General features: G+C 35.9%; 5 protein-coding genes and 1 long non-coding RNA gene across 10 annotated transcripts in view; 3 read left to right on the top strand and 3 right to left on the bottom strand.

Annotated features, from left to right (window-relative positions):
- LOC120775861 overlaps window positions 1-1,985 on the bottom strand; it is a 12,080-nt gene extending 10,095 nt beyond the window's left edge. The window contains exon 1 of the mRNA XM_040106231.1: window positions 1,605-1,985. Within this exon, the coding sequence (XP_039962165.1) occupies window positions 1,605-1,757 (153 nt within the window). The 5' untranslated portion in view covers window positions 1,758-1,985. The remainder of the gene's footprint in view (window positions 1-1,604) is intronic.
- The window catches only part of LOC120775862, an 8,230-nt gene extending 5,792 nt beyond the window's left edge, over window positions 1-2,438 (top strand). For both annotated transcript variants that reach the window (XR_005705359.1, XR_005705360.1), the window contains exon 3: window positions 2,381-2,438. This is a non-coding gene — a long non-coding RNA (uncharacterized LOC120775862). The remainder of the gene's footprint in view (window positions 1-2,380) is intronic.
- A 31,822-nt stretch (window positions 2,439-34,260) lies between these two features.
- LOC120773418 (centrosomal protein of 164 kDa) lies at window positions 34,261-58,405 on the bottom strand. 4 transcript variants are annotated; one of them, XM_040102290.1, is made up of 6 exons: window positions 58,282-58,405; window positions 57,896-57,969; window positions 57,369-57,816; window positions 41,208-41,319; window positions 35,929-39,401; window positions 34,261-35,864 (listed from the first exon to the last, which is right to left on the bottom strand). In XM_040102290.1, the coding sequence occupies exons 3-6, from the start codon at window positions 57,511-57,513 to the stop codon at window positions 35,335-35,337; spliced, it is 4,260 nt and encodes a 1,419-aa protein (XP_039958224.1). In that variant the 5' UTR covers window positions 57,514-57,816; window positions 57,896-57,969; window positions 58,282-58,405; the 3' UTR covers window positions 34,261-35,334. The 4 variants fall into 4 exon arrangements, with proteins under 4 accessions (XP_039958224.1, XP_039958225.1, XP_039958223.1 ...); XM_040102291.1 differs by lacking the exon at window positions 57,896-57,969; XM_040102289.1 differs by lacking the exon at window positions 58,282-58,405 and having other exon boundaries at window positions 57,896-58,041.
- A 6,576-nt stretch (window positions 58,406-64,981) lies between these two features.
- LOC120773420 (DNA replication complex GINS protein PSF3) lies at window positions 64,982-66,033 on the top strand. Its single transcript, XM_040102295.1, has 3 exons — window positions 64,982-65,247; window positions 65,308-65,702; window positions 65,762-66,033. Exons 1-3 carry the CDS (start codon window positions 65,145-65,147, stop codon window positions 65,906-65,908), a joined length of 645 nt encoding a protein of 214 aa, XP_039958229.1. The 5' UTR covers window positions 64,982-65,144; the 3' UTR covers window positions 65,909-66,033.
- Window positions 66,034-66,048: 15 nt separating this feature from the next.
- On the bottom strand, window positions 66,049-66,701 carry LOC120773423 (39S ribosomal protein L14, mitochondrial). Its single transcript, XM_040102296.1, has one exon. It carries the CDS (start codon window positions 66,605-66,607, stop codon window positions 66,089-66,091), a length of 519 nt encoding a protein of 172 aa, XP_039958230.1. The 5' UTR covers window positions 66,608-66,701; the 3' UTR covers window positions 66,049-66,088.
- A 210-nt stretch (window positions 66,702-66,911) lies between these two features.
- On the top strand, window positions 66,912-69,918 carry LOC120773419 (zinc finger protein 239-like). Its single transcript, XM_040102293.1, has 5 exons — window positions 66,912-67,756; window positions 67,814-67,909; window positions 67,970-68,220; window positions 68,275-69,121; window positions 69,199-69,918. The coding sequence occupies exons 1-5, from the start codon at window positions 67,107-67,109 to the stop codon at window positions 69,665-69,667; spliced, it is 2,313 nt and encodes a 770-aa protein (XP_039958227.1). The 5' UTR covers window positions 66,912-67,106; the 3' UTR covers window positions 69,668-69,918.
- The last annotated feature ends 2,171 nt before the right edge of the window (window positions 69,919-72,089 follow it).

The raw sequence follows: 72,089 nt of genomic DNA, 5'->3' as shown, positions 1-72,089 counted from the left end.
TATCGGTCTCTTTTTATCAAAGCCGTATTGGGAGGTGAAATCAACTAGGCACTTTCTAGGTTTCGATTTCGGCGAACTCTAGGTTTGGATTAAGTTTAACCACCTCAATCAAATTATTATTGTAATCCGCTTCTTCCCAGATTACGTTGTCTTGTTCTTTTGCTATCATTCTTTAAGTTATGCACAAATTATACAAATATATTTGAGTTAATATTACCGATAGCTATGATATTGAAAGAACGTTACCATACTAAGTAATTAAAAAATCCTGAGTATTTTTACTAGAATAGTAAAAATTCATTTACGCTTTAGATATCTACATTGGTGCCACCATTTCTCATTCTTTTGTTATAAAACCGCTCATAAACTGAACACAGTTAACAGTTCACTTCTCTAAGTCGAATATAAACCGCTTAACGCATTTTTGTTTGAGTGTTCTTGCATTCTTTATTTTAATAAATTTTAGGTAAGGAGCAGTTTAAATTGAGTGATATACGAAAATCTTCTCATCATAAGTAAATTGTCTTAAATATACATCTTAAAGGTCTGTCGTAAAAGAAACAGAACTTTTTAAATATAACTGTTTCTGGTGGCGCCACCTATTGGTGTGTATATGAAATAAAATGTTTGATCTCTTGTTGACATTTCGTAAAAATTTTAAGACAATTGGATAACTACAATCGTTTTATCGATCAAAAAGTGACAGCAGCTTTTGGTCATCGGTCGTAAAATGCAAAGAGCAAATATTAAATTTTGTTTTAAACTTGGGAAAACGTTTACTGAAACATTTCAAATGATGAAAAAAGTTTATGGTGCTCAGTGCCTATCCCGCAGTAATGTGCATGAGTGGTTTAAGCGATTCCAAGAAGGTCGTGAGGATCTCTGTGACGATCAGAAGTCGGTCGTCTTCAGAAGTCAAAAATAAAGACAATGCTGATTTGTTTTTACGATTCCGAGGGTATTGTACACCAAGAGTTGGTCCCACCTGGCCAAACGATTAATGCTGTGTTTTACCTTGGTGTTATGAAGCGTCTTTTGTCACGCATTCGTCGTGCTCGACCACAATACCGTGAGGCAGGGTCTTGGTGCCTGTGACACGATAATGCGCCGTGTCATCGGTTGACGCTTGTCACTAATTTTTTGACAAAAAACTCCATATTAACCATTAATCACTCATCCCTACTCACATGATCTGGCACCCTGTGAGTTTTACCTATTTGGAAAACTTCATTTTCCCATGAAAGGACACTGGTTTCAGGACATTTCAGCTATCCAAAAGGCGACGACCGATATTCTCAAGAGCATTCCGAAAAATAACCTTAAACACTCATTTAAAATGCTAATTGATCGGGCTAAACGCTGTATCGGAGCACAAGGAAACGACTTTGAATAAAAAAATATATCTTTTGAAAAATATAAATTTTTCGTTGTTTTTTTTAACAGTCCTGTTTCTTTTGCGACAGACCTTGTAAATATGTTTCAGCTTGGCGTTTAACGAATATTCAATAATATTCTGGTTATCTGGTTATGGAATGTTATGAAACAAATGATTTGTTTACAATTTATTTCTATAAAAAAGAGTAAACTCTGTGTATCTCACTTACCTTGCGCTGTGCAAATAACGCCATTCGCTCACGCTCACGACTTGAATCACGTGCTCGTTGCTCTCGCAATTGCTCACGTTGCTCACGTTCACGGCGTTTTTCACGTCGGCGCTCTATTTCCTCCAACTCGTGCAAATTCGGTAAGCTACCCATGTTGGCAGGCGTTCAAAAATTAAGACCAAGGATGCTTAATATACCGTTATTGCTAAGCTGTGGGAAGCGTAGTGTCAAATACGGCCCCAAACGCACGCTAACCAATACAACTAAGCATGTGTGTGTCTCGGTATATACGCGACTTTATGTAAATATTGGTATTGTACACTTACGTTCAGAAAACTCGCAGATTTTTTTTTATTGTAGATAAAAGCGTTTTGCTCTTTGTATTTGTTTATTTACTGCTACATGAATCCAGTATACGTATTTTCAATATTTTGCATTTATGCTACTGTTAGGTAAAAAAATTAATTAAATGTTTCTAACTTGTTTTGGTTGCCTAGAGCAGCCGATGGTGGCTACGGCAGGCTACGGTATGTTCAGTTATTCCAGCTGGCTTCAGCTTCGCGACGCTAATGGGCTATTTGGCATAATAACTTTGTTTTTACTTTACACACTTCGAGTGCGTCATTTAAAAATTTGTTTGTAACCTTACTCAATATTTTTATATGTTAAACTTTGTAAATATGTATTATTGTTATTTTTCCGCACTTAAAGTATTATATGAATGTCACAAATGTATGTACTTATATCATTATTAAATATTATATTATTGTTATTAGTTCTCAATAGCTTTTGCCAACAATCTGCTTTGCATCGGACACTCTGCACACTCTTGGCGCGTGTGGTTGCGCTTGACTGGGTGCCGTTGATGCGGTTAGTTGGGTCTAAATTAATGTGAACTCAAAATACATACATACATACATATGTTCTCAGTAAAAGTTATATTCATTAATTGGTAATCTTGTCGTTTTATCGGTTGGTATTGTCATTAGAACATTCGTGGATGGTACACATAATGATATCAGGATTGCCGCAAGGCGTCGCCTTATTTATACGCGTTATGAATTCTTTAAATTTACGCGATATTACTGTTTTGTCTTTTGTTGAGCTTCTGAAATACAAAAAAGAACATTATCACGATTGTGATATGCTTTAGTAATCGTTATGTGGCATAGTACTAAATAATTAAAATATTAATGCAATAATTTAGGGGAAATAATTATTTTTTTGTTTAAAAAATAAGAGTTTATTGAAATTTCAATGTTTTTAATAATATGCTTTTTGCAAAAAAAATCGACTAGACGGGCCCCTGGAATATAAATTCATAACATTATTATAAAACAAGAAAAGTGCCGAAGCATTAATATCTCTCAGAAGTGCATTTGTATAATATAGTATATCTAAATTTATGTACAGCTGTTCATGGAAATAGCACTACTATTCCTTCGGAGGGTTCTAACTATAAAACACAAAATTTAAATTAAAAATGCAAACTATGAATGTAACATCTCTAACAAGTAATATCTGTCTATTTCTATGCATATAACACGTGGATCAATAAGTCCCGGGACCGATGCATAGATGGCGTTGCCAACAAAAGTTCCGTATGATTTTTCATAAGTACCAACCTTCAAAAGATACCTGTCAAAATGTCATGTCATTCTGATGTTTGGTTCACGAGTTACAGTGATTTAAGTGACGCTTGTTTTGAAGTACGAAATCGCTGAGAAATAAAAAAGAAGAAAGTGCTCTTTCACCAAGAAAATGCGCCGTGTCACAAGTCGCTCGCTACAATGGCGAAATTGCTTCGAATTGCTTCCGCACCCACCATATTCACCGGATCTGGCCCTCAGCGACTACTACCTGTTTGCAGACCTCAAAAAAATTATCCAAGGAAGGATGTCATCGCCGAAACGAACGCTTATTTCGAGGCCAAAGATAAATCGTTCTATAAGAAAGGTATTGAAATGTTAGAGAAGCGCTGGACTGATTGTGTTTTTCTTGAAGGAGACTATGTTGATGAATAAAGTCGAGTTTTGCCAAAAAAATGTATTTTTCTTATTTAGTCCCGGGACTTATTGATCCACGTGTTACACAGTTTTATTTTTTTAATATATTTGTATATTTTACTAACAAGAATTATTCAAAAAAAAAAATTAAGAAATGTTCCTGTCCATGAAAATAGTATTGCCATTTTGTTAAAGGAAAAATAGAAAAGAAACTATATAAAAATTTTAATTTTATATAGAAAATATTTTCGTTTGATTCTTAACCCTTTTTTTATTACATCCATACACCGACGTTGTATACGGAATATTAGATTCTGACCACGTCTCATTAGGATTTGTCCATAAGCCTCCTTGACGTTGGCCAAAGTTGTGTTCAACTTGATGGATTTGCTGTTGCTACAACTCGTTTAAGATTTCCCTAAAATATGGCGGTTTGCAGGTCTGGAAGTGGTCTGATTACTCACATCTGCGAACTCGTCCTCCCAATTTGACCAGAGAACATGTGTACCAAGTTTCATCTAGATATCTAAACTTTTACTCACGTTATCGTTTGCACAGATGGACGGGCGGACAGACAGTCACTCGCAATTCAACTCGTCTCGTCACCTTGTTCATTTATATATATACATATATGTATGTCAACCAATATCTATCGCGATTAGTTTTAGGTGATACAAATAACTATTATGTGACATGTTGCAAGTGAAGCAGAATTCCGGGTCGTCAATCCTGGCTTCGCAATAGTTGCGCCGGCTTACCACAACCGTTTTCGTAAGTGGCCACTTTTTGTTATCAGTAACCATCCGCTCCAGAAATGGATCGATTTGGTTGCGATTCAGCAAGGATTCACAGATGAAAATCGCTCCACGATTTTTTGTTTGTGTTCAAATTTTGTAGTGAGTGGTTTCTGATTTCCATTATTATGTCGATGTTTTCTGACATTGACCTCCCAAAGCATGTTGCATGCTTGACATCAAAATTAGAGGAACGGAATCAACGAAACCGATATTACAATATAAGGAATTTTCAGCCATCTGGCTTGCGTTTTCACTTCTATCGAAGAAAAACTAGAAAATCTGGCGTATTTACCCTTTGCAAGTATCCCTCTTTGACCCCAAACTTTTTTCTTAGTACGAAATCTCATTTTTCTAGTATCATATAGCGTAACCCAAACACATTTATATAACGCAATATAGAATCTATCGCATACAATGCCGATCAACTGAATAGGTTCACAGAAATTCGCTTGCATTTTCATGAATTTTTCATCACATATTGATCGTACGCATGTTTTTTTAAAAACGTTTTAACTTTATATTTGTGTCAATCAGTGTGCGCTAGTAAAGAACCGCTTGCTAAGTACCGTTGCTTTGCATATTCTGTTTTGCTATTTATTTCGCTAATTTTTTGGTTCAACTGAAAGATTTTTAGTTTGCGATTAAACTTGGCGGTGTGGCGACACATTTTTTTTATTTCATATATTTTCTTTAAATTAAATGAAAAATGGGACGCGGAGAACAATTATCCGAGTTGAAATCCTGAAATCCGAGAGAAATTGGACGAAGCCAAAATGTTGTGAGTAACTTTTTGAGAAACAAAGCAGAATATGGCAAAAACATGAAAGGCGGAGTCAAACACGCCATCTCTGCGGCAGTCAGGAGGCATATTGTGCGAGATGCGTCCAATTCACATCTCTCAGCACCCAAAATTAAAGAAATTTGCAGTGTTACAGCCAGTGTGTCTGCAGTTAAACGTGTGATTTCGTCGGCTGATTATCTAAAATGAATGAAACTTAAAAAAAACCACCGTTAAATGATGCACGTAAAGCTTTACGACTGCTCTTTGCGCGCAAGCACATGAGCTGAACGAGCGAATAGCAGAAGGTGTTTTTTTCCGACGAAAAAAAATTAATTTAGACGGCCCTGATAGATACAACTATTATTATCACGATCTTCGAAAGGAAGAGCATTTCCTGAGCCGTCGCCATAGCTGTGAGGGAGGCATAATGGTGTGCGGGTCGGTATCAGACTTTGGCACTTACGACCTTCAATTTGTCATTCCAAAATGAACGCGGAAACATACAAATCCATAATACAGAGTGCGTTTCCTCATTATTCCAATATTTTTCATATTATCAAATGGACTTACCAGCACGATAACGCTTCTATTCATACAGCTAGGGTGGTAAAAGAGTGGATTAAGGCTCAAAATGTGGACTTGCTCGAATGGCTCCCATATTCACCTGACCTTAATATAATGGAAAACGTATGGGGGTTGCTATCGCGCAAGGTATATGAAGGAGGCAGGCAGTTTGATTGCAAAACAACTTTAGTTGCGGCAATTAAAACGGCCTGGACAACAATTTCGCTGCAAATACTGCAAAATTTGTATAGCTCGCTTCCCGATCGTTTATATGAAGTTAAGTATATCGAAAAACGGCGGATTCACTCATTATTAAACTTATTAAAAATTACTTTAGAAATGTACTTAAGTATAACCTAGGTGCCAAAAATATGAAAATTATCTTAAGTTACTTATATAGTTTTAATTTTTTTATGTTGAGCCTATTCAGATGAACGAAAAAAAATCGTTGATTTTGTTAACCTTTCAGTAGAAAAAATAAATAAGAAATAAATAATATGTTTCTGAAAAACCTTCTTCATCATTTTATTTCAATATGATTTAAGAATTAAAGAAAAAAAATGTAAATCGGAAAACTGGTTTAGGAATTATAGATCAATTCCTACCTCTGAGATCATGAACCTATTCAGTTGAGGGGCAATGTAAGTATATGGTCTAATAACAGAAAAATAAGTTTTTTGCCATATAAATACAGTTGCTAATAAAAATGAAGTATTGCCAAACCATAAACAATATAGATCTATGTATGTACAGATTTGCAGCGAATAAGAGTAACTTTCTAATTCCGCTCAACCATTTCTGAAGTGGTCCTAAATTTAAAACAAAAGAGGGCAGAAAAAATGTGAATAGTAATACCAGTATGTGTTCTAAAACCAATTAAACCTTCTTAAGAAAACACATAAAAACTTGATGTCGAAATGCCTAAAAGTATATTTAGCAACATGTTCTGGTTGGCAGCTTTTGATGAAATCACAAATTTTTTGGCAATAACAGTGAGGAATGTTAAAATGTTAGAGTTTTTGTGTGTACATACATATGTATGTATTGATGCATACGCATATTGAAGTTCAGCATATGGCGACAATCTAATAACAAAAGCTCAAGTCGAAGCGTATATAACACAAGAGACATTGCATCAAGAGGCAATAAAATTTTAAAATCTTTCATCAATGTTGTTATTAGAAATTTTGTTGTTTTCCCTGTCGTATTATTAAAATGTTGTTGTTTTCCGTACATTTGAGGTCGTATTGAATATGAAAGTTTTTGTCAGATACCCAAAGGTTGGAGAAAATACATTTTTACTATTCTTTTAACATAAAGCCCTATTTAAAGTCTTCTATATGCTATATACCATCAGGTCAATAGCTTTAATTCAAAATTTCAATTAAAGAAATGTAAAGCTTTGATGATATGTTAATGCCATTTTGCTAATATTCAGTTATTACTTTAATATTACCTCAAGGCATTCTTAAACAGTGTCAGTAGTTTCTGAAATACGCCTACTACTGCCTACGCTTATGCGCATTTACATTTCAATACAAACATACTTGTACTTGTAGTTCGCAGTAGCAAGGAGCACTTGTTGGTAAACTTTTTTGAAAAAGTGCGCGTAGCCACGCTCTCTAACAAGTTTAATCTGTTTAGCTACAACAACAAAAATTGCTAAGTACAAATCTTATAAGAACTACCAACAGTGTGAAAATGGAAGAAATCGGAGGATAACCTCACTCACTCCCCACATAACGGTACTGTTAAAAACTACTAAAAGCGCGATAAATCAATAACTAAATACATATGCCAGACACATTAAATTTTACCATCGAGATGGTATGAGAGAGCTTTATGGGAGCTGGTATCAAAATTGTACTTTGGAAATCCCATATCTCAAGACCCGTCCAACCGATTTCGACAAAACTTACTACGGCATTCTTATTACATTTTTATATCACGTTGTGTAAATAAACGAAATAGAACAACAACGCCTACTTCCAATATAGCTACATTTTTTTCTACTTGATTCATTCAGTTTCCAGTACAGAAATCAAGAAGCAATTATTGTAACGGGATGCTCGAATAATGTCTTTAGTATGTGCCAACTCATGACTAAAACTTGTTCAAATCCAATAAAAACTGTTTAAGCCCCTAGACTTTTGATCGAAAATGTCAGTCAATGTGAGATATATATAACTGAAATTAATTCTTCTCTTACAATAGTATGTCTGTTTATCAAAAACGGGTTGAATCGGACCAATAATTCCTTTAGCCCCCATATACCTAATATAAAAATTTTTGAACTACCGGGTGACTTTGTACCGCATATATCGGTCAATATGTGAGTTAATCCCATGAAAATAAGAGAGAGTGTTTTACTCATAACAGTATATCGTTGTGCCTAAAATAGATACTATCAGCGGAAACTTTGCCCAGCCCCTATATAACAAATATCAGGTTATTCGAACATCCGGCTAACTTTACTCTATATGGTAAGAATGGTTTTACACTGAAATTCGAATACCAACTTAAATCAGCTTAGACATTCTGTCAAGTTCCTATAAAAAGATATTGGCTTAAGGAACGAAAGACCCTGACAGTTTCAAAAAGTTCTTTACATAACCCAGCATTCTTATCATATAACCTATGCTCAAGTATTGATTTTCATATATTTCTTATTGTAATCTCCACGGACAAAACATTTGCGTATGGTTCTCATATTATTTTTAGAAATCATTATGATTTTTTGATATACATGCATACATACATACATACATACATACACAACAAAGAAATGAAATATTATTAGAGAATGGAAAAATTTTAACCCGCAATTATTGCAACCAACTTGACTTGTCTTAGCTTATACTTTGACTCATAATATGCGCCTCACCAGTCATCAAAATTGCAAAACCAAAGTATGGTACTCTCTCCACTTTAACTCCATTGAAAGCAGAAACAACTTTTAGCCAGATAATGATGCTGAGTAGTAAATAGCTGGCATGCAAAATACTCCCACTTGCAGTGGGACAACCATTATTAAAAATTATTTAATTTCAAAGGCTTAAATCTGTATTTTACTAAATATAATTAAAACTTACGGGCTTTGAAGGTAGAAGTACTCTCGATTAGTTTTCGGTGTAAAAAAAGGTTGAAATTGAAAGTAAATCATATTTATTCGTATCGATTCGCCATTTCTCTCTGCTCGATTCTGCTCTTTTGCAAAAAAATTACTTTTAAAAGCAACAACAGAGCTAACAAGTTGAATTAGTGCAAGAGAGTATACGGATATTCTATTAAAGTGGTATAGCCGCTATTTCAATACCGAGTATTGTTTTTCATATTCTAGATCAGTTTTACTATTATAAATAGTTCAGCATATGAATGAAAAGATAAACTTCTTTTTTAATTCGTATTTTTTTGAATTGAAGTCTTAAAATTAATTATAGTAATATATAAAAAAGTAAAGTAAACTAAAACACTTTTTAAAAATCATAACACTATTGCATATACGTACATACATACATATGTACATATGTCACTATAGTTGTAGGATGGCAGGATTGCTGCCTGTTTGTTTGATCATTTAGTTTGTTCGGTTCGCTAGAGAGAATAGCGAAACAGCCTAAAACGTAGACCCGTGGCCCGTGTCAGCTGATACGCGACCTATCTTATGGGCGCGCAATGTAAGTGAACAGCGAAAAACGCTACTCCCTTCTCTCTTTCCCGTAGGATGTCGTAGGAATCCACGGCATTTGGATTTTTGCCGTAGAAACGTGTCAGCTGATTGCTCTCTCACAACGCAGGGTTGCCAATCTCGATTTACTGTAGTAATTATAAAAGTTGTCTTCAATATGTTTGAAGTTTTCTTAAACTAACTCAAAATCAGAGTCGAATGCTATTACTTATAAATACATATATAAACTTTTTTTTAATAGTTTACTTTCAGTTTTGATATTTTATATTATAAAAAATTGTAATTGTTTATTTATAGTTGTGTACAACACTATATACATATGTATGCGTATTGAGCAATGGCAACATTGTTTAAACGAAAACAAACAAAGATGGCTGATTTCTGCGTTTTTACCAGGGGCTCAGCTTTTAACACATTTTGCTCGCTAAGGATGGCGAAGGAAGTAAGGGAGTAGCGTTTTTGTTGTTTCTGCTATAACGCCCTCTATCGCGTATCGAAGACAGCAAATATTAAACTTCAATATCCATATGCATGTAATATTTGTTTACATATTTGATATTATGTCTGAGATTTGTATGTGTATTTCGATCTTTCAGCAAATGAAAGACCCTCAAGTGCTGAACACATTGAGCGCGACAGCCCGCAAACGACATCTGTCAAATATTAAAATACACAGTCTAATGGACACAGTTATTTTGACAGCTGCACGACAACACGACTGCAGGCCGACAGTTGTCGCTCTCGCTAACTTCGATATATTTTTATATTTGCAAACGACAGTAGGACGACAGTAGAGTTGAAAGTAAAGGGATGAGGTAGAGTGGTGATGCCACTAAGTAAAATTATTCAAAGCTCTAACAAACCTGACGTTATTTTACTAATAAAAGCATAAAATAGCTCTATTATATCATTTGTAATAACAATTGATAATTTAAAACAAATTAATTTATCTAATTACTTATTTTATATTTTAAAAAATTTCACTTTGAACAAAATACTAAAATTTCATTGAAAAGAAAGGTATTAGCAGGGATAATGGGATGCCCAACTTATTCCAGTGTGAGAGCGCCTCAAAATAAGCGTTTTTTATAACATTTTCCATAATGGCCAGATCGAACAAAATAAGAATTTTTGGGCATTTTAAATTAAAACACCCAACATTTATTACGATTGCAAATTATTATATATTGGACTTTTAATATATGACGAAACTACTTAAATCGTTTTTTATGATTTTATTGTATATTAAAATAACTGAGTTTTGATCTTTCAATACTTAATAAAATGAAATAAGCCTGTTAGTTCTCAATTAATAAATGTTTTTAATCATTTGTAATTGAAAATTAATTCTATTATGCATCAAATTACAAAACGTTTCATGAAATATATTTAAGTTTCGCATTTTCTTTGATTTTCATTGTTTTAAATTTGTATTAGCGATCTTGAACGGGGGCAACAAATTCCTCCGTTCACATATATTTTTGGTATAATTTCGCTCTGGCCGTTCCAGTCCTTCCAATTGCAAAACGTCAAAACCTAGCCAATCCAGTCAACTGTCAAAGTTCGGTAGGTGAGCGGTTCTCACATTTCCAGTGACAGGAGAGTTGGGGATCTCTTTATCTCTGGGTATTAGTATGGCCACAACGAAATTGTGTATATGTATAATGGACAGCTGTGTTGTCTTGTGTACATGCCGGCCATTGTTATGTCGCTGCCTTCTTACAAATGTTCATGTAGAAAGATTCACGACGCCATTTACAGTTCACTGTCGTGCTGCCATGTCGTGTCGGGCTCAATGTGTTTAGCACTTAAGTCGTATAGTTTTTATCCGAAGCTTTGCTATTTCCGAAATACTCTTTTAGAATTGACGTTCACTTTAATAACGTTAAAAAAAGGGAGTTTTAGACATATCATAAACTCTACTCAAATTTATTGTGTAGCAACCACGAAAGTTAGTAATGTACTATTTTCTATTTTTCTATAAAAACCAATGAAGAATCGTGTGTCGTCTCCCACACAAAAGTTGTTTAATAGCAAGTATTTTTTTTTTACGAATATTAAGTTTGTGTTGGATATGTTATTTCTTAACCAAGAATAATAGAGGCAGGATTGTGATAGTCAAGTCAAATTTAAATAGGAATTGCAAAAAAAGTTTTCTCCTCATTTTGTTTCTGACGTCTAAAACATTAGTAAGAAACAATGCATTTAATCTTACTTAAATATAACAAATCTCTCAGCAACCTCTACCATCAATATAATACTGAGGCATAGAACGTGATCCGATAAACAGTGTTCATCATTCTATGATAAATCTGAAATTGCGGACTGCATATTTTTCCCAATTGAACATGGTAAGTTTAATTTTGATGAATAGAGATTTATGATCTAAGGAACTGCTTAATGGTTTACGAGTGTAAGGAAAACTGTATTTAAAAATTATTTTTAATGAAAAGCTTAGCTAAAGTTCATTATGAATGGAAAATATAAAATATTCCACAGTTTAAGAAGTTTCGTGTAACAAAAACTTAGTGTTGTAAATACCATTGCCGACTTCAAAAACTGTGATTAATATTTATTCACTTTTTGATGCACAATTATTTCGTTATTTAAAAATTTTTGTAAACCGTTTTGTAACATAATTATATCACTGTAGGAGTTGTATTGCGGCGTAAGTGAAAATAAATTACAGTACGCCAACTGTTAACGAGTTTTATTTCATATACAAAGCACGCAATATACATATCTTCATGTATTCAAATGAAGCAAAACAGCTAAAGAGACCAGAAGAACTGTTATAATACTAGAATGCCATGGTAACCGCGCAACCCTCTGAGTAAATCTTATACAGATTGTGAAAATATGAGTTATATATTGACATATTTATAAGTAAGTATCTATTAGTTTGTTCGTATAAACCATTTCTTATATTTACATACGTCGTTATTCATGTTTAGCACACATTGGTCCCTCAAACTGCGCTTAATGCCTCATATTTTCATTTGTAGATTATCTCGTGAGTTTTTCGTTTGACTTAAACGTTCTGTGGCAGCAGCATCAGTAAGGTATAATTTATGTACATACATACATACATACATACTTACATATGTGTTTTACGAAATAGCGGCAACGATGGCGAACCGATGGGCGTTGCTGTGCATACGTTAAACTTACTATTTATACCAGAAGTAGTTCTTATATTGTATTTACATATGTATGTACATATGTATGTATATACATGAATGACATTACACAATATTATATTTGTATATACATATGTATGTTTATATATAAGTCACAGCATAGTATAGCATGATTAGTGTAATTTTCAGCATCGCGGTTTGCCACTCATTCCACCCTCGGGTTATTTTCATTCTTTCAATTCATGCATAAATAAAGGAAGTTCTTTTTAGAGGCATTAAGTTAAAAAAAATATTGTTTTTGTCATAATCACCAATATTTGAAATTTTTTAGTACGCGATTTCTGGCACAATGCCATCAATATTTATTAAAAAGTCTTATGGAAATCATTAATCTCGACCAATTCTGCATGAGGTTTCTCCCTATCGCCGAATTTATCAATGTACCACAAACTTCATATCTATAACGTAGCCTATTTTTAATATGCTTTGGTGCCTAAAAGTTCAACCCATTAAAAATATGTTCGCTCCTTGTACCATTTGTTGCACTTTCCTACGGAATTAATTAGTGTTTAGGCGATTGCTATTGACATGGAGAAAAAAAGGTCGCGACCCATTTTCTAATGCACCTCACCATTGGCGGCAGCGTTGAATTTCGATTTCATGTTTATAAAAGTATTGATACAATACAATATAGCGGTGGACGGAAGCATAAATGAAAAATTTCTACGGGATTTCATATACTCTATGATATTATTTGACTTGTCGTTAACGTATCACAGTGCTGTAACGCGAAATTTTATTATTTGGTTTTGAAGGACTACAAATTACACGTCACTACAGGAGTAAATACATATGTAGTATACAAATATGGCACTCATACACACTTAGTTTAACAATTTGTATTTATTGTGTATATGCATACACCAATTTAGATATGGTACACGAATATAGTATGTTATATGTATGTATATTGCCTATGTTACTATACTTTGCTATAAAAGGTTATACAAGGTCTGTCGCAAAGGAAACAGTACTGTTAAAAAAACAACAAAAAATTAATATTTTTCAAAAGTTATATTTTTTTTATTCAAAGTAGTTTCCTTGTGATTCGATACAGCGTTTAGCCCGGTCAATTCGCATTTCAAATGAGTGTTTAAGGTAATTTTGCGGAATGCTCTTGAGAATATCGGTCGTTGCCTTTTGGATAGCTGAAATGTCCTGAAACCAGTGTCCTTTCATGGGCAAATGAAGTTTTCCAAATAGGTAAAAATCACAGGGTGCCAGATCAGGTGAGTAGGGTGAGTGATTAATGGTTAATATGGAGTTTTTTGTCAAAAAATCAGTGACAAGCGTCGACCGATGACGGCGCATTATCGTGCAACAGGCGCCAGGACCCTGCCTCACGGTATTGTGGTCGAGCACGACGAATGCGTGACAAAAGACGCTTCATAACACCAAGGTAAAACACAGCATTAATCGTTTGGCCAGGTGGGATGAACTCTCGGTGTACAATACCCTCGGGATCGTAAAAACAAATCAGCATTGTCTTTATTTTTGACTTCTGAAGACGACCAACTTCTGATCGTCACATAGGTCCTCACGACCGTATTGGAATCGCTTAAACCACTCATGCACATTACTACGGAATAGGCACTGATCACCATAAACCATAAAGTTTAAAACAAAATTTAATATTTGCTCTTTGCATTTTACGACCGATGACCAAAAGCTGCTGTCACTTTTTGATCGATAAAACGATTGTAGTTATCCAATTGTCTTAAAATTTTTACGAAATGTCAACAAGAGATCAAACTTTTTATTTCATATACCCACCAATAGGTGGCGCCACCAGAAACAGTTATATTTAAAAAGTTCTGTTTCTTTTGCGACAGACAGAATAAAGTAAAATGATTCCCTTCGGTGCCAAGTCAGGACTGTACGGTGTATGAGTCATCAAAACGATGTTTTGTGAGCTCAAAGATATAGTGGTTTCAGTCGATTTTTGATTAAAAACTTTTGCTGGATTCGGCTTATCTGAAAACATCCTTATAGCTGACTGCTGTTTACTTTCAGGCTCATTCGCGTATATACAGGATTGATCACCTGTTACAATGTCAAATATAAATGGGTTTCAAGACACCGCTATCGTAATCATAATTTTTCTCGAAACTACACAAGCCTTTTTTGAGCGATTGACAAATTATGTGAACAAATGTTTATGCAATATCGTCTTGGAGTGATCAACGTCCTCGATTAAATAATTCAATATACCACCGATAAACACTGGCTCCTGATGAAGCTTCATTGTCAAAAATATAATTAAGTTCATCGTGGCACTGTTGCAGAGTTAAGGGGTTACATGGGTTTCACAGTTTCAAAAAATCGAATTTTTTTTTTGTCTTATTAAATTCTAAAACATCTCTAGAATATTGTACTAAATTTTCAAGTTGATACGACTAATAGTTTCGGAGATACAGCCTTGAGAACTTGTGCGTTCGAGATTAGCCCCCTTAGTTAGTGCGCCATCTTTAAAAGCGTTTTTCTCAAAACTATGTTTTCAAAGTCGGTTGTCAAGATTTCTCGCGAACTACTCAACCGATCTTGATCAAATTTTACACAGGTCTTAGAGATATCATTTACAAGGTCTTGAACGAAGAATTTTTTTTTTAATTACAACTATTTATAAAAAAAAATGTCGAGAGATTTTCAACGAAATTTGCATTTTTTTATAAAAATGTCTGCCAAAAATCCAATTTTACCTAGTTTATTGTTTTTACTAAAACACGTATGTTTTATTTTTATTTCAGATGATCCTGAAAGAAGTTCTGCTGACAACGCGGATGCACCTTTTTTCCGAGGGACTGCCGGAAATGGCGTCGTAATGACTGCCATTTTGATATTTTTTTTGAAAATTTTACAAAATGTTTATTAAATATGAGTCTTTTAAATAAAAAAAAATTTCATTAAAATATTTTATTTTTTATATTTAAAAAAAAATATTGAAAAAAGGCCGTTTTTCGCCCGAGGAAACCCATGTAACCCCTTAATCCATGTCGAAAGTTCCAAAAAATAATCACGCGTAATGGTTTTTGGTCGACATGAATATTTTAAGTTCATGTAAACAACACAAATAGCGCTCAAAAATGTTAAACTTTACGATAAAGTTGTGAGTTCCCAGATTTGCAGATTGCAAAACGAGGCCTGGCAAATTCCGAAATATAAAGGCAACCTACGTATATAGAGTTGTGTGTTCATGAAAATAGTAGTGTAACAGCTTCTTATATACATATAAAGATCTTTCCTAACATTGTCTGACTTGCCAAGCCAACAGGAGTGATTATTTTGGAAGTATACACATTTTAAATCATAAGAATGTAAAAATTCTGTAACATTTGCTTCCACTGCCTTTTCTATGAGCATTTGTATATTTTATTTTATTAACCGAGAACGTATAAAGTGCTATATCTAAGCTACATACAGAGATACAATTATAATTTGGTCTAGGGGATTTCAATGTCAGGGACACCAGGGGGCCTATTCTGTAACTCGAGGCCCCTGTGGTTTGAAAATGTTTGAAAAGCGGATAGGGAAAATAATTTCAATACTTCTTGCAACACCATGAAATAGGTGAAATTGGATGATAATTGCGCTTACTCCCCATATAATGGTTTTGTTAAAAACGATTAAAAATGCGACAAATCTATAAGTAAATTCGTCACAGGCATGAAGCTTTACAACCGAAATGGTACGAGAGGGTTCCAACCACGCCTACTTCCCATATAAAATAATTTTAAGTTCCAGAACGAACCAATAAATCCGGACAGAACTTTCTCCAAATAGCGCCGTTGAGGTGTGCCACCCTATGACTACAAAATGTTCAAATCCGATCAAAACTATTCAAGCCCCCAGATATCATAAATGTGAAGGCTGACTTAGATACATGGCATAATTGAAATTAGGAGAGAATCCCTTCCTGATCATAGTACATATGTCTATATGCCAAAAATGGATTGCATCGATTTAATATTTCTCTTAGTCCCCGTATATCCAAAATAAACTTCCGGCTGAGTTTATATTCCATATATCAAACAATGTATACATAAGTGATCTTAATTAAAATATACGAATATACTTATCTCCCAGGCTTGGAAGGTGCAAGAGTGTGAAGTATTCAGCTACACCCGAACTCAGCTCTTTCTTACTTACTTAGCTCCCATACCACCAAACTCTTAACTCGAATCTGTACTGTAAACAATTAGATTATGTGACGGAAGCGATAATGCAGAGGCCAGCTTTGACTCATTAGAGAGGAATTGCGTTCTATCAGGACAATGCCTCACACATCGATAGAAATTCGACATTATGAAGTTATCGAACAGAACGGTACATATTTGACCTACATATGTATGTATATCGAATCATTCTAACTATACTAAATAAAACCTTCAGTTTGTACATTCGGTATATCTAGTTAGGAACTGGGATAAAAACTGGTGGAGATAATTATACATATACATATGTACGTATACTACCCTAATTCAGTCAAAAGTTCATGTTATACATTTCAGACAATTATTTGTTTTTTGTTGGGTGATTTATCAAACACAGATTAACTTTTAAATCTCGAACTAGTCATAAGTATTAAACAGTATGACAATGGTGCAACGTTTAATTTGTATTATGCGCTGTTTCGTTTACATAAATGGGAAACTATTTGTATATACTTACATATGTACATGCATATGTTTACTGAATAGGACGAAATATTAAATTCATTTGAACTTAGTATAAACGCATGTTACAAACATGTGTATACCATAACTACAAAAGCAAAACCAAAAGAAGCCTTAAAGTGATAATCATTACGAACACGAACCTTACAATTTGGGGAAAGTTAGTAGGGTTTCGTCTCCTTTAAGTTATATCTTTATAACAAATAAACCGAATTCTCCAATTCTACATTATCTTAGACGCATATACATATGTATATGTATACACCAGTGGCGGATCCGCGGGGGGGAGGGGGGTTGTTAATTAGGGAAATTTCGTAGTTCGTGGTGTCAACTAGCGTCAGCAGTCAACGAAATTCGGAAAGAAGCAAAAAATGCTGTCATGACTCCGTGTTTCTCGCACAAACTCAACAACAGTATTTCAAAGTCAATGAAAGTACGATTAATCGAAAACGTTGCCAGTGCCATACGACAAGTCGACAAATTCTTCAAGAACTCATTTCCAAAACGTGTGACTGTATTACAAAGATACTTGGTGAAAAAATTGTCCAGTTGTGTGAAACAAGATGGGTAGAGAGGCACGATGCTGTCCTTTAATTTATTGCGAAGTTACGGTTGATCATCGAAGCTCTGAGTGGAAGAACAGAGACACAGCAGGCAAAGCAACAATTCTCATATCGGCTTTGGTCAAGTTCGAATTTATCGTCGGGCTCTTCTGTCTCAGCAACATTCTATCGCTCACCCATTCGCTCAGCGTAGTTCTTCAAAAGGAAGCAATTGATTTGGCGAAGGCATCAAAACTGATTGGGACGTTGCTTGCCACGTTGGCAAAAAAAGAGGGAAAAAGTTGATGAAATATTCCGATTGATTTATTCAGAAGCCAAGAAAATGGCGGAAAAACTCGATGTTGACGAAGCGAAACCGAGAACATGTGGTCGACAAACGAAACGCGAAAATTACGGCGTGAAAACTTGCGAAGATTACTACAGGGTCTCTGTCTACATACCTCTGCTGGATACCATCAAAGAAGATTTGGAAGCTCGTTTTTCACAAGAAGTTTTGGATGGTTACCAATTGTGTGTGTTGCTCCCAGAAAAAGCAAGTCTTTTAAAAGAAAACGAAATCGATAATCTAATCGGATGCTTGATAGAAAGATTCGGGAATCTTCTGGATGATGAAAAAAGCGTACAAAAATTTAAATTCAAAGGTGAATTAAGCTACTGGTAGCAGCAACAAAAAATTGAAGGCAGCGAAATTCCAACTTCTGCACTGGAAACATTAAGAAAATGTGATGTCGACATATTCCCAACAATCCACACCTATCTCCGACTATTCTGTACAATTCCCGTAACAAACGCGAGCTCTGAACGTTCTTTCTCTTATCTTCGCCGCATCAAAACACGGCTTAGGACGACCATGCTTCAAGAAAGACTAGTTGGATTAGAAAGATTCGCAAAACTTGGCAGTCATCGTTTTGCGTTATGAAACACGCAATGTAAAAGGATTTTTCTGTTTGAATTTTTAATAAAATGAGCCACTATGTAATGCATGCATATGGTTGACTTTTCGATTATAACCACTTTGTTTACCTAAAAATTGGAATTGATAATTTTTGTTTCGTAATTTGTACTGTATTTCTCTCGTAATAATAAGTTTGAAACCCAAATCGAAGGATAAATTCAATTTTAATTCAAATTATTTTTATTCAGTATTGTTTGGCATTTCATCATGGAAATACTTACTCCTGTATAATATTTACAAATCGTTCAACTTTATCATGTTTCGCGCATTTCGCTCAACACAACAAGCCTACTGAGTGTACTATTCACACCACCATCATCCAGCAACTCGGACTGACGTAAGGAACAACTTGGCGCATTTTACGTCGAGATCTTTAATTAAAAACGTGCAAACTACAGCTTGTACAATAACTTAAGCCGCCCGACCTTCTCTAGCGACATCGCTTCGCTCTATGGGCTGCAAAGTTGCAAGAAGATCTGACTTTTTCGAGAAAAATTTTGTTCAGCGATGAGGTACGTTTCTAACTCATGAGTATGTAAACAAGCAAAATTTTCGCATTTGGGACGAAGAGCAACCTGAAAAGATTCAAGAGCTATCATTTCAATCAGAAAAACAACGGTTTGGTGTGGTTTGTGAAATTATCGCTGCATCTTTTCGTAGAATTTTGTAGCATTGCCCCTGTCGGCCATCTGGTCACGCATTTCGGCCTCTCTCTTTTTCTGTCTGCAAATGAGTCACGCTTCCCTCTTTATATCTCGGTATCTATCCCATCCCTCAGGCGTTGTGTTCGATCGTAACCTCGCTAGGTAGGCAGTCTGTTTTCTCCCCGCTGCGACACGGCACTCCTCGTCGTACCAGCTGTTTTGCATTTTCCGAAAACCAATGGTTTCGGTTGCAGCTGTGCGTAAGGAGCTTGAAATGCCGTCCCACAGTTCCCTTATACCGTGTTGTTCACGAGTGCCCTCAGAGAGCATGAGTGCAAGGCGATTAGAAAATCGTTCGGCTGTCTATTGTGATTTCAGCTTCTCTGCGTCGAACTTTCCTTGTGTTTGTTGACGTGCGCCTTTTGCTGCACAGAGGCGGGTGCGAATCTTGGCTGCAACAAGATAGTGGACCGACTCGATGTTAGGCTTCAGAGCGTATGCACATCTAAAACACTGGAGACGTGTCTTTCGTCTATCACAACATGATCGATCTGGTTGGTAGTTTTTCGATCTGGAGACAGCCAGGTAGCTTGATGAATTTTCTTATGCTGGAATCTAAAATTTGAATTTACCGACCATAGTACCAAAGATATCTTATTTTCCCACCTTGTCGTGGGAATCGCCAAGCACGATTTTGACATCATGGCGGGGGCAGCTCTCACAGGTGCGCTTCTAGCGCTCATGGAATGCATCTTTGGTCATATCGCCCTTCTCTTCCGTCGGGACGTGGGCGCAAATCAGCGATATGTTGAAGAACTTCGCTTTGATGCGGATTATGGTTAGACCTTCATCCAACGGGATGAATGACAGTACTCGCCGACGGAGTCTCTCTCCCACCACGAATCCCACACCGAACTTGCGCTCCTTTATATGGCCACTGTAGTAAATGCCACAAGGACCTACTCGTCGCAGTCCTTGTCCCGTCCATCGCATTTCTTGGATGATGGTGATGTCAATCTTTATTTTCACGAGGACATCTACCAGCTGGGCAGCAGCACCTTCCCAATTAAGAGACCAGACATTCCAGGTGCATGCCCTCAAATCGTAATCTTAACACATTTGCAGGCGTCGTCATCAAATGGAGGGTCTCTCAGCTGAGGCTATTTTCTTTTTTCCCTGGATAGTGTTTTTTACGTGGCGGACTCCAAACCCAGCGCACAATTCTGTGGAGGGGATGTTTCGCCTTCTCACTTTAGCTCGACTTCAAAGGGATGTTTTCCAGCTACCCAGAAGATACTTGGTCAAAGACCGCAAGTTATGAGCTTCGTCAGCCATTTCTAAAAGAATCGTTTCTGGCCACTCCCAAGTGAGTGGCAATTAGAGAACTTTCCTTGCGGAAGTTCTAAAATGCCTCTCGGGATTTTATGGGTGGCATGCTCGCATAACATAATATTTATGCAAACATTTGTTTACGCTTTTATTCTTTTGGATATTGATGAAACTTTGTTTTATATTTTGATATATTCATAGAATTTACAATCTTATATAGCACATAAGTAATAAAATTACTCAATAATACAAGTTTTCATCTTCACCACCACTTTAGTTACAATTTAGTTTCTCACCTTCTCGTTTACTTGTTAATTATTTAGTTATCGCCAGATTGCCAACGACTTTTACACCCAATCATTCACTGCTTGTGTGCATCTATGAAATCTTAAAGACTCATAATCCTACCATAACACAACCATCATCCAGTGAAGGCTGAGCCTGGTCCTGATTTTTCTACGTACGACGCCCTGGTGTGCAGACTCACAAAAAACATTACAGCAAACATGCGGGGCTGGGAGCACCCACAGTAGTCACACAACATGTCCCTTTTCGTTAATACGTCAACACATACTTACATATGTACATAAAATTGTATGTGTAGAGCAAATATACATATGTATATGTGGCTAGTCGATTTCTTTGTGTCTTACAGATTGCAAACTCGAAAATAGCCGTCGATATTTGATGCTGTCGCGACCTTTGGCGACCGTCTGCAAGCGAGTTCATGTTAAGCCTATGATATTGAAAAGTTTATCAGTTAAATATAAGCTTAATGGATTTTCACATACCTATTTATATAGGTATGTATATTGAACTCTTTTTATGGATTTGGCACAACGCAGTAAAGCAAAATCATCTTAACTTCTCTGTGATGCCAAATCACTTAATTAATTTCAATTATTAATCCGTATAATTTATTCTAATGGTATTATCTTTTAAATTTCTTTTCACCTTTGTCCACTAAACTTTAACACACATTAATTTTTTTCTCAAAATTTCATTCCCACATTGCACTGCATAGTTATATTAATTATTTCTTCACTGGTCCAGACCGTGATAAAGTCGGCGGGTTGAAAAAACGAACTGAAACAGATTCAATTCAAATATCTCAACAAAGCAAAGAAAATATCCTTGCATTGCTCTCCTGTTTGTACGAAATAAGTACGCGCAGGCGTATGAGTGGTATATCGTAGTTGCCACAGGAAAAACCTGATGTAGAAACCAGTAATTAGGTATATATTTATAAAATATTGTTATAATTGATTAATTTACGACTGTTACTAATAGATATACAGCAAACTACTTTAAAGGGAATATTTGTAATAATTTTATCTTTGGGTCATTCTGATTTTAAATATTTCCTTACAAAATATGTATAGTCAAGACAAACTGCAAATCTATGCTATTCCTGCAAAAATTAAACTTATTAAATAAAAATTAAAACTTTCTAAAACTGAATAGCTGAATAGCTGAAATTAACGATCACAATAAAAGTGCCTGCCAATAATGTCACCATAATTAAAGTGTTCGTTCACAAAGGTTCAACAATTTTATCTAACATTATACTTGTAGATAAGGCTGCACGCTACATCACTGATTTGTACTAATAAATAGCCACAATCGTAATTGAATAAAGCCATAAAAAACGAAGTACATAAATAATTTGTTAAATCTCGTTTGTAGCTCTCTTAAGAGCTCTTTTCCTATACTTGTCCAACTTACGCTTGTTCTTGCATTATTGACGCCCAGCAACATGGTGACCAAATTCATTCATTAAAATCTCGACAGCTCAAAAGATTTCTCTTCCACTACAAGGCATTCCTCAATAAATTCTCTTAAACCAATGTGCTTTTCTCTTTTACCTTTTTATTTAAACAGAGAGATTTTTTTCATTTTATGACTTAGCTATCATAAATAATTTCGTTGGAATAATGCACTATGTTTGGTACTGCATGTTAAAAACAAGTAAGGAAGAGCTACGTTTCGGTGCTACCGAACATTTTATACTCTTGCAACTTTCAATAATGAAAGCCAGTGAAATACTTTAAGTTGTTAAACCAATCATATAGAGTGAAGTCATCCGGATGTTCGAAAATCCTGATATTAGTTATATAGGGGCTAGGCCAAGTTTTCGCTCAAATTTATCAATTTTTATCACAAAGATACACTGTTGTGAATAAAACACAATCTTTTATTTTCATCGGGATAACTCACATATTGGCCTATATATGCGGTACAAAGGCACCACGAAGTTCGAAAATCTTTATATTAGGTATATGGGAGTTAAGGGAAGTTTTTGGCCGATTCAACCCATTTTTGACTTACAGACAAACCATTATAAGAGAAGGATTATTCTTTAATTTCAGTTATTAATACCACACATTGACCGACATTTTCGATCAAAAGTCAACTATAGGTACTGGGTCTTAAATATTTGGTACCTATGTATACCCTTGCACTTACACCTTACTTTAAGGTGTAAAACCAATCATATAGAGTAAAATCAGCGGGATGTTCGAGAATCCTGATATTAGTTATATAGTGGCTATGCCAAGTTTAAATATTCGGTACCTAAGGGGTTGAAAAGTTTTTATTGGACTTAAGCAATTTTTAGTCTTAGGATGGCACACACCAAGGACATTATTTCTGCAAAGTTGTATTCCGTTAGATTAATTGCTTCTTGATTTGTGTGCTGGAAAGTGAACGAATCAAGGGTAATTTAAAATTGTGCTATAAGGAAAGTGTGCGTGTTTATTGTTCGATTCCGCTGATTTTCGCTACATGACATATGTAGAATTATGAAAGGAATACAACATACCAAATTTTGTCGAAATCGGTCAGTCGGGTCCGAGATATGGGATTTCAACCAAAAGAAGGCGGTGCCACGCCCAATGTCCAATTTTTACCACGGCCCCTATAAAGTCTTATCATACCATGCCGGCGATATAGTATATTAACGTCTCTGTCGCATTTAGTTATTGATTTATCGCGCTATTAGTAGTTTTGAACAGTACCGTTATATGGGGAGTGAACGGGGTTTTCGTCCGATTTCGTCCATCTTATAATATTCGTGCTGACCGAATTTGGTTGTTGTGGTTTGGTTGCCCCTGGCTACTTCGATTTCCTGCGCCAAATATGAGTTTTGTATTTTAATTTTGTGCCTAGTTATGGCACTTTATAGGTTTTCGGTTAATGGCGATTTGTGGGCGTGGCAGTGATCCGATTACGCCCATCTACGAACTCGAACTTTTATATACCCTGAACAGGAATAGCCTCCACAAATAAAAAAGTTTCCATTCAATAAGTTGATTTTGCTCTTTCAGTTTGTATGTATTCTGCTATTTGCTATAGTGGTTCCACCTGAGAAAATATATTCGGAAATTAGACCGTTACCTTGGACAAAAATCCATGCCAAATTGCGTGAAAATAGCTTGTCAAAAGAAAAATTTTACATATATCGTTAAGTCATATGTCAGCTATAAGCTTAAGTGATCCCATCTGAGCAATTTTTTGTGGAGATTAAACCGTACATCAAAAACGTCATGCTGATCAACATTCCAAAACATGATCAGGTTTAGATTTAGGTAAAATAACCTGTATTTACTTCTTACTTTTCATAGAGTTTGTCAAATTCTAAACTAAGAACTTATCCATGACTTAATAATATGAATTTTAAAAAGCCTTTATTCGTTAGTTTGGTTTTCATAATCGATCCAAAAACCACTTATTAAACGCTTTTTAAACTGCTACGAATAAGTTATCCTGCCGCGTAAAAGCGAGAAGGTCTTCATGACAAGTTTAAGATTGCTAGAAAGTCGTAATTTTTATGTGTCATATCATCATACTTTCTAATCTACTTTTAATTGAACCGTTAGATGCATCGAACTGTGGACATATAGTGTGAGGGCTCACAGAACGATTCGAAATTAAGCAAAGTTATGATTTTTTTAAATTGTTAATGCTACAAATATCTGTTTACCAGTAGAGAATATGTATGCATAAGTAAAGAGGGTAAAAATGGCAATTTTTGATATTAAATACACTAAGATATTTTAACACTTTAGCGATGGTATCAAAGAATTTTAAAACGTTTCAATATCAAAATATCACTTGACGAACCTTACACGTATGCTTTCGATGTAGAGTTAACAATTATGGAAGAAGTACTCGTGACGAAATTGTGCGAGAAAAAATTGAAGTTAAATCTTCTACATTTACAACCATCCAAAGTTTCATCGAACCGTCAAAAAGATGAATTATAATAATTTTTTGACAATTTGGCAACATTACTATTTTCAACCGAACTTCATTTTGGTTGAAGTTTTGAAATTCCGTATTATCGATTACTACTCAACCCGACAAAAAAGTTTCGGTTGAGGTTTTTCATTTTTGTGGAATTATAGTTTTTAATTCTGTGTCATTAGGGTTGACTAGAGTATTAAAATTTCAACTTGTACCAAGCAGGTGAACATTACTGCGTTTATTTAAGAAAAATATTAATATAAAACGGAAAATATGTAGTTAAAATATTTTATTTATAATATGAAACTATTTTAATCAGCTATTTTGGACAAGACAACTGCAATTTAGAAAGAGTTATGAACATAATTTTTGAAATAATTCAATTTTTGAAACGTTTTGCTTCTCTTCAGTAATTTGTATTTTATCCACTCCGCAGAAAAACGATGTTCATAATATTTAAAACCTTCTTAACAACTATATGTAATCTACCAACAGCAAGGAAACGGAAAAAAAGATGTAACGCCAACAGATATTGGCAAAATTTAAAATTGAACTTAAAAGTATTGTCCTGATTTCATCAACCCCTTTTGAACTTTTTTAAAATTTTTGCATACTGACCGAGATACGCGGTATAAAGTACCGGAAATGGAAGCTCGTAATTATTAATGTTAAATATAGTATATTGAGGTTATGATAAGTGTTGAACCAATTTTACTCACTTTTGGCACAATTTGTAATCTGATATCGACAATTTTTATCCGTAAGATTAAATATGTACCTTGAGTACACTATTTATGCAAAGGTTTAGTGAAAGAATCAGATGGAATAAAAAGTTTACTATTTAGTGCTTAGTTAGAGGTCCGATTACGCCCATGTACGAACTCGTCTCGTCTCCTTTATATGTATATATGTATATACATATATAGTTCGAGTTCGTAGATGATCGTAATCGGACCATTGCCGCGCCCACCAAACGCCATCCATTAACCAAAAATCGATAAAGTGCACAACTAGCACTAAATTAAGATATATGTAGTACTGTAATTTCGCACAGGAGATCACAGTAACAACGGGCACCTTTGGGCAAACAATTTTGAAAAAGTGGGCTTGGCCGCGCCCTCTAATAAGATTATTATACATATTATTGAAATCTCATATATCGGGAACCGACCGACCGATTTCGACTAAATTTAGTACGTGGCATTCTTCTCATATTCCCATATCAAAGTGCGAAAATGGGCGAAATCGGTTTACAACCACGCCTACTTCCTACAACAAATGTGGAAGCCTTTGATATAACGGGATACAACTTTACATTACTAATTCCTGTAAAGTATGACACTGTTCAAGCCCCTAGGTACCGAATATATGGATACAGTAGTAGTATCTATAATTGACTTTTGACAGAAAATATCGATGAATGTATAGAATATACAATTGTAATTCGGAAGTAATTCTTTCCTGATAATAGTAACTTTGTGAAAATTGTCAATACTTCCCTGAAACTCCATATACCTAATATAAAGATTTTCGAATTTCCGGGTGACTTTATTCTGCATACTATTAGGGGTTTCACATAGTCTCATAAAGTTATAAGTTATAACGATCCGAAAGCATAGCGTTCAGAGTTGTATTTTAGTATGCAATCCAACAACAAAGATTTATGATTTTATGGTTTTACGATGCTTTATGACACGTTGTGAGTATCCCATATAATGGGTTGTCAAAAAAGGCTTGCGGTATTTCTATTGAATTTTTTTTTATTGAAATCGAAATGAATTTTTGATGACTCATTCCCAGCTCTTGGCCGATGCTATGGCTGCTACTATGCCGGTCTCTTTCGACCAATTCAGCGATTTTATCGCAATTTTCGGCGACACGCCTTCCGGAGCGTGGCGCATCTTCGACCACCTCTACACCAGAACGAAAACGTTGAAACCATCGTTGAGCGGTGGAAATGGAAACTGTATCAGGTCCATAAACTGCACAAATTTTATTGGCGGCTTGAGATGTATTTTTGCCTTTATCGTAGTAGTAATGTAAAATATGCCGTATTTTCTCTTTATTTTGCTCCATGTTTGCGACGCTTAATAGATAAAGTCGGGTCGATACCATCCCGATACTCGATATTACATACATGTAGCCTCATGCCGAATATGTCGGTCAGATTATGAGTTATATAAAGTATATGTACATAAATATAAAATTCGTTGGATTCCTCCCATTGACATTTTGCACCTTAAGGTATTTCTCTGGCTTTGACTCCTGACAGTTGCAAGGGTATAGTTTTCGGTTACACCCCGACTTATGTACTACTGTGCCCAAAAAATAAGGTGACATTGTATTTATTTTGAAAATTCTAGTATACCATAAGGAAATAGCCCTGCACATATTTTTTTTGTCATTATGAATGCTTTATATGTTAGGAATTATATTTTATGTTGTACGCTACTTGAAGAGAATAAAGTGAACTTTTTAAGGTCTAATCTATTTACTTTAAACGTATAATATAGTATATAGTGTTCGGAATAGTGAAATCGTTCGGATTGGACAACTACAACATATAGATGTCTTCCAAACTGACTTACCACTCTCGTATCTTGGCACAGATTGAAATTCTCTGCATCGCTATAATCTCCGAAAAAATTCTTCAGATCGGACGACTGTAGCATCTAGCTGCCATATAAACTGGCCGATCAAAAACAAGATATAGATCTTTTATACCTCTTTATGCTATAAAAGATGCACCTGTGAAGGGTTTAGCTGCGGTGCAGCCACCTCTGTTTTTTTTTCAAATTTGCATGAAATGTTCTATCCCTTTCATATTTGTTTATAAAGGCATTCGGTACCTGTTAAAAGTTAATCTCTGAATGTTTATAATATAGTAGCAGATAGGTATTTAATAGCTGAAATATATAATTATTAAAAACTCAACATGGGTTTGTGCTCATGAATTTTTATTAAATTGTATTAATTTGAGTAAACATTTTTCATCAATTTTTACTAATTGGTTTAATTATCGCTTCTTCATTATTATATAGTGTACATATTTGCTAATTCACATTAAAATGTGTGTATGACTTGTCCATACACTTTTCACCCTACCAATCTGTGTCTGTGGACACTGTTCAAACGCCTGCTCAGAATAATATTCATTTTATTAACCAGAACTTTTTTGATGCCACACGAATTCAATTTCGACTTTAACTCGAACACTCTAAACTCTCTTTAGTGTAACATACTTGCTTCTAGTTCTGTGTTTTAATATAAACCAACACATTTTTGTTTTAATATTTTCTAATACATACACATATGTATATATTGTGTATTGGTAGGTATATATTGTTGCAGCAAAAACATTCACGTACATATATTTCATGCTAGGTGTGATTTTTAAAACTATTATTCTTCAATATAATTTTAATTAATTGTAGAATATATATGTATGCATATGTGTATGTGATTTTTGCTGGCCATCGCAATTTGATTGATTGGCTTCATTTCTAAATATATTTAATATGCATTTATTTTTAATCCATCGTAATGTATTACGCAATACATTCAAAATTTAATTTCATCATGCCTGAAAAGCAATATTTTGTAAAGTTCCTAAGTTCATATTTATATAATTTAAACTATTTAAATTAACAGTGCAGCACAAATAAGGCAAGAAAAGTTTAGTTTTATGAGTTAATTTTTCATTTTGCTACTATACAAATACATACATACATACATATATGCACATACTTATAACAATTGTTGTACATAAACAGTTAAAATGAAAACACATTACGACGCAAGATTTTACCCACAAGTACTTACAGACATACTTAATTTTTTCGAAATATCACATTTTTAAGCAATAAACGCATGCACATAACTATGGATACTTATAAAACATAAAGGAAACAGCGATTTAAAGGACGGCAAATAATCGCTTTACGTTTGCACACATGTACTTAATAAGTCACACTCGTTGTTTTTGAACAGTTTCTTATGTATGTAGAAGTACATAGCAGCGAAATTACGTAATAATAAAGTAAACGACAGTAAATAATACATATCGTCACCTGAAATGCAAAATAATGTATTATCAAAAAATTCGAAATTGTGTGTCTTATTGATTATGGTTCACTACTTCAAATTACATACATACACAATATTACTTATGTCAAACATTTTCAGGTTCTGAGCTCAGATATATGCCAGTTTCAACCAATATTAAAAATTTTTTTCACTCATGTTCCATTTTATGTCGTGTTTAATTCATGCCACTGAAAATTTCCGAAAATGTTGTTACGTTATTTTGCATTTCAGGTGACGATATATGTGACCTGGTCTACAGAAAGGGGGCTTAGGTGTCAAAAAATATATTTTCAACGAGAAACTGTAGAAACGAGTTGTTTATTTTTAACAGCTGTTTCCCAGAAAACTAGTTTTCGCACGTTAGCTCCCTTTTCATAGACCAGGTCACATATAGTTATTATGCTCGAGACAACGCTGTCAATAAGTATAAGCTTGATGTCATCTACCAACATAACCCATACATTTTTGGAATTTGCCAAAAAGGATAAGTTGAGAACAAAATAAAGATACAAAAATCGAAATAAAGTTAAAAATTGAATTCCAAATCCATTCGCAAAATTTATCAGCTGACCCAAAGCCCTCTTTTTTGTGGTGCATTAAAATTATTAATTTTGCTGTTATATATTAACAAAAAAATCGAAATATGCACCAAACAGCTTAAACTAAAACTACAACATTATTTTCTTTCTATTCTACTTTTTCCAATTCGGGAGATCGAATACTCGTATCTTTGGCCCATATGCCAGCCTGAACTGAACATTTGAATAACTGCCTTTGAGAAAGATTTTGAAAATTTTTTGAGGTTTCGATCATAAACTAGCTTTAAAAGTATGAGGATAGAAAAAGCATAATTTATAAATACTCAGGAATTGCTATAAATTTAGCAAAATTAACTTAAACTATTTTGTTGGTATTACTTTGTATTTTAAAAATGAAACAAAAAATACTATACTATTGCAAATTAATTAAGCAAAAGCTCTAAGCACAGCAATCGGTATTATTAACTAATTTTTGAGATAAAAAAAAAATCAGTAAAAAAGTAGTGAAAGATGAGCTCAATATAAACTTTATGCACTTCATTTTAGAAAAAATAATTATCGGTACTCTAACCGTCCCTCTACAAACGAAATTCGTTGATAAAATATTTATATCTCTACCTCGAAAACAAGGTATATAGAATAGAACATAAAATAACACTAGTTTACAGTGCATTTGTTGCCGAAGTAATTTTAGCTGTTGCTGACTACATATAATATGCTATTTCCAAAAATATAATTTAAATTTTTATCAGCTCTAGTTTCAGAGTTTCAGCTGTGTTTATTAACAAAAATAATTAATCTTTAAGTTCTAAAAAACTGCGTTTTAAAGCTCTTCTCCGATGTGTAGACTTTGGGAAATGACGTATTAGAGACCAACAATAGTCAGACATCATATTTGTATCCCAGAAACCCTGATAGCGCTCTTCCATGACTCGTAAGTCTTGATGCATACGCTCTCCCTGCTCTTCGCTCATATCTCCTAAATTTTCCGGAAACCTCTCTAGGTGACTATGGAGGAAGTGAAGTTTTATACTCATATTGCATTCTATATTTTTTAATTGTAGCAGAAGGTCTTCTACAAGTTCAATATAATTTTCAGATTTTTTATTTCCGAGAAAATTCTGCATCACAGATACGAATGCTGTCCAAACCTTTAGTTCTGACTCAGTCATAGAATTTCTAAATTGAGTATCTTTCGTAAGTTGTCTAATTTGGGGGCCATCAAAAATTTCGGCTTTAATCTTTTCCATAGTGAGCTGAGGAAATTTTTGGCAAATGTAAGAAAAGCAGTTTCCATCTTTATCTAGTGATTTTACAAACTGTTTCATGATTCATTTTGTTACGAGCTACTAATGAATTGTGGCCTATATTGTGTTTTCCAGGCTCCATTTTTTCTCTCAAGGCCTAGTTTTTTCTCACCCAATGCCCTTGTTTAACTCTACTGTCCCAAAGACATATAAAACAGGGAAGCTTGGTTTAACCACTTTGTTGACCATTTTTAAATCGACACAAATTTGCCAATCATGGTCATTGTATTTTACTTTGTTCAAGACTAGCGAAATGTTCCAATATTCCTCCTTTAACTTTGTACTGTGGGCAATAGGTATCCCAGCGGATTTGTTTCCATTATGTAATAGAATACATTTAAGGCTACGTTTTGAGCTGTCAATGAATAAACGCCAGTCGTTTGGTTCGTATCGCTTCCAGCCCAATTTTATCAACAAATTTTTGATATCTGAACAAAAGGTAATGTCTTTTTCTTCAGAAAAATAACGCCGTAATTCTGCACCTCTTTCACGATAGAAACTAATTTTAGTATCCGAGGATAGCAAGTTTTTTTCTTTTAGTCTTGATGCTAACCATTCTGAAGCTTGTTAGAAAGATTTAAATCTCTTACAAGATCGTTCAACTCATTTTGGGAAAAGCGTTTTGGCTCATTAGACATACCTTCAAAATCAGCATCATTTTGTGATGAGCTTGGTCCTTCAATGTCTTGCTCTAATGGTTCAGATATATTTTTAGGCTCTGAAGAGTTAGGTGAACGCTGCACTGGACGTTGAACACAGCTAGTACTTGGATACTGCCATTTAGCTCAATTTTAATGTTTAAACCGTTTATTTTCACACTACAAAAATAACAGTCTACGAGATGATTTCATGGTTCTCGCCAAATAGTCGGTGTTCCAAATTTAAAGGCACTTCTTTTACCACTTTTCCATAATCTTAAATATTCCACACAAGATTTACAAACACAATTGGGAGCCCAAGAATTCTTATTTTTATCCAAGAGCACTCAAAATTGGTATTTTTCACCAACTCTGATATAACTTTTCTACATTCAATATGTGTTTAATATTCTCCGCATATGTAGCAAAAATGATCTGGTTTATTTAAACAACGTCTTCTTGAACTACCCATGACGCAAAAACTTGAGAAACTAATCTTAACACAGTAAAATACGCCTGTTTTCGATTAATATATATGCTTAAATGATAAAAATCAAAAATAAAGTAACTCGAACTGCTCAAAAATTTTTGAGGGTAGATTTGACAAAAACAAGTAATAAGTAAACAATATCAATCGCAGAATTCGCGGCAACAGACAAAAAGTTCAATACTGTAAACTAGTGTAATAAACGACATATGTATGTAGTTTCATTCATTTTCAACCGAGCATTCCTAATGAAATGGAATGGAAGATGACAGCAAAAAAATAGATTGTCTTCATTTTATCCTTCAATTCATTATTACAATCGAGGACAACGGTTTCCAATTTATAAATTTTTGTTTAATATTAACTCCTATAAATAAAAGGAAGTATACCATAACACTTCAATAATATTAGAGCTAAATATCAAGCTTTCATAGTAACTATAAATAAGGGTTTCTTCTTACGTTCATTACACATACAATATTAAACATTTCTGTCATATTTCTATAATGTTTGCTATAAATTATTTACTGTCCTTAATATTTGTACACAATAAAACATATTCTAATTTAATTAAAATAGAAATTGGAAGAGTCAAAGAGTTAGATAGTTATAAATTTAAGCCGAACTTGATATAAAATAAATTCCTGGGATTCGTAAGACAGTATTTGAATAAACCGATTTAAAATCAGTAAAACCTGTTTTCAACTTCAAATTCACCGAAACTAACATAGATAAATTAATCAAGCTCTTATTTTTGTGTATAATTATTATGTTAAATATTTATCGCTGTTAAACATGAGGTAATCAAATATATTTGCTGAAAGCTTTAGTATTGTTAATATGTGTATATAAGTACTATATATAAATTCAATAAATCATTTATTTAATTACAATAAATAATATATTTAAATATATTATTTAAATAATATTAATCATACTGCCACCATAGAGATTAAAATACTTTATAACCGTTACTTGGTACGTTTTGTTTAACTCAAACAGCTCGCATCTTCTTTGAAGTTAGTTTTAAAATTAAATTTTCAATAATTATAATTATTGCTTTAAAACAATATTTGAGGTTTTATAATCATAAAAAGTTATAAGGATGAATTCTTATATTTTTTATTTAATATTTGTTGCTGGTACGTAATAGTACTTAACTTGGATATCTTGCCATATTGGTTTTCGCAAGATTTCATCAAACTGTTTTATTTTCTTACATTTAATAATTTTGAATATTAAATTTTTGTAATTTGTAACACCAACTTACACTTATTACTAATTCATTTTACTATTGATTTATAAATATAACTCCACAAGCCGACAAAAAATTTGTGCTTCAACTTTGTATTTCGATCTTCGTTGCTTCACAGCTTTTAAATTTTACTACGCTTCTTTGTTGAAGAATGTGTTATTTTGATCTGCTTCGTAGAAGTGGTAATAATTTTTTACGAAAAAAATATTCGCTCAATCTGTATAGGTTCTAAGGAGACTAAGTTTAGTTTTTTAAGTATCATACATATACATAGTACATATGTATACAATCTAGATGTATGTAGTTACTAAAAAGGAGTATAAGAAGTACATTTGTGTGTGATATTAGATTTTATCAGATATACATACAAATATATTACATATATATGCCCATGTAGGCTTACGTTATATATTTTTATTTGTTAATATTCAAAGCTTGAAAGTGTTAAAGTATTAAGTACGTATGAGTACGTACATAAATTTCATGCATCAGTCTAACCGGTACCAGTTCAAGGGGATTCCATACAATAATTTGCTTGAAACCATTGTCTTTAAAATCATCAAATGGCATTTTCCTTGAAAACGAACCAATAAAAATTATTATTACTTACGCAAACAAAAAAAGCAAATTCACTAGGCAGATAATTAAGCAATATTTTCAATGCATTTCAAAAATTAAGCCCTTTACATGCACATTAACTTGGTGCTTAAATGTAGAAAATGAGTTTCTGTAACTTATTTCATAAGTATCAGTCACACAGTGCTGCTTTAGTCGAAAGACTAAAGTCCAACTTTAGTATGATCGCTAAAGGAAAAATTTAAATTTTGTAGTAGATTTCGAAAGCTTCGGAGTAAACTAATTTTATTTACATACTACATATATATCAATCAAGTAAATAAACTTTGCAAAAGCACGATTCAATCCAGGTTTGCTTATCAATTACAAATTTAGCGTTTTTGTATGCACATTAAGTTGGTCCTTAAATATAGAATGTAAAATTCGGCAACAGATGTGTAAATTCAATATTATTTTACTCACTTTATATAAATTCAGAATAACTTAGAAAAGGTTAAGAATAATCAGAGCGTTAATCATATGAAGAGTTAAATATTTTGTGCTATCTGTGACTAGAAGTAGTAGTACCCCCTTTGTGAGTTAATAAAAATGTTGTGTTTTCATATTCGTCATATTTTGGGTACTAACCATCTCCAATCGTTATAAAATAAATCGTTATTGTAACGTATAACAAATTTATAGTTTAGTTTTAAGGACAACTTTCAAATTCATGTGGATCTTACTTTTGGGTCAATTCTGACTATAACTATTAAGTCGTTGGATTTATGTATATATGTAAATAGTACATTCAGATATTTAGATTATTTCTTCAAATAAATAGTTAATATAATATGCAAAGAAATGGCTTGGCTTTACTAACAGCTAAAATAATATCATATCACTCGTTTATATTTAAATTTTATAAGTAATTAATTATTGTTGTGATGATTTTCTTAAATTGGAATTTCGCTAATATTTACTAAATAAAATGAGTTTCTGCCAAAATTCTCTAACTTTAACTATATGTCCACTACATTATCTTTCCCTTCACAAGCAAATACATTTCTTTGGCACCAGAACTATACTTTTTTATTTATTATATAACTTCGGTGTGATTTTATTACAAATACAACTATTATATTCAATCTTTTAGTTTCAATAACGATTATCTTTGGTTTTGAATAGAGATCCGATAAAACTTTATATAGTTTCTATAATAAAGTAGTTTGATCTTTGCAACTAGACTTTCTTTATACTCACATTTCTAGAGCAACTAGAGCAGCCGAACAATCATGAAAATTCTCGAATTTATCTATATTTAGCTGTACATCTACCACACTATTCTCAGAGCACACATGCCACATGTCTCACTTCTTGAGTTCCTAACTGCGCCAGCAGCAGAAAACATTGTATCCTAATTATAGATTAGTCTGTGTACCCGTGCCGCTGGCTCCTCCAGTTGTGGCTGTCGTTCCAACACCGACAGCGCCATTAACACTGCCGCCACATTCCCTAGTATTAAGAACGCTCACCGTATTCACACCCAAGGCACTGCCTGTCAAACCTAAGCCACTATGCTGCATTGGTAGAACAATATTGCTACCGCCAGTTAGTAATTCGTGCTCTGTTTTGGCTTGTCGCAGCCAATTGCGTAGATCTCTGGTGCGCTCCACTAGACTGGTCGTATAGTTGACGGCGCGTGGACTTTGCGAAACTATTGTATTTGCCGCGAGTATAGCGCCGCCCATTGAATTTTGCATGCGTCCAGTAGCAAGTTGACGATATGTCTCCAAGCGATCAGCTAGTGTTGGTATGGATTGTGGTGCATGCATAAGCGTAGCGGTTGCGCCAGCATTTTGAAGATTTGTTGGTGGTGTGGGAGCTGAATTGATACCGGTTGATAGCATGTGTGACCAATTCAACTCGGAGGGTGAGATCATGGGTATTCCTATAAATAATTCAACGTAAAAAAATTAGTACCCTCAATTGTAAAGTCAATTAAAGTTTATTACCTCCATGTTGACTTTTTCCAAGTATATCGAGAATTTCCCGAATCTCCGCATTGAGAATTTCTAGATTTTGTATACATTCTGTTGATTCCTGATGATAGTTCTCTTTTCGTTTGTGCAAATTGTGTGTATCGGCACCACTGGCGAAATCTGTGCTGCTAAAACCTGAGCTTGAATGTGATGAAAGATCGCTTAGCGTGGCATCGTCTTTCTGCTCTATGCCCAGCAAATCCATGGTGGGTTTCTCCTTTTCGTAAATTCTTAAAAGGCTTTGTTCCAAGTGACGTAAGCGTATAACCTTTTCGCCGAGTAGCGCACGTGTGCGGTGCAAATTTACTTCCATTTCAGTCAATTCCTTTTCCTCTTGTATAAGCTGGTCCAATGAATGACGTGTTGTGGAAGCCTTATGACGCTGTTTGATCTCACGTTGTCGTGAACGGAAATTAGTACGCTGTGTGCGTAATGATTCCTTGGCACGTCGCACACTATCTCGCTCCAAATGTATGCGGTGTTTAAAAAACTCAAGCTCTGAACTATTGCCAGCACCGGCACGATCGTTGGATATATCGGAGAATGGATAGCGTAAATGATAAGTAGTGTCCAGTGTATTGTCAGGGAATTGATCTTCTAAATCTTCTAGCTTCTGTAGCTGATGACGCAAATTCTCAACCGGTGTGCAAGGTCGGTCGTTTTTGTAATTGTCCGAATTTAAACGTGATGTAGAAGCGGACTTCAAACGGGAAAATATTTTCTTGCGTTGGCTATTGCCACGTCCGTTATTATTGTTCTCTTGATTGCATTGGAAAGCAGCCTCTGAATCGGAGTTTCCATTATCGCTCAATAGTGGTGCTGGTAGGTAACGGCCCTTGCTGTAATTGTTCGATATAGTCGTGTCTGATTGGCTAATCGAAGTAGTTGTGTCATCTTGAACTTGCAAGTGCTTAATATATTTTGAAGCTATGCCCGGCTTCCGTGTTATTGATAGCTGTCCACGTTCATTTGAACGCTCACGGACCACAGAATTTAAATGCTCTTTGCTACCGGTGACAGGCGTTAGATGAGTTTTAGGTGGCACTGGTGGTTTTGGGCTTTTACTGCCCAATATTGTATGAGGGACTGCGCCGATACTACCAACACCACCGTGTTCTTGGCAAGAAGTCGATAAAGAAAGTGAACGATTCTCGCTGTTACCGATAGATGGCTTGTTTGATATGGACCTTTCCGTCTCTGAACCTGTAGTAGTAGTATTTGTATGGAGACTTTGTTGATGTAGCGCTTGGGCTTCGCGTCGTCGATTGCGACGTTCCAATGATAGTTTAACATCAGTTTTTAAACGCACATATTTCTCCTTTAAACAGCGATACTTATCTTCTAATAAACGCTTTTCGCAACGCACCTTTTCATACAATCTATCTTCACCTGTTTCACGCATACGCTGACGTTCCAACTCTAATTCGTGCCCCAATTTGTCACGCATCTCGGAATGTTTACGTGTATGTTCCTTTTTGATGATCTCCTCTTCGCTTTTCAAGTCTCTCTCTAGATCTTGTAAAATTTCGGTGTGATTTTTTTGTAGCGTAACCATATGAGCTTTGTGCTCATCTACAACCATTTTTCGTTTTGTGTTCAATTCTTCGTCCAACTGCGCCCGATACTCATTCAAGCGTGTTTGAAATGTTTGTTCCATTTCCTGTCGGTGTGATGTCAAGCGAGAATCATATTCTTGCCGAATACTTTCGAGCTTGTGCTCATGGTCAATCTTGATGGCATCGATTTCTCTTTGAAGTTGGTCCTCTAAACGTTCACGTTCCTCTTTAAGTAATGCCTCCTTTTCTTTTTCAGCCTTTTGTTTTTGAATTTCGTAGTCTTTGTCATTTTCTCGGTCATTTAGTGTTTGAACACAAGTTTCTTGCTCGGCTTTATCAGTATCTTTTTTCAGAAAGCTAACAAGTTTAGACGCCACCTTTAATGTACGCAAAACGGGTTTCTCCGTTCCGGGTTTGGTCTCGGTTTGCTCCAGCTCACGATTATTTTTAGTAACATTTTCATCACCTTCAAACGGAGTAACGGCAGGCACAATTGAATTCACAGAATCCTGTTCGGATTTGTTTATAATAAAACTTCGTACGGAACTGCCTTTTGATTCAGAATCTGTGTCCTCGTACATTGGTTTAATCGTTGTAGAATTGTCTTTCAATTTTTCGAGGTAGCTTACTACAGAAACTGGTTGCGGTATGCTCCCGGATTCAGTACTTTGTGAGCGGGCCAACTCTGAAAGTTTGGCACGATCACGTTCAGGCAGATCCATAGAAAAGCTTTGTGCCTTGAGCATTTGTATTGTTTGTGCCTTAGGTACCGATATAATTTGTATTTCCTTTCTTTTTGCTTCATCATTCATTAGGAATGGATTAAGACTACGCGGAAGACCACCTTCAGCACCCAGTACATCGTACCCAAAGCAGCCTTCATTGCCGTCGTCATTATCATCATCCCAAGGATCATCATCTTCTACGTCATCGTCATCTGAATACATTGATGCTTCTGGGCTTTGAGTTATTTTGCGCGAACTGCTTTGGTCCTCCTCTGGGGATCCTCGTATTTTCGTTTCGTCTAAATTGAAACGTACACTTTTCTTATCCTCCAAACCCTGATTTTCTGCATCGTCCTTTTCGAATCGTCGTCGCATATCTGTTAAGCTTGAATCGCGCAATATGCCCTTAACGCCAGGTGGCGTGCCAGCCGTACCCTCAATAATTATATTATTTGAGCTGGAGTTCAGTAACATAGAAGCAGTGGCTTGATTTAACCCAGTTTCCATTTGCTTGCGCGATTTTAGGAACATCGCACCAGTACCGGACAACACAAAAGCTCGCTTATCTACACCACCTGTAGCACCACCGTCGGTTTCAACTTTGTTCGCTGCCAACTTCGAAGAAAAACCTTCTCCGCCGAATTTCATTGCTAAAGTTATTTGAGGGTTTGTTTTCGATACCTCGAAACGAGATCCTTTCACGGGTTGAAAGTTTAAACCAAAATTTTTACTTCTGGATTCTAAGAAACGACTAACTCCGCCACTAAACCCACTTGTGCTTGTACTATTCGAAGTCGAACCTGAATTATTTGTTAATCCAATGCCAGCAATACCCGCAGCGTTGGCACCTATACCAGTTGCAGCAGCTACTGCATTATTCACAGACCTTGCAGTGCAATTGGTATTTACATTGCTTACCGGTGAAGACATTTCATTTGTATTGTTGGTGTTGTCGCATTCATCATTACCTTGTAGGCTACGTATGCCTGAGTCCAGTTGCGACGCATCGTCTGAGTTGTCGATGACAGGTGTGGCCGCTATTGCTGTGTGCTTTTGCCGCGCCTGTTCAACTAATTCTCGGTAGACCGCATCGAGCGGGTGGTCCCATTGTGATTGTTTCGTTTTAATATTGTAATAATAGTGTCCACATTTCTCCTCTGAATAACTAAAAAAAATGAGCTTGAGTGGTTTTACAAAAATTTATGAAAGTATAACACTATGCAGAGGAGCCAACCGTCATAACTTCGCACAAGAAAACACGTATTAAATGAAAAGTTATATAATAATAAATATATAACATTAACTAATAATCTAATACACAATGAGTTTGCGATCAAACCCATGGTTGATCTCACTTCTTGCGAATACCAATAACAGATTACTATATACTGTCGCACTAGAATATAAATTTATAAATTTGCTGAATGACAGTTCGAAGCATTGTTCACAAGTGTACAAAAGCATTTTGCCAAGTGATCGCAAACAAAGGGATCAGCGACGGAATTCAAACACAATAGTGTGATTGCTTCATATTTAGCTGGAAAATCACATATTGAAAATGAGCTCAAGGTCAAGCCTTACAAGTTTCAAAAAGCTCATGATCTCACACCGAAGCAGCCACAAGTAAGACTTGAGAGAGCGAAGCAATTGCTTCGCTTGGCCGAAAGCGGGCAAATACCGAACATTGTGTTTTCTGAAGAAAAAAATTTTCTAATTGAGCAATTCGTAAACTCTCAAAACGATAGGGTTTACTTGACCGACCGTTCATACGAGAATCTAAGTCATCGGTTGGCCACCAGAAGGCAGCATCCGCCAAAAATAATGGTTTGGGCCGCTGTCAGCGCAGATGGGCGCTCTCCAATTGTTTTCATCGAGCCTGGCGTCAAAGTAAATGCGACATATTATCGGGAAAGTGTTCTGGAGGCTGCTTTGAAGTCGTGGGCAAACAAACATTTCGGTCGCAAACCATGGACGTTTCAACAAGACTTAGCACCGTGTCACAAAGCGCGAGTGAACCATGAATGGCTGAAAAACAACGTTCCGAACTTCATTACGACCACACAATGTCTCTCGAATTCACCAGATGTGAATCCAATGGCTTATTCTCTCAGGGCCATTTTGGAGAGCAAGGTCCGAAGTAAAAAAAACACCAGTCTCGAGATGCTGAAGAAAGCAGCTGTCCGTGAGTGGGCCAAAATACCGTCAAGTCACATTCGGGCTGCTTGCGATTCGTGTTTTGACCGTCTCAAGGACATAGTTAAGGCAAAAGGTGGTCATATCGAGCAAAAGTGAATTGGTCCTTAATTTATGATTATTTTCACATATTTTGTACTTTAAAATAAATAAAAATAATTGTCCAAACCGAATTTAAGGCTTTTTTAATTCGAGTGCCTGACCCTATATCCACATACCGAGGCTACGCAACATTTTACAACGAAAGGAAAATAAAATGATTTTACTTTGTTCTGATTGTAATTCCTTAAAAAAATATGGTACATGACTGGCAAGCAATTTCTATTTGGATTTTACCGTTATTTTCACGTTCGCAACGTAATTATAAAATACTTTATAAGATACTACTGCCGAAGTATCAACGCCGCGTGGCGAGTACAAACGCAAAATTGTAACGTTGACGTTGGTCATTGCTGGACTACGCCAATGCTTTAAATAGTTGGGTCAGTCACAACAACGAATTTATATTTTTTATAGACAACCGGAACAAAATCTAAACTAGTATTGTTCCTCACCACAGGTTATAAATTGAGAAAAGACTGTTATGTATCTTTTTTGTAGTAAAATGAAATTGGCTTATCTCTGTCGATATCTGACAATTGACATAACGTAAAATTACCAGTTGCTTGTTTAGAATAATGACAGTCGGCTCATAAGTTATGTTACGATTCGTACATTGTTGTTATATACATACATACATAGCAATTAAATTCAACGCAGAAGGTACATACAAACATACCATATTTTCCAATCGGTTGGCAATGCCTGCATCAAACCTTCTTTGGCCAAATATAGTAAGTGAGGTTCTTTAACCGGATCAATGCCAACCATCATAGCATAATCATGGATTTCTGGAAAGAAAAAATATTTATTTGTTGTATTTTTATATTCAAAAGTTTAGATAATGTAGTGATGTGAATATGAGAATATATTACTCATACATAATAGTCAATTTTTTGAGGCGTATTGTTCAGCAAAGTAACTTATAGCCTGGTTCACACATTTAATTCAAAAAGTTTGCGATCCCTTGCGTACATTTATCATTCAAATAAATTACCACAATCCTTAAATGTGTTGAAAAAATACTTAATCAAAGATTTGTTAAATACAGAGAAATATCGAATGAATATGAAGCTCAAAAAATAACGGCAATTTTTAAATTTCCCGGATATGGAGTCTACGGCTTAACGGTTTTATTTACCTATACCGTTTATGTTAGACGGTTGTTTTTATGAGCTTGGTGATTTTAGTTTGTTAAAAGCTCACACCTCATCGCTTGTTCGTGAATTCTTGACCAAAACAATACTGTACTCCGTGTGACTTTTTCATATTTTCAAAAATAAAGAGAACCTTAAAGGGCCGTCGTTTTACACGCTACAGGTATGCTCAACAACGCATCTATGAAAGAGCTGAAGGCTACCCCACAAATCAATTTTAAGAAATGTTTCGACGATTGCAAGAAGCGCTGGCATAATTAGACCATTGTGTATGTATATCAAATGCTATTTTGAAGGCGACAACATTTCACGTTATTTTTTGAACACACCTCAAACTTTCCATAAACTGTTCTATAATTACATATATGTATAGTCCAGTCATTATAGTAAGTTCACCTCGGAATTCGATATACCCATTTGGGGTAAAATGGGTATATCGAATTCCGAGATTCTTACCTAATTTAAGCTTAAATGACTGGACTATATAATTCAACATTATCGCGGTTTGTTATAGTACAATGAAAAGTAACTTTGGGTATATCTAATAAAGTTAAAAAAATTACCAACCATTTTTTCATCATCTAAAATAGGAATAAGATTCAAAATAAACTGAAATTGTTTTCTTCCACTGAATTTAAGCAATTTTTGACTAATTTTTAAGAGCAATTGAAAATATAAGTGGAGTTCTAAAAAATTTGTTAGAAACAAAATAACAAATGGATCGCATAATATAGAAATTGCAAATGGAGCATGGTTAATAGTTACATTTTGAATTGGTTCACGATAAATAAAGACAAACTTTTATGTATATATATGTGTATATATATATATTTATATACAGCTGTGTTCACGAAAATAATAGTGCCGGTGGATACTAACTATTTAATAGTCAAATCACATGATAAGAACAATATTCGATCAAAAAGTTATAAAAAAAACTAATTTTTAAAAAGACGATAAAACTAAGAATATGAAAGTAACAGGAAATATTTCATATGTAATATGTTTCCTTAGGTCTAATATTTTGTTGTAAATCCCTTGTTGTTTATAATGGCAAGGCATCGGCGTGGCATGGAATCAACGGTTCACAGAGATTTGAGCCCAAGTCTCCTTAAACACTTGCCAAAGCTCTGTGCTTTTCGATGGTTTTGCTGTTGCTACGCTTCTCTTGACATCACCCCATTAGTTTTCGATCAGGTTTAGGTCCGGAGATTGTGCTGGCCATGGTATCACGTTGATGTTTAGAATCATTATCCTGCTGAAATGTCCATTTTAATGCCATTTTCCAACTATCATACGGTAGCATTACTTCTTTCAATGTATTAATGTACACTGCTTGGTCCATAATGCCACTGATCAAAGAGATTGGACCATTGCCAGCATACGAGAAACAAGTCCACACCATAGTCTTTAGCATACTTAACTGCCTTTGTGGTGTACCTTGAGTGGTATTCTGTGTTTTTTGGACGACGAACACACTGCCTGGAGTCTATACCACCACACAAAACAATTTTGATCTCATCCGTAAATAAAATTTGCGCCACTTTTCGGCGGGCCAATACACATGGTCTTTCGCAAATTTTATTCTTGCATTGACGTGCTTCTTCGTCAAAAGGTGTACTTTTCTCGGACTTCTTGCACATAAATTAGCTTTTATTAGCCTTCGGCTAACTGTGACAGCACTGACCATTAGATACAATTCATTTTTAATTATTTTTGGCGACACCGAAGGCTTCGCTTTGCTGCATCGCACAATTCGTCGGTCCTCGAGAAATGTAGTCTTGCGCTTACCACCACGAGTTTCCGGCTTAATAGTATGATGAATAGCATTAAATATCAGCGGAGCAGTGCAACCAACCATTTCTTCGATTTCTTTATATGTATGTCTTGCCCTGATCTCTTAAGTTAACTATTAACTCCCGCTTTACGATTGAGCAATGCTTTTTTTCAACCTACTAAACAAGAAATAAAGAGCGATTTCAATACTTTTTTACAAATACTACATTATTTTAATACACTTACTGATGGCAGTTAAAATTTAAAAAAAAAAAAAAATTATATTTTTTTCAACTATCCCCTCAAGCACTACTACGTACTATATTTTAATGAACAAGAGACTTTTGGTGCAAATATTGAAATATATCTTAAAGAAAGCAACGCAAAATAAAAATAACGGCATTTTGGTGTTTTTTTGTTAACAATATTCTGTTCTACGAAAGTATTGTAGAAGTGTTCAATTTGCAAGATAGAACGTGTCAGCAATAAGTTTGGAGTGTTCTGTGCTGTCGCACTATTATTTTCGTGAACACAACTGTATATACAACTATAGGGTCAGCCTCAACCTATGACAGATACATTTACAAATTTGACAACTGAGGAACTATTAGTTAATGAGTACAGCAACTTGTGTTTACAAAACATGGATCAAAAAGCATTTCGAGTGTTAATAAAGCATTGCCTTTTGGGGAAAAATACTGTAGAATTTGGGCTCTGCACAAGGGAAATCAACCGTTGAAAAGAGATTTGCTAAGTTGGAAAGAAACGAAATGAGCACCGAGGACAATGAAGGCAGCGGACTCCCTAATGCGGCTAAAGCTCTGTGCAATTTGGGTGCCGCGCAAGTTCATAATAAGCAGACGTTCCATTGCCCGACCATGAGGAAGTTCGAATAGCAATTAACCGTCTGAAGAACAACAAAGCAGCGGGGGCCGATGGATTACCGACCGAGCTATTCAAACAGGGCGGCAAAGAACTGATAACGAGCATGTATTAGCTTCTTTGCAAAATATGGTCGGACGAAAGCATGCTCAACGATTGGAACTTAAGTGTGCTCTGCCCAATCAACAAAAAGGGAGACCCCACAATCTGCACCAACTACCGTGGAATAAGCCTCCTCAACATCGCGTATAAGAGTCTATCGAGCGTATTGTGTGAAAGATTAAAGCCCACCGTCAACAAACTGATTGCACCTTATCAGTATGGCTTTGGACCTGGAAAATCAAAAACCGGCCAGATATTCACCATGCGCCAAATTTTGGAAAAATCCGTGAAAGGAGAATCGACACACACCACCTCTTCGTCGATTTCAAAGCTGCTTTCGACAGCACGAAAAGGAGCTGCCTCTATGCCGCGATGTCTAAATTTGGTATCGCCGCAAAACTGATACGGCTGTGTAAATTGACGTTGAGCAAAACCAAAAGCTCCGTCAGGATCGGGGAAGACCTCACCGAGCCGTTCGATACCAAACGAGGTTTCAGACAAGGCGACTCTCTAACGTGCGACTTCTTCAACATGCTGCTGGAGAAAATAATTCGAGCTGAAGAACTTAATCGAACAGCTGAGCTGCTGTCGTATACCGATGATATTGATATCATCGCCCTCAACACCCGCGCCGTTAGTTCTGCTTTCTCCAGACTGGACAAGGAAGCAAAGCAAATGGGTCTGGCAGTGAACGAGGTCAAGACAAAATATCTCCTGTCATCAAACAAACAGTCGTCGCACTCGCGACTTGACACTCACGTCACTGTTGACAGTCATAACTTTGAAGTTGTAGATAGTTTCGTATATTTGGGAAGCAGTGTAAACACCACCAACAATGTCAGCCTGGAAATCCAACGCAGGATAACTCTTGCCAACAGGTGCTACTTCGGACTAAGTAGGCAATTGAGAAGGAAAGTCCTCTCTCGACGAACAAAAACCAAATTCTATAAGTCACTCATAATTCCCGTCCTGCTACATATATGGTGCAGAAGCTTGGACGATGACAAGAACTGATGAGTCGACGTTGCGAGTTTTCGAGAGAAAAGTTCTGCGAAAGATGTATGGTCCTTTGCGCGTTGGCCACGTCGAATATCGCATTCGATGGAACGATGAGCTGTATGAGATATATGACGACATTGACATAGTTCAGCGAATTAAAAGACAGCGGCTACGCTGGCTAGGTATGTTGTCCGAATGGACGAAAACACTCCAGCTCTGAAAGTATTCGACGCAGTACTCGCCGGGGGAAGCAGAGGAAGAGGAAGACCTCCACTCCGTTAGAAGGACCAGATGGATAAGGACCTGGCTACGCTTGGAATATCCAATTGGCGCCACGTAGCGAAAAGAAGAAACGACTGGCTCGCTGTTGTTAACTCGGCTATAATCGCGTAAGCGGTGTCTACGTCAATTAAGAAGAAGAAGAAACATTCATAACTGTTATAAAAAGTTAAAGTACATAAAAAAACAATTAAAAGCGTCAACTTCGGTTGCACCGAAACTATAATACACATTGCCTTAAGCAAGAAGCTATACAAAAATTTCTTGAAGATATCTCGTCAAAAGGAAAGATCGTCCAATTTGTATTGCACCTATGCTTTAGTTGCTGGCCGTTTCGATAAATGAGCAGCTTCTGTTATCCCAATAACAGAGGGACTAGACGTATGTATAGAGGACGAGCAATGCTAAATCGGCTTAGCTTGTAAAGCTGATCATTTATATACACTACTGTGATAAAATTAAAAGGTAAATTTTTAACTTATACTTCGCGTGTTTTTTGAATCGATACATTTTTTTGGTAAGTTGGTAGTACTGTTAATGACATCTATGCTAAATTTCACGTCAAAATATTCATTAGTATTTGAGATACGCGTCGTTTTGTGAGGCACTAAAAGTGAATTGTTCGATTTTGACTATGTCTGAATTTATTGAACAAATAAGTGCTATAATGCACCATCTCATACTGCATTGGTTATTCGAGATCATTTCGCCACATTTCCAACTAATATCGTGCCGCAACCACAGTATTCGCCTGATTTACCTTCGTATAACTTCTGGCTATTCAGCAAATTCACATGACCACTCCGAGGACACCGTTTTGACTCAATTGAGGATATAAAAGCTAAATCGAAGAAGGCTCTGATGGCCATCACTACGGAGGATTTTTTCATGATGATGATGACTGGAAAATTCAAAATTCACCTATCAATTTGATCACAGTAGTATAAACTCTGACGTTTCCTCTTGGGTGTTACAAACATTGTGACAAACTTAATATGACCTTTTCAGGGTACAAAAAGGAGACTGGAATATATAAACTACTAGTCTAAACCCGCGGCTCCGCTCGCTCTTTGTTGTCAAGGATATCATTTATCGTGATAACAATATAATGGAATAGTTAAATTGGCAATCTACATTTTTTATTGACATCGTTAATAACTTAAGGAATAGTACATAAATAAACATCAACATCTTCACTGTCTCTGTATCTGCATCGAGTTGAGCAGAAGAGGGCGCGTTTCACGCCCTACTACACTTAAGAAAACACAGACTTGATCGTTCCTTTTAAATGTTGCATTGTTCTGTGCAATGCTTCTGGAATATTTTTCAGTTATTATGCACTCATCGCAAATTATGATTCAACCTTTTACTATTCAGTTACAACTATCACTATAAACAAAAACCACAGTACCCTGCCAGTAGCTGTATGATTTTATTTTGTATTTTTTAAGGAAAAAAATGTTCAAATGATTCTTACATGAATTTTGAACAAATGCTTATGTTTTGAAATATAATTTTTTTATTTATGAATTGTTATGCCCGTCCCGAGGTTCCAAGCTACCTCATCACCAATTCGGTTCAGCCGTTCTTGAGTTATAAATATAGACATAAATTGCGAAATCAAGGTTGGTTTTGCAAATAATTAGGACCTTTTCCAGGACTAAAGAATACCCGTGCAAATGTTTACGTCTTTCCGTTCAGTGATTCGGGCGTAATGCGCGGACATTCAAAAAAGGCGTTACATTATTATATATAAGAGGTGTGTTATCAAATAACATAACAGCATAGAAATGCACATAAAAGCAGAGAGTTTAAACTACATACATATGTTACATATGCATGTATAAATAAAGGTCACTGCCCACAGTATTTGTCAATTGCGATAGAAATAGACACGTGAATACAAATCGATCAGCTAATTTGATCTTTGTGAACGGATCCAGGTATTAGGTTTTAAAGTAATCGTATACATAAGTATGTATATATGTATGTAACTACTAAATCATAAATTATAAACATGACCATTTGTTCCTTTATCATAATTAAAACAGAGAATGTTTTTTTGAAAAGCTCAATTTGTCTGAATCCTATTTTGAGGTAAGACGCCAATTATACTAAGATGCTGGATCTGTATCAGGAGAACAAGTCGGCTGCTGATGTAAATCGAAGGCTATCGCTCTTGATGTTTTTACCTTGTCGTGGCTGTTGGCATCTATGTAGTGTCAAGTCCCTCGATTAAGGAGTTACGGTAGTCAGAATTTAAAAGAAATCGATTTGTTTTTGATTTTATTAAAGTACAATAACTTGAAATATTCTCTCATTTTTTAGTAAATCCAACAAATTCTTTCGAGTTATTCGATAATTACCAAAGGGTTCCGGAAGGATGGAATAGAGAGAGCGATTTCACCAAGATCTAAAAGTTAGGGAAGACAGGTTTCAAAGTTGATAGGATCGTCACATGATGATAAAGGAGTTTTATTGAAATATAATACATGTTTTCAAGGTCTTTCCTTCTGTTTACTTCGATGTGTCCTTCATTTTTCAAATAAAACTGGCATTTTTAATATATCTGTTCTTTTGTTTCATGGTTTCTAATATTTGAATAAACGAGTACAAAATTTATAAAGTCATTGATAATGTTATGAATTGGTAGCGGACATAATGGGTTGTCAAAAAAGTCTTGCGGAATTTTTATTGAATTTTTTTTTATTGAAATTGAAATGAATTTTTGATGACTCATGCCCAGCTCTTGACCGATGCTACGTCTGCTACTATGCCGGTCTCTTTCGACCAATTCAGCGATTTTATCGCAATTTTCGACGACAGGCCTTCCGGAGCGTGGCGCATCTTCGACCTCCTCTACCCCAGAACGAACACGTTGAAACTATCGTTGTGCGGTGGAAATGGAAACTGTATCAGGTCCATAAACTGCACAAATTTTATTGGCGGCTTGAGATGCAATCAATCAAACACGTGTTAGCGCGTAATGAGCTTTCCAAAAAGGTATAGCGTGACCCGATGCGACGAATAAAACTAGAACTACGCGCTTTCAGCGCCAACTAGCGAAAATACCGCAAAACTTTTTTGACAACCTATTATATCTTCCTTCTATCTAGGAAACCTGTTTTGACATATTGATTTTGGAGCTTCGGTTGATACTGGATCATCACTAACAGCCATTACTTTTAAAAGTATTAATTTTGTTTCAAATTTCTGTCAAGTTAAGCCGAAACATCATATAATGATAATAAAATAAAAAATAAAAGAAATTACGAATTGAAAAGTTGTCCTTAATTTCAAGAAACGGAATATGAAGAAAAATCTGCTGAGTTTGTTTACAAATTTCTATGAAATTAAAGAAGGACAGTTGTCATTAGATTACCTATCAAAAAGTTTAATAAATTACTAATAATTTTGACAGTTAATCAAGACAGATATGGGTTTAATATAACAAGATCCCAAATCCAAGCAAAACAGTTAAAGCTACTCTTCTTCTTTTTTACTGGCATAGACTTTACGCTTTTATAGCCGATTTAACAACAGCGCGCATCTTTTTTGCAGCCAGGTTCTTTTCCACCTGATCACTCCAACAGAGTGGAGGTCTTCCTCTTCTTCTGCTCCACTGGCGGGTACTTAATCGAAAACTTTCAAAGCTGGACTGTTCTTTTCCATCCAGACAACACGACCTAGCCACCGAAACCACCGTCTCTTGATTCGCTCAACTATGTCAATGCCGTCATATATCTCGTACAGCTAATCCTTCTATCGACTGCAGTATTCGCCGTTGCCAATGCCTCGAGAGAGGTTTTTACACTTTAGCACCTGTTGACAAGAGTGATTCTGCGTTGGATTTCAGGGCTGACATTGCTGTTGGTGCTGGTTCCAAGATAGACAAATTTTTCAACAACTTCAAAGTTATGACTGTCAACAGTGACGTGCGAGCCAAGTCGCGAAGGCGATGACTGTTTTTTTGATGCCATGAGATATTTCGTGTTGTCCTTTTTCACAACCACATGCGCTTCGCATCAGATTTATAATTGAAATTCAAAGATAATCATCCTTTCCTGATAGCACTTTGTCTTTGTGCTACAATATTCGAATTTCCAGGTCACTTTATACCGCATAATCGGCCAATAAGTATGTGAGTTATCTTAATAAAATGGGGAAAGCATGTTTATATTATAAACATGCATATTTGAGCTTAAAATGAATAAAATCGGGTGTAAACTCGCCCTAACTAACAAGCCTCATGTCCCTGAAGATACTTTGTTCGGTAATCCTCGAACTTAGCTCTGCCTTACTTGTTTTATTTTATTTATATCAGACATGACCAACGTATGAAAAAAATTATGTATCAAATAATGGCAAAAAATTAAGGACAAAAACCGTATAAGATATGTAGTTTATACCAAATGCAAAATATGTACTGACAGACTACAGCGTTGCGTTCTTAGACCGTCTAAACGTCAGTGTACTAGTTTTTATTATCCTACCGATGTGTAGCATTTACTGACTCTTTGTCTGATACCGTTCCTTTCATTACATCTTACAGATGTTTACTCTGCAAATAGAATATTTAATACTATGTCGTTTGCTCTACCGAAGTCATAAAAACTACAATTATAGCTTCACAAGTCCATTTCTTATGGCAACTTTACAGTTATTATACATATGTAGGTATGTTTTTATAACTAAACCTGAAAACATTACCGGCCAACGGTTTTCATTCAACGGAACGTTTTGCTAGTTTTTTTAATAATCATTAGTGTTTTTTTTAAGATTTTTGGGCTAAAGGAAAGTGAAAGCACGATTGGTTCCAAAATCACTAAATTTTTCGAAAAATTGTGTCGCGTTAACGTCTGCTTTCCGATTACCAGGATGTCATTAAACGTATTATTACTGGCGATGAGTCTTGGAGCTATGCTTAAAACCCAGAAATAATCAATAGCCGAATCTCGTGGTAAAGGTGGGGCAAAGCCGAAAAAACCAAGTTAAAGCAGGTCAAAAATCAAGGTTATGTTGCCAGTTTTCTTCGATTATCGAGGTGTGGTGCACTCCAAATTCCGGCCAGCCACACTGTCAAGAAGGAACACTATTTGAGTGTTATTTATGTGTCTTTGTCTATTCGTTAGAAGAGGCCGGAATTATGGGTCGAGAACTCCTGGTTTTTCACCACTACAATGCACCGTGGCAACCATAGTATTCGTCTGACTTAACTGCTTCGAGGATTGGAAAAAAACGTTGGCACAAGTGTGTTGTAGACAAGGGATATTACTTTGAGAGTCGTTCTCTCAAAGAGTTTTTGAATTATAAATTAAGAATTTTAAAATTATGAACAAAGACTAATAATTTTTTACTCTTAGTAGTATATCATTATAACAAGGGTACACTGTTTGTAAAGTCTCCGACGTCCACTTCAATGTTCAGAGTTTAGAGAGCTTAAGTTAGGGTGAACGGAATAATAAATATGCACTCCACGGTTTTGTGTAGATTACGATATCTATTAAATATTGAAACAAAATGTACAGTAGTATTTCGAAATAATTAATATTTATTTTAATGAAAACTGCTTATAATGAGTAAGCAAATTTTTTACTTGAGTATCTTAAGAACTAACAAGGGGGATTTGTCAGTACTTGGTTTAATGAATAACTTTTAGAGGTTCTGGCCCAATATTTAGCTGTATTACGAGTATAAGGGTTTGCCATTATGTCTTAAAAATGATTCTCTTCTAAAGTGTCAATCGTATCTCGCACAAAAAATAATGAGTAATTTCTTTAACATTTTCAGCTTCAATTCTCAGTCAGCGATTTGATAAAAGTATACACCAAATACTATGGCGCTTCTTATGAGCTATCACACTAATAGTATTTTTGAATAATAATTAGGTATTACTACATAGAATTTGTAATGCATAATCTTACTTTGTGTACCAATGTCAATTGTTTTTATGTCAATTTAATTAACTTTTAAAAAACTTGGAAAAACTTAAAATTTATGATTAAATAATGATTTCGATTGTCAAAGAAATCGTGGCCTACACTCGGTTTTTGAAATAACTTACATAAATAGATGTCTTCCGGAGTTGTATAACCAAATTAATTGGTCAGTAATGCAAATGTCGACCGAAATAAAAGATATTTTATGATTTAATCGTCTAGAAAAGTAATTGATTTTTACACCTTCACCATCGGCTTAGTTGCTTTCACAAACTCATAGGTGAATACATCCACACTTTAAGTACCATACGAAAACAAAATTTTGCTTGTTTAAGATTCAACACCTGACTATACACTCGGCGCGTCTATCGATCCACTTCAGACCCGTATGCATGCAGAAGTGAAGGTCTGGAAGCTGCTACATAAAGTCAACTTGGCTTAGTTGTTAAAAAGTACACGATACAAAAGAGACTAAGGTTAAAAGCAGGAAGTTTAAAATTGCTAGCAAATTGTTACTAATAAAATTAAATGCGGCAAAAAGTAGAATATGCACACATATAATCGTATTTGTGCCCGAGTACTTAATCGTTGTACATATAAGTATGTATGTATAGTATATGTATTTATGTAAATATAAGCATAAATGCGCCTTGTTACTAACCTGCAAGTAAGCACCAGGCAACTGTAGGTATAAATTGTATATGTATATATATGTACAGATATGATCTCATATACTATATATCAGTAGTATATCTATCAATGCATCAGGGTGGCAAGGCAACGACCACCCTAAGGTTCATATTGAAGTCTAAACAAAATTTTACTGCTTGGCGAGTCGCAAATTAAATAATAACTCTAGAAACGAGTTCGTGTCCATCACCCAAATAATTTATGCCTGTTAGTAACTTGAGTAAGTAGTACATTTATTCAAAAATAAATTACAGTAGTATGTAAGTATGTATATACATACTTTGTACCGCAGACCTTAACGATAATGTCTACTGGCATGTCAAACAGATGATTTTATAGATGAAAACATCAAAAAATCCACAATCGATTACAATCGGCGGATATGTGAATGACACTCTATAAAGTATTTATCAAAAGACCAGAGCTCTATGCCAAATTGGTGTCGCGAGATAACAAATTGATGTTTTTAAGCGGTGTTTACAGGTGTAATAAACGCCAAATTTTGCGTCTTTGGATATTAAATGGACCGAGTACAATCGGAGTGGAATGCAAGGGATGAACCGCGCACAAAGAGTGGATGCAAGCAACATCTGGCGAAATTTTGTCGTTTATATTTTGGGATACGCATTGGAAAATTCTCATTGACGATCTTGAAAAGGAAAAAATTATCCACGAGGAACGTTTATTATTATATACATATTACATATTTTTCTTCTGAGATGCCTACAACGTAGAGCTTCAAAACAACGGGACTATCTGTAGTTGTATATTTGTCTACCTATTGATAGTTTATTTTGACTATCGATCTATGCCTTAACAAGACAACAATTAATAAAGCTACATAATACCAAATATAAAGTCGAATTTTGGAAAACATCCAGTGGCGTAGCCACAACTTCGGGCGCCCGGGGCCAAGGATGTTCTGCCGCCCCCCTTTATCTACCTACATACAAGTTTCATGAGGTGGTTCGAACAAAAGTGAATTTTTACATAATATCGATATTAAGTATATAAAATTAAGGAACTAGAAGCCACGGAAATTCTGAAGTTTCAAAATTCTCACAATACATCTTATTAAAAACCGTAAAAAACCCATTATCACCCTATAACTTGTACACTTTTGACACAATTTGCATGAATTTTTGCCTGAATTGGAGTTTTAAAAAACAGCGAAGATCGTTTTTCCGCCCCCCAAGACGTTGGGCCCGGGGCGACGGCCCCCTTCGCCCCCCCTAGCTACGCCACTGAAAACATCCAAGCATGTCACGGCTACGGAAACTCCAATGAGGCTAACAGGGATGGTAGCCTTATTATCATGTTTCCATTCTTGTTGTACGTATGTGTTTTCAAATTCGTAAGTACAGACAATTTTCAATATAATGTATAAATTATTATATTTAACTATTTTTTACACTTTAATTTGGTGCTGGATGAGTTAGAAGGAATGTTACTGAAATATTTATAATTAGGAAAGAATTTCTATTGTTCTGAAATGCCGACTCCACATAACCTCAGTTATTCATGCATACAGCCACAATTCAGGATTTTAATAAGAATTAAGAATTGAACGGTTAGTTAAAAAAGTTTAAAGAAACCTCCATTTTATTTAGTACTACTGTATATATACGAATATCACATTAATTAATTTTAATTTTACAAAGTCGAAGAGAATGTTTAGCCAGCCTGAATTGCTAGTATCTAATAATAGAAAAGTACAAAAGGCTAAAAACGTAAACAAGTTATATTTTTAAACAAAAACAAGTGAATTTTTGAGGTATAAAGTACTCTTCCTGAACGTATTTTAATTATAAAACTCTTGATTTCATATTACATTAGTAAATGTATAAAAAAAAAATTACCTTCTTATAGCTCGTCAACTCTCAGAGCTGTTTATATATTAACATAAAAATTTTTTAAGCAATTTTTTTTTATTTTTTTGTGGTTTCCGTCATTGTTCTTGTTTTTTTATAAATAAATCCAAATATTATTTCAAAATAATGAAGTGTACAAATCCAGCTATCTTAATTTAATACAGCGAAAAGTAAGTAGACTTCAAGGGGTAAAACTATCATGGTAATTTTTTAAACTATCAAAACTATGGAGTGGTTCGACTAAAATGTTTCAGATTTTTAAATTTCTATATAGGCACCCTATTTCCACCGACTCCGATGTTATCCTTTATAATTTTTTTTTTTTTTATTAATTGAATATAAGTCAAGCTTGATAGATCTCCCATTGACCTGCAGTGTAATGTCTGATAATGACTTTTACTAATATTTTCTTCAGTATTAATTTCCCGGTCCGACTATCGATAGTTTTGAACTTCTATATGGACGTGCGGGATGGGATAGATACCGAGAGTTGAAGAAGGAAGCGAGACACATTTCCAGACAGAAAAAGAAAGAGGCCGAAATGCGTGAGTACGAAGAGCTTGATAACCTGGCCGACAGGGGTAATTCTTGAAAATTCTATGAAAAAATGCGGCGGCTTACAGAAGGTTTCAAGACCGGAGCATACTCTTGTAGAACCCCCAAAGGTGATCTGGTCACCGATGACCAGAGCATACTTAAATTATGGAGGGAACACTTCTCCAGCCTGCTGAATGGCAGTGAACGCACAACACCAGGAGAAGGAGAACCCGGTTCCCCAATCGATGACGATGGAGCAGACGCTCCATTACCCGACCATGAAGAACTTCGAATAGCAATTGCCCGCCTGAAGAACAACAAAGCGGCAGGGGCCGACGGATTGCCGGCCGAGCTATTCAAAAACGGCGGCGAAGAACTGATAAGGAGCATGCATCAGCTTCTTTCTAAAATATGGTTGGACGAAAGCATGCTCAACGATTGGAATTTAAATGTGCTATGCCCAATCCGTAAAAAAGGAGATCCCACAATCTGCGCCAACTACCGTGGGATTAGCCTCCTCAACATCGCGTATAAGGTTCTATCGAGCGTATTGTGTGAATGATTAAAGCCCACCGTCAATAAACTGATTGGACCTTATCAGTGTGGCTTTAGACCTGGCAAATCAAAAACCGACAAGATATTCACCATGCGCCAAATTTTGGAAAAGACCCGTGGAAGGAGAATCGACACACACCACATCTTCGTCGATTTCAAAGCTGCTTTCGACAGCGCGAAAAGGAGCTGCCTTTATGCCGCGATGTCTGAATTTGGTGTCCCCGCAAAACTAATACGGCTGTGTTAACTGACGTTGAGTAACACCAAAAGCTCCGTCAGGATCGGGAAAGACCTCTCCAAGCCGTTCGATACCAAACGAGGTTTCAGACAAGGCGACTCCCTATCGTGCGACTTCTTCAACATGCTGCTGGAGAAAATAATTCGAGCTGCAGAACTTAATCGAGCATGTACAATCTTCTATAAGAGTGTACAGCTGCTGGCGTACGCCGATGATATTGAACCTATTTTGGAACTGGTATCAAGACCACCAACAATGTCAGCCTAGAAATCCAACGCAGGATAACTCTTGCCAACAGGTGCTACTTCAGACTGAGTAGGCAATTGAGAAGCACAGTCCTCTCTCGACGAATAATCCTGCTATATTGTGCAGAGGCCTGGACGATGACAACATCGACGTTGCGAGTTTTCAAGAGAAAAGTTCTGCGAAAGATTTATGGTCCTTCGCGCGTTGTCCACGGCGAATATCGCATTCGATGGAACGATGAGCTGTACGAGATATACGACGACATTGACATAGTTCAGCGAATTAAAAGACAGCGGCTACGCAGGCTAGGTCATGTTGTCCGGATGGACGAAAACAATTCAGATCTGAAAGTATTCGACGCGGTACCCGCCGGAGGAAGCAGAGGAAGAAGAAGACCTCCACTCCTTTGGAAAGACCAGGTGGATAAGGACGTCGCTACGCTTGGAATATCCAATTGGCGCCACGTAGCGAAAAGAAGAAACGACTGGCGCTGTTGTTAACTCGGCTACAATCGCGTAAGGGGTGTCTACGCCAATTAAGAAGAAGAAATGCACCATAAGTAAATGACTAAACAAGTTAGACTTCGCGAACCGATTATGGGAACAAATATTTTTAAATGGAGTTGCCATTGATATTTTTTGTGTAATATTCAATTTTATTTAGATATTTTGACAATTTTTATTATTCGTAAATCAAAATTAGAAGATGATAACATGCAGTGGCGTAGCTAGGTGGCCGTCGCCCCGGGCGCAACGTCTTGGGGGCAGCAAAACGATCTTCGCTGTTTTTTAATATTCAGAAAAATACTTCAACAATTTTTTTTACAAAATTTATTATAAAAGATAAAAAGTTGTACCCTATGCTTTGAATGTAACAAATACTTTTATTTTTCCAAATTTTCAAAAATGGTATTTAAAAACTCCAATTCCGGCAAAAATCCCTGCAAATTGTGTCAAAAGTGTACAAGATATAGGGCGAAAATGGGTTTTATCTATGGCTTTTAATAAGATGTCTTGTAAATTTACTATCAATTTCATCGAAAACCGTATTGTGAGAATTTTGGAACTTCAGAATTTGCGTGGCTTCTAGCTCCTAAATTTTATATACTTAATATCGAAGATATTTTGTAAAAATTCACTTTTGTTCGAACCACCTCATGAAACTTGTACGTAGGTAGATAATGGGGGGCGGCAGAACATCCTTGGCCCCGGCGCCCGAAGTTGTAGCTACGCCGTTGATAACATTTGAGTCCAGCTAGCACTAAAGACTGATTAAATCACTCTGCCGATGAAGATTATTCTTTCTAAATTTTTGATAAAATATGCACCATCACTTCAAAATTATTTTACAACAATATCTTTGTTGTTTTTTTCTTCTTCTATTACCATAATAAATCTTTCCAGAAACTGTATTCGATTTTTGTTGCTTACAAATCGTAAAACGTAACGTGTTAAAGTTAAACCTGTCCGAAACCCATTCAGGGATGTTAAGCTCTATTATAAAACATTTTCTATATGAATTAAAAATTATATAAATAGCTGATATGTATGTGTGTATTTCTTAACTTACCTTCAGCACTGGGTTCAGTCTCATCAAAGACCTCTTCACATATAACCGATGTAGAGGGGGAGCCGATGCCCGTATTTCCAGAGGTCGATGCTGATGTGGATGCCGATGCCGAACCTGATGCCGATACCGATGTTGATGTCGCCATTGCGTTTAAGTATCCGTTTTAAATGTTCACAAACCACAACAGAATGGCAAATCGATTTTCACTGTACTTTCTCACTATAACTTCAGTTATGCACACTTTTAGATTACACTGACTTTGATGCTGCACCACAAGTGCATATGCACGTACCAGAACTTAATCGTTGCGAAGGTTTCGAGGATAGATTTTATGCGACTTTTCCCATGCACTTACATTTATTCCTTCTTTGCCTTTACCTTCGCCAATATATACGTCTGCAAGTGTATTGGAATTTTGAAGACGAGTCACGAACAATGCACCGATGACCTAAAAAGGGGGGCACAATGGGTGGTTACGAAATATTGAGCATTTATGAGTGTACATATGTATGCATTAGTTCATTTACGTTGTTAATGTCACCGTTGTTGCTCGGTGTGCTTTACCCAAATTGTGTTGTGATTGGAAGGGCTATGGTAGCTGCTGTACACCCCCAGAAAAACAAGAACATCAATGCATATATGAGATACAGAATTTCACCCACACTTGACAATAATTTTGGTAAATATGCCTTAAACTTTTTAATTTTTTTTTTTTTATTTGCAATTGTATGTATGCAAAAATATGTATATGTATGTTTAAAATAATTACTATAATATTTGAAAAACTGCTAAAATTCCTGGAAATATGTGCTAAAAACGGTTATTGATTTTCCGTAAAACCCAACACTTGACTGCTTGATTTCTTAACCCACAGCTGATGTTATTAGGCACACTAAATTATTTATGTACGTACATAATTTTAAATAATTTTTATGATTTTCAACAGATTTTTACTTATAAACTCAGTATTACTTCTGCTGTCAACTTTAATTTTCAATCGAAGAAATATTTTCACCGCTTTCTGGGAATAACGTCTATTCTTCTCAAACCTCTTAAGCTATACTGATTTTTCGAAAATGTGCAATTATCGTTTGAGCCGCTTTCACTCTTCTATTAAAAAGCACTGTCAATATAAAGGTATATACATACATAAATGTGTGCACTTGTATGTATATATGTAAACATTTTCGAAGATATCCTTTCGTCGAAAGCTTTGCGCATGTCTCGTGAGGGTTGTATTCGTTGCAGTCATATGGTTTTCCTTTCTTTACATTTGACTCTATTTTTGTTTTCATTCAGTTTTCATTCACATCGCTGTCTAGTGATTTAGTTAAAATTAAAGTCTTATATACATGCATACAAACATACGTAAATATGTAAGCGCCCACACTCACAGGCTTGTTGTTATACGAACATACATACATACATATTAATTGGTTCGGCTGCAGCCGCAAAGTTGCTAGTTGGGAATTTATGGACTAACCATTACAACTTGTATTACGCTTTTTATACTCCGGCAAAATGTTCCAACAGAATATACTAGTAGCTTTGCTCACCTCTCTTCTTCTTCTTAATTGGCGTAGACACCGCTTACGCGATTATAGCCGAGTTAACAACAGCGCGCCAGTCGTTTCTTCTTTTCGCTGCGTGGCGCCAATTGGATATTCCAAGCGAAGCCAGGTCCTTCTCCACTTGGTCCTTCCAACGGAGTGGAGGTCTTCCTCTTCCTCTGCTTCCCCCGGCGGGTACTGAGTCGAATACTTTCAGAGCTGGAGTGTTTTCATCCATACGGACAACATGACCTAGCCAGCGTAGCCGCTGTCTTTTAATTCGCTGAACTATGTCAATGTCGTCGTATATCTCATACAGCTCATCGTTCCATTGAATGTGATATTCGCCGTGGCCAATGCGCAAAGGACCATAAATCTTTCGCAGAATTTTTCTCTCGAAAACTCGTAACGTCGACTCATCGGTTGCTGTCATCGCCCAAGCCTCTGCACCATATAGCAGGACGGGAATTATGAGCGACATATAGAGTTTAGCTTTTGTTCGTCGAGAGAGGACTTTACTTTTCAATTGCCTACTCAGTCCGAAGTAGCACCTGTTGGCAAGAGCAATCCTGCGTTGGATTTCCAGGCTGACATTATTAGTGGTGTTAATGCTGGTTCCTAAATAGACGAAATTATCTACAACTTCAAAGTTATGACTGTCAACAGTGACGTGAGAGCCAAGTCGCGAGTGCGACGACTGTTTGTTTGATGACAGGAGATATTTCGTTTTGCCCTCGTTCACTACCAGACCCATTTTCTGTGCTTCCTTGGCCAGCCTAGAGAAAGCAGAACTAACTTCGCGGGTGTTGAGGCCGATGATATCAATATCGTCGGCATACGCCAACAGCTGTACACTCTTATAGAAGATGGTACCTTCTCTGTTTAGTTCTGCAGCTCGAACTATTTTCTCCAGGAGCAAGTTGAAGAAGTCGCACGATAGGGAGTCGCCTTGTCTGAAACCTCGTTTGGTATCGAACGGCTCGGAGAGGTCCTTCCCGATCCTGACGGAGCTTTTCGTGTTGTTCAACGTCAGTTTACACAGCCGTATTAGTTTTGCGGGGATACCAAATTCAGACATCGCGGCATAAAGGCAGCTCCTTTTCGTGCTGTCGAAAGCAGCTTTGAAATCGACGAAGAGGTGGGTGTGTCGATTCTCCTTTCACGGGTCTTTTCCAAGATTTGGCGCATGGTGAATATCTGGTCGGTTGTTGATTTTCCAGGTCTGAAGCCACACTGATAAGGTCCAATCAGTTTGTTGACGGTGGGCTTTAATCTTTCACACAATACGCTCGATAGAACCTTATATGCGATGTTGAGGAGGCTAATCCCACAGTAGTTGGCGCAGATTGTGGGGTCTCCTTTTTTATGGATTGGGCATAGCACACTTAAATTCCAATCGTTGGGCATGCTCTCGTCCGACCATATTTTACAAAGAAGCTGATGCATGCCCCCTATTAGTTCTTCGCCGCCGTGTTTGAATAGCTCGGCCGGTAGTCCGTCGGCCCCTGCCGCTTTGTTGTTCTTGAGGCGGGCAATTACTATTCGAACTTCTTCCTGGTCGAGTAATGGAACGTCTGCTTTGCTCACCTAGAGGTTGTTAATATCTCTTAACACTAATGCACGTAGATATAAAGGTAGTATACATAGAAATCATTAGGATGTCCAGCCGAGTTGAAATCCAGGTGACTGTCTAAACGTCCACCTATGCAAGCTTTAATTTGGGTAAAAAGTGAGATATCTTAATAAAACTTGATACACAAAGATTTCTTAGCACCTTTAAAGGTTTGCATTGAATATGGGCGGAATCGGACTATTACCCTGTTCAAAAAATATCATTAATTGAAATCTATAATGGTCCATAACTAAGCTTTATATTAATGTATAAAACTGTTATTCGGTGCTACGAAACGCATTAGGAAGGATCATCCCGGCCCTTAATATGTTTAATGTCTATATCTCCCAAACACTGAAGCTTAATTAACAAAATATCGATTAAAATGATATCTTAATTAGTATTGAGTGCTATTGTAAAAAAACAATAATAATTAGTGAAGGGTTGAAAATTTTTAAATTAATATTAAACAAGTAAAAAAGGGCTAACCTGTAACTTGCAGGAATCACAGTCCGTTAAATTCCTTCCGGTGGTGGTAAAACTTTACTTTCAAATTTGTTGCGAAAGCATTAAACTTATTTTAGTTCGCTTCAGCTAAAACGCAGGATAACTCTTGCCAACAGGTGCTACTTCGGACTGAGTAGGCAATTAAGAAGTAAAGTCCTCTTTCGACGAACAAAAACCAAACTCTATAAGTCACTCATAATTCCCGTCCTGCTATATGGTGCAGAGGCTTGGACGATGACAACAACTGATGGGTGACGTTGCGAGTTTTCGAGAGAAAAGTTCTGCTAAAGATTTACGGTCCTTTGCGCGTTGGCCACGGCGAATATCGCATTCGATGGAACGATGCGCTGTATGATATATATGACGACATTGACATAGTTCAGCGAATTAAAAGACAGCGGCTACGCTGGCTAGGTCATGTTGTCCGAATGGACGAAAATACTCCAGCTCTGAAAGTATTCGACGCCGTACCCGCCGGGGGAAGCAGAGGAAGAAGAAGACCTCCACTCCGTTGGAAGGACCAAGTGGAGAAGGACCTGGCTACGCTTGGAATATCCAATTGGCGCAACGTAGCGAAAAGAAGAAACGACTGGCGCGGTGTTGTTAACTCGGCTATAATCGCGTAAGTGGTGTCTACGCCAATTAAGAAGAAGGAGAAGAATATACATAATTTTTAAAAAAACTTGTCCATTTAGTTTCACGCACCCTCAATTTTATTAAAATAACTTACACATTTGCCGATGTATGGGTCATATCGTCAACTGGAATTTCGAGAATCTTTCTATTACGTATACGTCGGCTAAATAATTTATTCATACGATTTAACCCACTTTTAACATACAGGCTTACTATTCTTAAGAAAGGGTTTTCACATTACTAAAATAACGGATAATTCAAGCAGAGGTACGTTTTTCAATAGTCGTTTTGTTGCCATGTTATATTTGTTCAGTATTGTTTGGCATTATTAACGTTCTGTAAAGAATGGGCAATATAATCAGACAACTAGTACTGAGCGTACTATTCGCAACACCTTCACCCATCTTGAGACCTAACATTCTTTATTGGATAATATTCGACCGAATAGTAGATAGTCGATTCGACGTAAAATTGAAAGCGTAAAAGATAAAGCTTGTGCAGGAACTGAAGCCACTCGACCTTCCCAAGCGACATCGCCTAGCTCTATAGGCTATTGAAAAGTTCCAAGAAGATCTGACTTTTCGAGCCAAATTTTTGCCACCAAGATCATGTGATATCACATCGTTAAACCTTTTCCTGTGGGGATATATAAAGTCTAAAGTCTATGCGAACAACCCCGCTTCGGTTCAGGCCATCACATGTGTCGTTCAACAGTTACCTGTCGAAATGCTGAATGAGTCATCGAAAATTGGACTCAACGGATGGGCCATCTGAGACGTAGCAGCGGCAAACCTTTGGAAAAGATAATCTTTAAAAAATAAATGCGAAGAAATCTTTTTTCTTATGATAATAAACATTCCCCATTAAATTTTAAGTTTCTGAGTTTTTTTCTTTAAAAACGTAGGAAACCTCCTTTATATCTCTCAGATTGACCGATAAAAAGTTCGGGATTGGAACTTTGATCCACATATCCAGTATCTGAGGACTTGAATTGCTTTGGTCAGATTTGGACACTTTCAGTGATAAATTGGTCTACTTTAAGCACACTGTTCGGGCAAAGTTTCATCCCAATACATTAATTGGTGCTTGATTTTAGAAAGTGAAAGAATCAAATGGAATTTTAAATTGGGTATATGGGAATTGGGGGGTGTTGTAAACCGCACTGGAGCACGGCCATTCCTCTTGTATTTTCCCAGGTGTTAAGTTTAATGCGTGTTATTTAGTTATCGATTTATCGCTCTTTTAGTGTGGGGAGGGGCGGGGTTATCACCAGATTTCATCCAATATTACAGCGTAATTGGGGTAATCAAGTAATATTGTAGCTTAGGAGATGTACATTAAAGCTTTTAGAGAGCGGGGCCTGCCCATTTTTATTGTTTAATTTTAAGCCCATATGTGCCCATTGCTACTGCAATTCCCTATGTTTTATACCTTAATTAAATACTTAGTTTTTAGATTTTCGTTTAGTGGCGTTTTGTTGGCATGACAGTGACTCGATTACATCCATTTACGAATTCGGCCTCATGTTTTTACTCAAGTTATCGCCTGCACAAACAGACAAACAGCCTCTCGGATTTCAACTCGCCTTATCAGCCTGATCATTTATATATGTTTATATAACCTTACATCTAATTATTATTTTTAGGTGACATAAACAACCGTTAGATGAACAAAAGTATTATACTTTGTAGCAACATTCAAGAGTATAAAAATGAAGAATTAATTTATTGGAAATGTAGCCATAGCAATAAGAAATTTATTTAACAGTTATACTAAAATTTTAAATTTCATTAAGTAGAACATCTTAAGTAAACATTATTTTATAAAAACATATCATAACAGAGTTTTTTTATTTTCCACACTATCATGAAAGAGCCTCAAAGTTTTAAGATTTTTTATTAGGATAGGATTTGTTTTAATAAAGAAATCTTCATTCAATTGTTACTGTCACTACTTCCAGTTTCTAACATTTTTCTTTAACGTACCGTTAAATGCCGTTATATGAACGGGTTTCCTGGCGGGAGGGAGGGAACAACTGTTAGGTTTAATATTATTATAATAATGAGTTTAATATTTGATCAAAATAACTCCAATTAGATAAGTGCGTTCAACCTATTCGAGGGAGGGGCTGTGAGCTGTGGGCTGCTTACTCATGATATTTGAGATATTTGCATTTAAAATTCAAAAATTGGACAATTTAAAATGCGTGTTTCTTCGATTTATAATAAATTTTGCTCTTATATTTTTAGCTTTTATATACACTAACACTTCACTAATTCAGTTCTACACATTTGTTTTGTATTAAATAGTGCAAAAATAAATCTGATTCCATTTTTAACTTTCGTTGAAATCCACTTATTCATAAAATAACAAAATGATTGAGCAAGCAAAAAATTAGTGTTACCATATTTTGTAATCGAATAAAAGTAAGTAAAAAATGCAGATTATGCCGTCAATACAAATCATCATTATCGTGTGATGAGCAATGTAAAATCTTTCAGAATTTTCATTATCTGGATAAATCCCGGTTTTGGATCGGCTAGGATTATTTTTTTGAAGCGAGGCCGAATGCCGCCAACGCATACAGGAATTATATGCGGAAAACTAACAATGTTTTATTTATTTCCTGCCATTGAGGTATTATTTGTTTTCTTTATTTTTTTGGCTTTTTTGTTTTTTGTAAAATATGTACATAAGGTAACACTGATTATTGGTTAGAAAGCAACCCTTTCGTTATTGTGTGAACGAAAAGAATTAAACAAAAGTTAAACATTGAATTAAAGTTATTTTTGCAATATTTAATATAAAATAAATGGGTAGAAACAAATTAGTGAAGTGTTAGTGGATATAAAAATTAAAAATATAAGTTTAAAATTCATTTAAAATCGGAGAAACACGCATTTAAATTCTTGAACTTTAAATGCAAATATCTCAAAAACCATAAGTCAGAATATATATATATATACATATATGTACATATATATATTTTTTTTCGTACATACCCATTTTAACATCGAAATCGGGGGATACTATTCTAAAATTTACCCCTACTAGGAATTTCTCTTTATTGTATTAGTGTTTTTATTATATTATGCAGGGACTTATTTGTACTGCCTCTTCTATTTTCTCCAAACTTTCCGTATTAATCCATCGATTTTATTTCCAATGCCAATAATGGAAAATAATTGTACCAAATACATTAATTTCTAAATATGGCGCACAACAGTAGTAAAAACCATAATAAATAGTAGTTTTGTACTCAGTAGTTCAAAATTCCATAATACAAAAATCGATAACTTAAAAAATACGTTCCAATACGATATATAACTTACTAATGTCCGCAATATGTATTTCGTTTAAACATCTGTTTCAGTTCCACAAACACAATTGGAAATTGCTATGATTTAAGTTAAAGCGCGCCAAGTGTACGAAGTTTCGGCAATTAATAAATTTATTTAGGTATTAACCGAAATGGACAATCAAAGCTATTTTCCAAATTACTATGCTGTTGAAGACATATTTGTTACACAAGAGAAGGTCGAATGCAAAGTGAACACGAAACTATTAAAAATGGGTAAGTTCATACAAAGTAGACTGCATTGAAAAGTTTTATCATTTGACTTTTGTTGCAAAGGTTTCCTTGATCCAGGTGCAGAGACAGATGATTTAAATTCTGGTCGCACAGTGAATCTGCCATTATGGTACATAAAAGAATTGAAGGTTAACAATCCATATTTTACTGTAAATGTTCCAGACATCTATAAAAATGTACATAAGGCTGTATGTGAAGCGGAAACAACACATATTGAGCTTGGTAAATTGCATCCATATTTTTATGAATATGGTCGTTACTTGACTCCTTATGATCGCAATCATGTCGTTGGTCGAATTGTGTTTGAAACAATGCGGCAACGTGTGCGTCATTTACTTGATATTTCTAAACATACAACAGAGGATGGAAAACCGGAACATCGCTTGGACGACATCGAACAAAAGCTATATGATTCTGGTGTAAAAACAAATGCAATGGTAAATTGACAAATTTGATTTCAAAACATTTCCTAACGTTCTATATTTTTATTATGTAGTTCACGAATTGGCTTCAAATGAAATCTAATAAAATACTCGTAAGTGAATTAGTACATGAGCATAGCAAGAAACGAAAGCGTAATCAAATAGATTTTGACGGAGGAAGTATATCACCAGATCAATTGCGAAAGAGACCTACTATTTAATTACCCACTATTAAACAATTTGAGGATAGATCAATTGACATTAGACCTTAAAACTTCCATAGATGATGTTACTTAAGATTGTGCCAGATATAACTACACATTTCTAAGTTCTTTATTAAATTAAATCAAAGACTTTTTCGTTCATTAACAACAAAGTAGGTTAAATTTATTGACACAATTTTAAACAAATCTGCTTGCTATAGCCAGAACCTTTGTATAATCCGCTCCTTTAGCCTGTGTTTTTTCTTTAAGTATGGTACGAAGAACTGTTGGAATGGGTACGTGAATGCGCGTACCTAGAGGGCTGCCATTATCATCGATTAGTACAATATTGTTGCTGTCAAACTTCGGTATCTTTAGTTTCTGGTTTTGCTTTAATCCAACCAATATACCCTTCTTCATTTGACCTTTAATGGCAACAAGCACTTTGTCACCAATATAACCCACAGAACGCTTATTATATACATGAATGCATCTTGGTGGTTTTCCTTCTGCCATGGCACGTTTTCCAATTTCACTATTATCTACTACACGCAACCGTGCTAATTTTCGTATTTCACTACATGTTGACGTAAGATGAATCTGTTGCCGGCGCTCCACATGATTCAGACCTGGAGTAAAACATGTATTTGTACTTATCGTAGAAAGCAAATGTGTGGTTGGGCCAGTTTTCAAATTTGTCAACAATAACCGCGACATTTTGAAATAAACTAGAGTTTATTTAGTTATTCAAGTTATTCAAAAATTTGCTGTAATTATTATAAAATAAAATATTGTCTAATTGGGGATGTCGAAACAGCTGAGTTTTGTTCCACAAAACATTTTCGTGTACAGAGTGGTTACATGAATTGAAGTTTTACTTACTATTAAAATTATAATTTCGAGTTTTTGCCGACAGTTTTATTATTTATAATTTACAACTTTAAAAGACAACTGCTTAGTTTTTAGTATGACAGTATTTTAATAGGTCACATTGTGGTCTACCACATCATACCATCACTTTTTTTGTCCTTAATAAACAATGATAATTCATAATTACACATCACTTGCAAAGGATTATCGATAAAAATTTACTTTGTTAATTTACACTTGAGTACATAATTAGTCGAAATGAAACTAAAATTTAATTTTTTAGGAAATAAATAGTTGAGAGTTAAAATGATCCCACCTCTTGTGATTTAAATAATAATAAAAGATAATGGAAACTATAAATATATGGCACACTGCTGTGAACTCAAACCACATTTGTCGAATATGTTTACAAGAAAATGTTGAATTGTTTTCTATTTTCCAAGAAACACATAAAAGTGGAGTAACTATAGCGCATATATTATCCGAGTGTTCGCGATTTCCTGTCATATCAACTGATAACATATTACCACAAAAAATTTGCTCCTTCTGCATGGAAAATGCTCGGGATGCTTATGACTTTAAACAACGAGTAGAAAAGGCTTATATTTCATTAAAAGGCTTAGAAAATAGTATTTTTCGAAGGGAAGGCAAAACAGAACCCCCTAATTTTGTTTTAAGTGAACGAAGGGATTTTGGTACACAGACTGATAAGCTGAGTTTACATCCATGTGAAATGTGCGAAATGAAATTTTTCGATTTGCTGGAACTGCGGCAGCATCGAAAGCAAGTTCATCACAACAGTAAATTACAATGTCGTATATGTGGTGTGCGCTTTGAACGCATTAGGCAATTGCGAAGTCATTTAGTTCACAAGCACCCCAGTGTGGGTATTGCATTAGATATACAATGCACAATATGTCGCAAGCGTTTTTCTCGAAGAGAACATTTAAATCGTCATATGCGAAATGTACACCATCAAGCTGAAGAATCGTCAAGGTAATATTTTTATTATGATACTCTATGTTTAAGTTTTTAATATTTCTTCTTAAACAGCCCTAGGGTTTCTCTAAAGGAACCGGAAATAGAGCTTTCAAGTCATGTAAGCAAAAATAATGAACAAAACGATTTCAAATATATTGGCACAAAAAGGTAACTTTATTCTTCTGTTATGACCACTTTAAAATAATTATTATGATGGAATTTACATAGTTCGCCTATAGATACACAGAAGCCTGAAATTTTCCTGAAGTCCGAGAAAATGTTTAATGCCATCGACAACGATAACTTTGTCGGTCCATCTCATTTTTTTGAATGTGGGCAAAATCCATCTGATGATGTCGAAAGCGATATTAATATGGATACCAACCCCATATCAAGTGATGACGAAGCGCAGAATAGTGCAGAATTTTCGGAAGATATATTACCTCAATTGAAAATAGAACATGAAGCTGGTATCAAAGGTTTGAAAGAATATAATACTATAAACATATATATTGAATACTTTTTGTTTATAGTAAAATGTGAATTAGACGCATCAGTGGATGATTTCGACATTATACGCATGTCTCCTGATTGGGACCAGAGCAGATCACAAGATGGCATTAAAAAAGAATCTGAATTTTCAAATGATGGAGATATGCAGAATTTGAGTGTCCGGAAACGAAAGTTAAACAGAAGTGTAGAGCCAGAAACTGATGTCGCAGAGCGGCGCCGTATTACAGAAGTAGTTGATGAATTTCTTGCCCAAAATTCTGCCGTGGACCAAACAGCAAATTCTGAAAATCGATGCACGAAGTGCCAGCGAACTTTTTCGCGTCATTGTCATCTACGACGTCATATGTTGACCCATGTCGAAGAAAAAGCGCACGCATGTAGCTATTGTCCAAAGCGATTCGCGCGTAGCGATCACTTAAAAAAACATATTATAAACTTGCATCATACGAAAGAATTCAAATGTGATCAATGTAACAGCGCATTTGCACGTTCTGTAGATCTGGCGAAGCATATAGAAACCCGTCATGGTAACGATCCTCAGGCTCATAAGATTCATAATTGTGAATATTGTGGGAAAAAATTTACAAGCCGAACTTACCTTCGAAAACATGTACTGATGCATACAGACCGCGTATTTGCTTGCAAATTTTGCGAGGACACTTTTAAGGAACGTAAAGCTTTGCGTGAACATGAAAAGGGTCATCATAGTGATCGAAGAAATTTCCTTTGTTCAGTATGCGGTGAAAGTTTTGTACGCAATGATTATCTGCGTGTACATATGCGACGTCATAATGGCGAAAAGCCATATAAATGTCAATATTGTGGAAAAGGTTTTCCACGTGCCACTGATGTTAAAATACATGAAAGGTAGATTTTAAATATTTTGTTCACTTTCGAAAATTTAGTAATATTTTCGCTTATTCTTTTGTTTGAATATATTTCAGATATCATACGGGTACCAAACCAAACTTATGTAATCTATGTGGCAAGGGTTTCCATCGTGCTTACAATCTAACCATTCATATGCGTACTCATACTGGAGAAAGACCTTTCAAATGCGAGGAATGTGGCCGTGGATTTGCTCAAAGCAATGATTTAAAAGCACATATACGACGACATACAGGTGAACGTTTCAAATGCCCTGAATGTGATGCAGGGTTCTTACAAATGTATGCACTTCGACAACATGCACTTGCAGCTCATGGTATATACATGGAGCCTGCAACGGGTCGTTTACAGAGATTCGCTACTAGTGAAGTGCCGGCACTAGTTGTAGGAGGAATTCCTACCAACAATTTGGTAGAACCAAGTAGTGATCATGTAGAAATTATGCAACATCAACCTCATCAGCAAATAGTGCAAGCAGAAAATGCAAGTAGTTCTCTTCTACAACCAGTTCAATCATCAGAGTAAGATCAATATTTTGACCATACTCAAGCCATGATTTTTGAGAAGTTAAACTATAAAAAATGTGGATCTTAAAGCAGATCCAACGGCAGAATAGTCACGTCAGCACATTCCGTGCTATTAAAACAAACAATATAAGTAGTGTATACGTAAAATTAATAATTACTGATTTAAATATAATTTTAAGTGCAATAGGGATAGGTCCAACTTGGTCTTTAGATTTGTTATGAATGGACTAATAAACATTTCGAAATTAACGTAATCTTTATTATACATTATGTTAATTTATAGCGAATCAACAAAATTTCAACTATCTGCGTTACTATTTATGGTAGGGCCTACGCATGCAATTGGATATTTGTGCACATCATTGAAATTTACAAACAATATTATTACTATTCTAGTTAGATAGATAGATAAATGTTATGAGGTAATGCACCGCGACCTAGGGTCTATTGTGCCCTCTTCGATATCACATGTCTTCCCAGAGTCCCAGCAGCCTGAATAGCTCTAGGAATTTTCCGGGCGCTACTGAGGTGATGTGATCCCTGCTGATATAAATGGAATCCAGGGCCTTAAACCTTTTTCCACAGATTGCTGTGCAATCCAGGATTAGGTGTGCTGGTGTTTCCTGTTCCAGGTCGCAGAACCGGCAGTTAGCACAGGAGACTATGCCCATGTTGGACAAGTGCTTCCTGAGCCTGCAGTGCCCTGTGTAAATTGCGACGAGGAGACGGAATTTGTCACGGGGGAGGTGAATAAGTTCCTTGAACCTGGAGAGACTGTACCCCCCAAGTAGCAGTTTGGCGTGGCGCATGCCTGATGCCTGTTACCAATACCGTTCTATCTCCATTCTTTCCTCCGTGCGGAGCAGCTCCTTAAAAGTGTGGGATCCTACCGCTATGTATGGTTCTGGTCCCATCACCTTGGACGCTGACGCGGCGCGGGCCATTTACCATCCCAACGGGTAATGAATTTCCGTTAAAACAACAACAAAGTGTGTGGCGCACTTAGTTATTGATTAATCGCGTTTTTGTAGTTTTTATTAGTACCGTTATATGAGGAGTGAGCGGGGTTTTCATTCGATTTCATCCATTTTCTTTCGAATAAAAAGTGAAGAAAGTAAAGTGAGCATGGTGTTGTCAACAGAAAAGAAATCGGAAATCGTAGCTTTAATTAAAGGAAAGTTGTCGAAAAATACATTGGCATTTTAAAAGAAGGCAGCTATTTGAGCACACCAAGTTTTTTATTTTCAGGATGATCTAGCCATAAAGCCAAAACGATAACAAAAGCATAAAAATATTGATTCAATTCCAAATCTGATTAGTTTACCAACTGGAAGGAGTTGTTGAGGGATTCGCGCCACCTTTGCTGTTCGCAGTTACCTTTACCTGAGGGTATGCTCCCCAAGGGACCACTCTTACCTGCACTGATTATATTAGATAAGTAAGTGAGCATTGCACCAGCGTCTCAACTAGCCCCAGCAAATTGATAAGTTCCAATATACTGCTACTTTCTATTGAGGCTATGGGATTTGAAAACATGGATCCCAAGGCCTAATCCTGAGCCTACATACTGCTGCTTACTCCATTAGTAGATGTTCTGGTGTTTCAGACTCTAAGTCGCAGAACCGGCAATTTTCACCGGAAGCTACGCCCGTGTTAAAAAAGTGCTCTTAAGGCTACAATGGTCAACGTAGAAGGCGACTGAGTTTTTCCCTTGGTAGATTGATTACATATTTAAACCTTTTGAGGTTGTAACCACCCATTAGCAACTTGGCATAGCGCATGCCTGGGAGTTGTTGCCAATGCCTCTCCCTACCCTCTGCTTCATTATTGCGGAGCATATCCTTTAAGGTGTGGGGACCAACCGCAATGAAAGGTTCCGGTCCTACCATTTTGGTGCATGTTGTAGAGCGGGCAAGCTCATCAGCCAGTTCATTCCTAGCTATACCTTTTTGACCTGGCACCTAAATGAGGTGCACTTAGTTACGTTTGTCCTTTGTGGACTCATCGCTCTTGTATTATCGCCCAGGTTATCCGACTAGAACCTGCTCGCGATGACAGCGGAAGCTGACGTCGTGTGATGTAGGTTCACTTTCGATCGGTTCTATGAAGAACTGGTCCTTATCTGCATCCTCCCTCGCACCGTTATCCAAGTCTTGAAGTTCCTCCAGAAGCTATTGCGTAGAGGAGACATCCACTGTGACCCCCGCAGTTGCAGCCTGTTCAGCCGCACTGGTGCAGGGACGAGTAGCCTCCTCGTCTACCTGCACCTTTTCGCCCGTACCGCTCTTTCCATCCGGAATTCTTCTCTTTGCTCTCTACCACACGCCAGGTCGAGGTATTAATCCCTCTGTTCTGGTTTATAACGAGCTCCAGAACAAACTCGTTCGGTTATCCCGCATTTCTGGGGGAGGAAGACCGTC

This window comes from Bactrocera tryoni, chromosome 4 (genome assembly GCF_016617805.1).
Source record: "Bactrocera tryoni isolate S06 chromosome 4, CSIRO_BtryS06_freeze2, whole genome shotgun sequence".
NCBI classification, from domain to species: Eukaryota; Metazoa; Arthropoda; class Insecta; order Diptera; family Tephritidae; genus Bactrocera; species Bactrocera tryoni.
Note: the sequence above shows the minus strand (reverse complement) of the source record. Positions and strands in the feature narration are given on the sequence as shown.

What these genes read in the sequence shown, in the direction of transcription:
- LOC120773420 (XM_040102295.1), top strand. Translation starts at nt 65,145, where the DNA reads ATGGACAATCAAAGCTATTTTCCAAATTACTATGCTGTTGAAGACATA. An exon ending in CACGAAACTATTAAAAATGG is followed by an intron (nt 65,248 to 65,307) that starts GTAAGTTCATAC and finishes TTTGTTGCAAAG; the next exon opens with GTTTCCTTGATCCAGGTGCA. An exon ending in GTGTAAAAACAAATGCAATG is followed by an intron (nt 65,703 to 65,761) that starts GTAAATTGACAA and finishes TTTATTATGTAG; the next exon opens with TTCACGAATTGGCTTCAAAT.
- LOC120773418 (XM_040102290.1), bottom strand. Translation starts at nt 57,513, where the DNA reads ATGGCGACATCAACATCGGTATCGGCATCAGGTTCGGCATCGGCATCC. An exon ending in GACTGAACCCAGTGCTGAAG is followed by an intron (nt 41,320 to 57,368) that starts GTAAGTTAAGAA and finishes TTTTCTTTCCAG; the next exon opens with AAATCCATGATTATGCTATG. An exon ending in CCAACCGATTGGAAAATATG is followed by an intron (nt 39,402 to 41,207) that starts GTATGTTTGTAT and finishes CATTTTTTTTAG; the next exon opens with TTATTCAGAGGAGAAATGTG.
- LOC120773423 (XM_040102296.1), bottom strand. Translation starts at nt 66,607, where the DNA reads ATGTCGCGGTTATTGTTGACAAATTTGAAAACTGGCCCAACCACACAT.
- LOC120773419 (XM_040102293.1), top strand. Translation starts at nt 67,107, where the DNA reads ATGGAAACTATAAATATATGGCACACTGCTGTGAACTCAAACCACATT. An exon ending in ACATGAAGCTGGTATCAAAG is followed by an intron (nt 68,221 to 68,274) that starts GTTTGAAAGAAT and finishes TTTTGTTTATAG; the next exon opens with TAAAATGTGAATTAGACGCA. An exon ending in GATGTTAAAATACATGAAAG is followed by an intron (nt 69,122 to 69,198) that starts GTAGATTTTAAA and finishes AATATATTTCAG; the next exon opens with ATATCATACGGGTACCAAAC.